Source organism: Pleurodeles waltl, chromosome 12 (assembly GCF_031143425.1).
Source record: "Pleurodeles waltl isolate 20211129_DDA chromosome 12, aPleWal1.hap1.20221129, whole genome shotgun sequence".
Taxonomy (NCBI): Eukaryota; Metazoa; Chordata; class Amphibia; order Caudata; family Salamandridae; genus Pleurodeles; species Pleurodeles waltl.
The window spans coordinates 358,058,529-358,130,617 of NC_090451.1; positions in this window are offsets into that span (position 1 = coordinate 358,058,529).

A 72,089-nucleotide genomic window follows, 5' to 3' on the forward strand; every position below is an offset into this window, starting at 1 on the left:
AGAGAACATTTATCTGAGTAAAACAAGACCAAAACAAAAACAAATCCAAAAAGTAGAAGTCGAGCTATGAATTTTTAAAAATTAAGGCACTCATTATGACATTGGCTGTCTTTGTAAAAGACCGCCGATGCCACGGGAGCCACAATACCGCCAGTGCTGGTGGCATGTGTGGCACCCGATTATGACCTTTCCGCAGGGCCAGTGGACGGAAACAGCATTTCTGCCCGCTGGCCCAGCTGTAAAGTTACAACAACATTGAAGCCGTCTCGTAATCGAGCTGGCGGCAATGTTGATCTGAAGCGGGTGCAGCAGCACCCGTTGCGCATTTCACTGCCCATAATTTGGGCAGTGAAATAAGTGATGGGGCTGTGCCTGGGGGCCCATGCAGTGCCCATGCCCAGTGCATGGGCCCCCAGGGGTACCCCGAGTCCCCCTTACTGCCAGCCTTTCCATGGCGGTGTTTGCCACCATGGACAGGCTGGCAAATGGAGACTCATAATCCCGAGGGAAGCGCTGCTTGCAGCGCTGCCCTGGTGGATTATGACCGCCAGGCTTCTGCGGTATGGCTAACGCGCCACGGTCATAATATGGCTGGTTGGCACCGCCAGCCTGTTGGCGGTACTACCGCCACCGCAGGCGGGGTCGGTCTGGGACTGCTGGGGTCGTAATGACACCCTATATGTGAAAATGGCGCTTAGAAGACACTAGAGGTCAAAAGATTACTTGAGGTCGTGAGTTTAGACCGCTCAAGATGGATGGTAGGCCAGCTACAGAACCCATGCTGGGTCCGCTGAAACAGTATTTTTGATGGAGCAAAGCATCAACGTTGAAGGCATGATGCCTCGGTTTTTACAGAAATTAGCTGCAGAGCCCACTTCTGAGGCCCAGGACAGGAGGGGGCTCCTTAGGCAAGGATGGGACTCACAAATGGCAGAGTCCAACAGCACCAGGAGAGTTTCAGGCAGTCTTTGATGTCCCTGAGACCGCGGAGAACAGGGGGCAAGCCAACAAGCCCTTTAAGAATCTTGGGTTCAAGGATGTAAAGAACAGGTCCAGTCCTTCTCAATCCAGGCAAGGAGCACAAGGTCAACAAAGCAAAGCAAGTAGCAAAGTGGTAGTCCTTTCTACAGCACAGTACAGCACACAGCAAGCAGTAGGTCAACACAACAATGCAGTTGCAGAGTGGCCGTCCCCATTGGCAGCACAGTAGTCCTTCTCCCTAGCAGAGTGTCCTTGGTTCCAGTAGAGTTCTGATTTCGTGGGGGTTGGGGTTCAGTACTTATACACAAATGAGCCTTTGAAGTGGGTGAAACTTCAAAGAGGCCTTTGAAGATCACACCAACCCTGCCCTCTGTGTGGGGAGAGGCACAGCCTTCTTCAGTTGTAAGTGGGGCATTGTTAAGCTCCACCCCATCAAGCTAATTAATGGCCCACTAAGGCCCATTTGTCAGACCTAAGCTCCAATTGTGTGTGGCTGTCTAGAGAGAATGCGCAAAGCCCAGCTGTCACCAACCCCAGACGTGTATTCAGAGACAGGCAAAGGCACAGAATAGTTAAAGTAAGAAATTGCTAACTTTCTAAAAGTGGCATTTTCAGACTTACAGTTTAATATCTGACTTCACCATCAGTTGTGATTTTAAATTGATAATCCAGAGACACCAAACTCCAACTTTTTATATTTTTCCCAATTGGGAGTTACACTTAAGGGCAGCTTCAAGGTAACCACAATGTTAACCTATGGGAGAGATAAGCCTTACAGTAGTGAAAAATTAATTTAATAGTTTTACACTACTATGACATATTAAACCTAAAAGTATCTGTCCAATTTTTTAAATACACTGCATCCTGCCCCTGGGGCTAACTAGGACCTATCTTAGGTGTGGTTTATATGTAATAAAAAGGAAGGTTTGAGTCTGGCAAGTGGGCGCACTTGCCAGGGCAAAATGGCAGTTGAAACCCTGCTGACACAGGCTCTGCAGAGGCAAGCCTGAGACATGTGTACAGGGAAACTGGAGTGAGTGGCACAATTAGTGCTGCAGGCCCATTAGTATCATTTAATTTACAGGCCCTGGGCACATATAGGGATTTACAAAAAAATAAAATATACCAATTGTGGATAAGCCGATATTACCTAAAAGCCAGCAAAAATAAGGTCACTAAAACAGGAGGTCAGAGGGCTAAAAGTTAGAGGCAACCATGTTAAGGATGCCAGGTCCAGCAGTATTCAAATCAGTCCACACCACTTTTGAAATCTTCACCAATCTATCAACTTGTGTGTACCACTTCATAGGACTCTCTCTCAGCTTTGGAACATGATTTGTAAATTATGAAAGCTCTCCTCTACTCCATGGCACATAAACATACCCTCCACCTGGCATCTCTCTTAATGGATAAGCCGAAGCTTCTTCTTCATCAGGCGGACCTGACAGTGACATCATTTATTTCAGCTACCTTTGATAGTTTCTTTTTCTGTACGTTTGTTTGTCCATTTGCTCTTGAATTTCTCAAAATCGCTCCTTTTTCAAATGCATTTGAATAATTCAGTAATATGTAATTGCATCCCTGAAGAATGCATAGTCTCAATAACAAATTTTGCCTAACAACTTTTCCTCAATGGGACACTTTTTGAAAGATTGACTTCATATATTCTGGCCACTTCAGTTAATTTATCATTGGTAACCCTTGCACAACTATTAATCGCTTTGTTAAAATAAATCAGCTTTTTTTCTTGGTATTGATTCACATGTTCAAGATCTAAACATCCTCTAATTATTTCTTCTAACTGTATTTTCAATCTTGGGACATTTAACTGTCTTTCCTTCTCTGTCTCCTCTGTAATGACCACCTGATTATCTGCATTTTGTGTCTTGTTAGTCTCTGCAGGTTCTTCAGACCATGGGGGCGTAATACCATCTTTAAATAAATTGGTCTCTCCTTGTGCTATTGGTGTCATAAAGACAATCCTTCTCCCATCTCTCAAAGACTGAACAGTTTGTGATGGGGTCCAAGCAAGAATATGTGAACTCTGCAATGCCCGGATGAACCCTGTTGCAGGTGCTCCTCCAACATCTTCTTGAACTACAGTATTTCGGACAATGTTAATCAGAGCAGTTGCTGTGTGAACTCTAATGGCTGTGCTGTTATAACTCTTATAACAGGTGCTGGTACAGACACAATTGAAGCACTTACACCTGGAGGCATCACTGTAGGAACAGTCTCATCTTGTGCAGGCACAACATTAGTTATCATAGATGATACAACAACCTGTTTCATAACAGGCTGTGTCATTTGTATTGGTCTTTCAATTTGAATCACATTCAGGTCAACAAGGGCTGTAGCCACTGTTGCATTACATGTTGAAGCACTATTAGTATTCGTAGCAGGGGCCACATAAGGTGGTGGATGTGCAGCTAACAATGCTTCTGGAATTTTATCCCATGAATCACTATCAGTGACTGATTTCTCTCCATCCTTTTTATTTTAATTTCCCTGTACTTTATTCTTTTTTGATTTTTCGGGTTTTTCATTAGTAATTGCTAGGTACAGTCTGGCTCCTTCAACTATACCTTTTTTCCACCTCTGCTGTTGCTGATCCCATCTACCATCTGCATATTTATGCACTGCTCTCATAGCCTCATTCTGATATTTTTCTCTCTCTTTGGAGTGTGCTGTCTTCTCCTAAGCATGTAATGCTTCATACTGGGTAGGTAGCTGCATTTCATATAGCTTTTCTCTAAATATTTCATAATTCTTAATTCAAATGTGCCATATCTTGGGAAACTCAAAGTGCCCTCATTTTCAGTGATCTTGCACCATTGACACAGCCAAAAACATGTATGCAACACTATACTCATCACCATATAATGTGCTGGTGTACCTTCAGGAGATGCCTCTTCACTTTCCCATACTGGAATTGTCACATCACCTGTCACAATACTTTAAAAACCTTTACACATTTCATAATTTCGGAGTGGCAAACAGCATAATTTAAATCTTCAACGTTTTGATTATATTCCATATGCGTCAGTTTCTTAGCAAGCCACTCTTCCAATCTCAGCGCAGTTCTGTACACAGACCATCCAATCACTGTGCAGTGTTTTACACTAACCACCTAATCACAGCACTAACAATGCAACTACTCACTCCATACAGCAGTTCACATTCCTTTGCAATTTTCTCATACACACAATTCTACAACTCTAAGCAAACACAAATAAACAATATTTGCCTGATCCTCTAAAGAAAACAAAAAGGCAATTCATCAACTGGAATATTTAGGTTTTTGCACCATCTGACTTTTCTCATTCAGAAAGATTTTTCAGACATGCAAAGTAAATCTTGACCAGTAGGAAATCACTATAATCAATGCAGTTTCACCTTTGTCCAATAGGTTCCACCAATATCAATCAATATAATTACAATCACAACAAACTGTTTCTGTTTCAATTGTGCAGTCCGCAGCACCTCACAACTGAAATCACAAAATCTTAACAGACAAGAAAACCATAAAGAAACTGCTATTTATCTTTATTCTCCCAGGGTCTTAGACTACTTCCTAGTCTGATAACCTCTTCAAATTCTTTACAGTAAGTGTGTAAGCACCACCAATTCATTCAACAAATGTACACAAATATTTGAACAAAAGCTCAATAGCCTAAACAATTGTGACACATGACCCTATTGATACTCATGCCTCCAATTCTGCAACCACATTCGAAAGGCTTACCAACTCATAATGGAGAAATCTATTTCTGTTTTAACTCTGGGCATATGAATCTTTGACTTTAGATGATATTACCAGTAGCTGTACACCAATTAATTTATCATCACAAATTCAATAGTATATTCAGTCAATAATGAGATTTGATGTGGGGTTTAAAAACTTCATTAATCAAATCTTTTAGTAGCTCATCTGTATTGAGTAAGCATTTAAATTCATCAATTTCAATCATTAGTTTTTGTCAATGATCCAAAATATCAATCAGTATTTCATAATGCATAAAAGGGTGTTTCATAAAGGGAAAAAAAACGCTATTCTAGGAATGAGGATGGTTAAAGAAAGGTGTCAGCCAAAACCCATGAAGAGTTCCAATTAGAGAGATCAATAAGCATGAATCTTTGGCATCAAATATCAGCTCAAATTCAATAAGTAATTAAAGCAGAAGTTCTCATAAAGAGAGGTTCAAGAAACTCAATGGAGTCTTAGCATAAGCTGCACCTGAATGGCAAAGTGGAAAGGGTCTGGGAGCATAAGAAGCAATGAGGGGCAATGAGTCAACCTATTCTAGAAATATAATATAGACAGTAACATCTAAGCTTTTACAGCATGTTCCTTCTTCTTTCTACAGTCAGACAATCAGCTTTTGATGCCCTTTAGGGAACAGGATCACTCCTTTGTCTTCTCACCAGGAATATGTTAGAAATGGGGTCTCTGGTTGGCAGTCAGTTTGCACTCTGCCCAAGCAGGGTCCCTCACTCTAGTCAAGGCAATTGAGATACACACTTAAATCACCCCTGCTCAACCCCTTGGTAGTTTGACCCAAGCAGTCAGGCTTATCTCAAAGGCAATGTGTAAAGTATTTGTACCAACACACACAGTAATACAGTGAAAACACTACAAAATGGACACCACATCAGTTTAGAAAAATAGCCAACATTTACCTGAATCAAACAAGACCAAAATGACAAAAATCCAACATACACAAGTAAAGCTATGAATTTCAAAGTAAAAAGATTCTTATTCCATAGAAAACAATGGAAATGTTGTTACACAAAATACCTGTTTTGCATCAAAAATAAAGCCGCCCAGGCTAGCGTGCATCGAAAAAGCCAGAGATGCATTGTTTTCTCACTCACAAGTGACGCTGTGGGTTCCTTTCTGGACAGGGCACCTCGGGTCCACGCAGGATTACATTGATTTTGACACCTAGCAATGATGCGTGAGAAATCAGGCCGCACGGTGATGGAAAACCGTGCTGAGTGGGGTTTGCGCCATTTTCAGCAGCCACAAGCGGGTGTAGTGTCGTTTCTCCAGCCGCGATGCAGGTGATGCATCGATTTCCCAGCCACGACGCAGGTGGTGCATCGATTTCAGCCGTGAGGCGAGTTGCACATTGTTTTTGCAACTGTGTTGCAGGTGGTGTGTCAAAATCTTCCGTGTTTGGCGTCCTGTGAGTGGGTTTCAGTCCTTGTTCTACCAGCGTCACCCTTCAAGGACCCAGGGACTGGATAGGGCACCACTTGGCAGGGCAGGAGTCTCAGCAGAGAGTCCAGGTGCTCGCAGAGGAAGTCTTTGATGGCCCTAAGACTTCAAAACAGAAGGCAAGCTCAATTCAAGCCCTTAGAGATTCTTAACAAGCAGGAGTAGACCACAAAGTCCAGTCTTTTTCCTCTTTTAGGCATAAGCAGCAACTGCAGACCAACCCAGCAAAGCACAGGGAAAGGGCCAGTTATCCTCCTCCAGCTCTTCAGCTCTTCTCCTTGGCAGAGGTTCGTCTTGGTTCCAGAAATAATCTGAAAATCTGGGGTTTTGGGTTTTGGGTCCACTACTTGTACTCCCTTCTGCCTTTGAAATAAGCAAAATTCAAAGGAAAGACTCTGCTGTTCACAAGATCTTGCCTTGCCCAGGCTTGGCCCAGACATACACCAGGGGGTTGGAGACTGCATTGTGTGAGGGTAGGCACAGCCCATTCAGGTGTAAGTGACCACTCTTCCCTCCACTCTAGTCCAGAAAGCCTATCAGGATATACAGGCTACACCCCAGTTCCCTTTCTGTCACTGTCTAGCGGGGATTCACAAACAGCCCAACTGTCAGTGTGACCCACTCAGGGAATACACATGCAGGCAGAGTCACAGAATGACATTTTCAAACAGAAAATTTAAAAAACAACTCTACCCAAAGATGTATTTTTAAATTGTGAGTTCAGAGACCCCAAATTCCACGTCTCTGACTGCTCCCAAAGGGAAACTGCACGTAAAAGTTGTTTAAAGACAGCCACCGTGTTAACCTATGAGAGAGGTAGGCCTTGCAACAGTGAAAAATGAATTTGGCAGTATTTCACTGTTAGGACATGTAAAACATATCAGTACATGTCCCACCTTTAACAAACACTGCACCCTGCCAATGGGGTTACATAGGGCCTACCTTAGGGGTGCCATACATGTATAAAAAGGGAAGGTTTGGGCCTGGCAAGTGGGTACACTTACCAGGTCGAATTGACAGTTTATGACTGCACACACAAACACTGCTGTGGCAGGTCTGAGCCTCTACTCAAGTGGGTGGCACAATCAGTGCTGCAGGCCCACTAGTAGCATTTGATTTACAGGTCCTGGGCATCTCTACTGCACTTTACATGGGACTTACTAGTAAATCAAATGTGCCAATCATGGAAAGGGCAATCACACATACAATGTACACAGAAAACATATGCACTTTAGCACTGGTTATCAGGTGTAAAGTGCTCAGAGTCGTAAAGCCAACAAAAACTGGTGAGAAACAATAGGATGAAGGAGGCAACAAGTTGGGGATGACCCTGCAAAAAAGGCCAGGTCCAACAGAATACAATACTTCACAGACAGCAACATTGAATTAAACATTTTTAGACGAAGACTGATGGAATGCACCCTAGGAAGATGCCAGCGGGTTCCTGCATGATGCAGAAGATGTCACACAATGTGAAGATGGATGCAGATGTGATTTCGTGTTGGAAGTTGCCAACAAGCCTTGGTTACGACAAATATGTGTTTTGCGTCAAAATGGTGCTGACCGGACCCAGGAGGGACCTTGGGGCCTCAACTCTGTGTGAGGAGGAAGAGGGGGCTCTTAGCACTTTAGAGGGCCCTCAGGATGCCAGGCAGCACCCATGGGAGTCCCAGGACATGGGGACAAAGGAGGTGCAAAACACAGTTGGTGCAGCACAACAAAGGAAGGTCCCACGCCGCCGGAGAACAACTCAGCGAGTTGAGCGTCACAGGATGGAGTGCTGGGGACCTGAGCCAGGCTGTGCACAAAGGAATTTTGCATATAGTGCAAAGAGGCCTCAGGAGGTGAAGAAGACACAGTACACAAGGATACCATCGCTCCCAGGGAAGGCAAGGTCTTACCTCCTCCAAATTGCGTCAGCAGGACCTCAGGACAGTCTATGTCGATGGGGTCCACCCTCTGTGTGTCCTTAGGAGCATGTTCGTTGCTGTGAGAGGAGTCCAAGGGTACCGGTCGTCATCTTGGAAGGTGCCTGCATGAGCAGGGGAGTGACTCCGTCACTCCACAGGAGATTTCTTTGGTCCTTCTGGTGCAGGATGAAGACAGGGGGTCCTCAGAGCATGCACACCATGGAAAGTGTTGCAGTTGCTGGCTGGAGCTGAAGTTGCAGAGGAAAAGTATCCCTTGTGGATACTTTGTTGCTGTGACAGCGGTTCCTGGAGCAGACTGCGGTTGATCCGAGGTAAGAGGATGAAGTAGTGGTTGAAAGTTTTTTCAAGCAGAATCTGAAGAGAACCCACAGGAGAGACCCTAAATAGCCCTGAGAAGGGGATTGGCTACCTTATCAGGTAAGGACCTATCAGGAGGGGCTCTGACGTCACCTGCTGGCACTGTCCACTCAGAGCCATCCAGAGTGCCCCCACACCTTGCAAAGTAAGATGGCTGAAGTCTGGGACACACTGGAGGAGATCTGGGCACCACCCCTAGGGGACAAGGTGTCCCTGAACCGTTGTAGACTGTCCTATGCAAGGAGGGCACCATCTGTGCCTTTCAAAGCATTTCCAGAGGCTCTGGGAGGCTACCCCGTCCAAGCCTGTAACACCTATTTCCAAAGGGAGAGGGTGTTACACCCTCCTCCCAAAGGAAATGCTTTGTTCTGCCTTCCTGGGACTGAGCTGCTCAGACCCCAGGAGGACAGAACCCTGTTTGTGAGGTGGCAGCAGCTATAGCTTCAGAGCAAGCCTCAGACAGCTGGCTTGGCAGTACTGGGGGTCCAGGGTGGAGCCCCCAGGATGCATGGAATTGGCTCCCCAATTCCATATTTGGAATGGGGGGATAATTCCATGATCTTAGACACCTTACATGGCCATATTCAGAGTTACCATTGTGAAGCTACATATAGGTATTGACCTATATGTAGTGCACTCATATGGCATCCCAGCACTCACAAAGTCCAGGGAAATGGCCCTGAACTATGTGGGGGCACCTTTGCTAGTGCAAGGGTGCCCTCACACTTAGTAACTTTGCACCTAACCTTCAGCAAGTGAAGGCTAGACATATAGGTGACTTATTAGTTATTTAAGAGCAGTGAAAATGGCTGTGAAATAGTGTGTGCACTGTTTCACACAGGTTGGAATGGCAGGCCTTTCGAAGGGTTTGTCTGCACTCCCTAAATGTGGCAAAAGAAATGCTGCAGCCCATATGGATCTCCTGGAACCCCAATGTCCTGGTCCCAAGGTACCATATACTAGGGACTTATAAGGGGGGTCCAGTGTGCCAATTGAAATTGGTAAATTAAGTCACTAGCCTCTAGTGACAAATTTAAAAACAGAGAGAGCATAAGCACTGAGGTTCTGGTTAGAAGAGCCTCAGTGACACAGTCAAGCACTACGGACACACATACATTAGGCCACAAACTATGAGCACTGGGGTCCTGGCTAGCAGGATTCCAGTGAGACAGGCAAAACACACTGACATATAGATTTTTATCTATGAGCACTGGTGTCCTTGCTAGCAGGATCCCAGTGACACAGTTAAAACACACTGACACACACTCACAAACAGGCCAAAAGTGGGGGTAGCCATGCTAAAAAGAGGCTACTTTCTCACAGTATCATTCTTGGCTCATTGAATACACAAGTGCCATGTACTTTAAATCTCTCATTTTTCATTCTGGCAAGTTTCAATATGCAAGACCGCATATGCTAACTCAGTAAGTTAAATGTGAGGAGTGGTTCATCCCACTTCATCCTTAATCTTCCCTTTAATACCAGGTTAAACATGCATTATCAAGGTACCTTCAAATTAAGTGGTTTCAGCAGTAAGTGGAATATGGGTTGAACATTGTTGGATATAACTTAATGCCTCCCTTGTTCTATGTCTACAAAATAACTTTCACATATGTTCTATGAGCCGGATAAATGGCTGGACAATGATGCAAAATGGTTCTGATGTGGCAGCCAGATATATAGGTATAAGTTGTCGGCATCACAACCTCTCCAGGAACATTACAGGAGTTGCCCATTTGGATGTATTAAGGATAGGACTACTTGTCCTAGCCAAGTTGTAGCTCACTACTTTAATAAGCATGAATCACCTAAATGTCCCAGAAAAGCTCATAGTATAAAAATTCTCCCAAAGATGTTGATGGCAGAGATAAAATACTGGACATATTTGAGTAAACAATAAGGCAGAGCGAGTCAGGAAGAAACTTGTCCTGCTGACAAACCAAGTGAAAGACAAATAGGTGAAAACATAGCAGTAAAAAAGCAATGCAGTGGAACAAAAGCAAAAAATAATAAAAAAATAGGCTAAAAAAGTGATGCCATTTGTGAGGAATATTGCAGCAAAACGTTTCTCTGACAGCAGTGCTTTTTATAGATAGTTGTATCAGATGATGGGTTATTGCTTTGCAACAAGGTGCTGGATCCATATTGGAAAAGCAGGAAGATTAGGAAGAGGAACCGAGTTACTCTTTTGGATTGATCGAAGAAGAGGGGTAACACACCGGAAATTGGTTATTTTCACCCCCCCTTGCAGCCACCTATGTCAAGCATATGATGCACCCTGGCTCCTGCCCTAACCGTATGTGCACACCCAGAGGGAATACTGTCAAACATGGACCCTCTAGAGCAGACACCACAAACAACGTGCTTCAAGGATTTATGACCAGAAACCAGGCAGACAGACAGATGTGATGGGAGACACTGGTTCAATGTGAAGCTCTGGAATTGTCAGAACCAGTGTCATAGAGGACATAAAACCTCTAAGGTAAGCAAGGACTGGTTTTGGTCATGTGATTTATGCAGAATTTCCACCATCGGTCTATTGCCCTCCATGCCACATTTGGGTTCAAATGCTACCCCATCTGTTAACCAGTAGTTAGACGTACTGCAAGCATTTATCCCATCACCTTGCATTTTTGATATGCTGCCCTAAGTGGCAAAGGTATCTCCAGATGTGGGCCCCTTGCTCACTGTGCCACTGGAACAAAGGCACATCTGACTGACGAGCCCCAATCAGGGCAAAGCCTGGGTTGCTTGTATTTGGTTTAAGGAAAGACCTAGACTAGTGGTTTGGGGTGGACTATTTCTGTTGGAGCAGGGTGAAGACTGATTTGCATATGGCTAGGTCCAAACTGAGGTTACATGTGGGCAAAAAACGATTGGTTGGAAACAACCAATTGCCAGTGGTTAGACTTATTGCAAGTATATTACAAGCCTAGATTGATGGAGAAGCAAGAGAGGTCCCCCAGGGGCCTGCCCAACACAATCCAGTTGATAAATAAACATTTTGTGCCTGTTTCCTGGGCCATCCAGGCTTATGAGACTCTCACAACAGTGGCCTCATAGAATCACCTGAAGTCTAGAAAGGACTTTCACTTTGAACCCACATGGTCTCTTTGGAGATCCGTGCCCTCTTGTCTTCCCAAACAAACACCTTAATTTTCCTATGAAGTTGTGTTACAGCCTGAAACAGGTATAAAAGTCTTGGCAAAATATTTATTTTAACTGTCCCGAGCCAAAATAGCAGTAATATTTTCCATTTGTTTAAGTCTTCCTGAATTCCTCTCTTTAGTGAAAGCCAATTACATGCAACTGTCTCAGACAGTGGTGTGGTGAGGTTGATTGACAGATATCGTATAGATTTCTGTGCAACGCTAAAGGTTTATTTTGGTTTCATCTCTTCCAACAGTTCATTGGGGAACATAAGATTACATATTTTTCTGGTTGATCTGTAATTAATGCTAAAGCATGCCACATTTCCATAGTTTCAATTAAAAATTGAGTGCTACCAATTATATCTGAGGTACAATAACATTAGAAGAACATTAGAAAACATTGTCGGTAAATAAACATATTTACATTGTTCCCCTGAACGTTATCCCTGGTATTTTTGGGTCACACCATATCCTAGCTTCAAAAGGCTTTATGGAGGAAGCAAATAAAAGTGATGACAGGTCACAGCCCTGCATGTACCTCTATTCAGCTGAATGGTTCATGCTCCTTTGTCATTTTCTAACAATATAGCTCCCAGTGATCTATACTTGGTAAGGATCCAACCACACAATTGTGCTACAAAGCCTATTTTGAGCAGAAAACACCAGCTGTTCTAGTTGAATACCTTATCAGCATCGAATGTGACAAATGCTGGCATTTTCTTTCTGGTGGCTTTTTCTGTCAGAAATGTCCCCCATTTTATGCTACTGCGTATTATAGGCATTCTCTCCTAAATACTACCTAAACTACACAAGCAAGTTGCAAGAATATTCGTATAATCTTCTTCACCTGTACAGGTTTTATGAATCTGTATGACATACCTCTTTAGGACTTAGGACTACATTTTCTTCCCAGCCAAAAGTAGTATGGCTTACCTCTTTAGGGCTTAGGGCTACATTTTCTTCAGAGCCAAAGGTATCACATGTCTGTAAAGTTTCCATCACAAGCAACCATTTACCACTCTCTAGGGTTTTAAAATTGAGTTGCTTCAGCTTTTCAACTGTTTAGGACAACAATCGTCCCAAATGTGTGGCAGAGGCCAGCCTTAAATTAGCACTTCTAGGGCTTACTAGGCACCTTATTTAGAGTTAGGTGGACGGGTTACTCCGTCTCAAATATGACAGATATTCCGTCCTCTGTATTACAAGTGTCATAGAATAGAATGCACTTGTATGGATAACTGAATACTTGTCACGTTTGTGATGCAGTAACCTGTTGGTTGAACTCTTAATCCTGGTCCCCTGATATACCTCCTTGGAAAAATTGTTTTCCAGAGATTTTCATTTTTGATGTGTGTTTTCAGATCATCAGAGAAGTAATTTAGGTTGGGTAGGCATTGCTGATCCGGGCTGGATTTTTCTGGACGACATTTTAAAAAATGAAGGATGTGATGCAGTTATGATGTAATATTTCGGGAACCATTAGACCTATATACTTCATTTTGGTGTCAAAACATAGGTTTCAAGGGTAAGTAGTTTTATAAAGACAAAAGAAAACTCCTCAGAGCAACCCTTCTGCCATTTTCTGAAATGGTGGCTATAATAGAGGATGAAAAGACCTTTATAGAAATGAAATAAATAATAACATTTTTTGTTCCTTTTATGTATGCGCCAAACAATGTTTATGATCTGAATATGAAAAAAAGAATGTTTATCACTCCTGTTTTAGACACATTTTCATAGTTCTCTTTAGTTATTTGTTTCGGCAATTGCCTGTGGTACATTTGCAGAATGTTGAACGTTTAAGAAGAGCATATCGACAGGGACATCTTTTATAGCACAGGTTTTGCAAGTTCCTGTATGTGCAAGTTCTGTTGGTAGACCCTGTAGGAGGCTGGCCTGGTTTGTAGTGGGTACATTGGGTTCTTACACCTTATACCAGGTCCAGTTATTAGTGAAATGTAGTAGTGTTTTAGCAGCTTAGGCTGATAGAGGTAGCTGTAGCAAAGCAGATTAGGCTGAACTAGGAGATATGCAAAGCTCCTGCAATACTACTATAGTTATACACAAGTAAAGACAATCCTCAGTGTTACCAAAAAAAAGGAAGTTTATTTTAGTGACACAAGGCCAAAAATATCTAAGAGGCAATACTCCTTCTGGAGGTAAGTATTATACACAATATATACACTAGACACCAAAGTAAGGCAAGTAATTAGACAGAGGATAGTGCAAACAATAGGAAATGCTATAGAATGCAATAGGAGAAAATAGGTCTAGGGGCAACACAAACCATATACTAAGAAAGTAGAATGTGAATCACAAATTCCCCCCTAGACAAGTGTACTGTGTAGAGAATCGCTGGGAGAGTAAGAATACAACAAGGGTGAGTAAAATACCCCACCCCAGAGCCCAGGAAAGTAGGAGTAAAGTACTGCAAGTTTCCTTAGAACACACTACAAGTCATAATTAGAGTTATTGCAAGAACCAAGCAAGACTGCAAACAACAAATGATGGATTCCTGGACCTGAAGACCTGTTAAGAGAGGAGACCAAGTCCAGAAGTGGCAGAAGATTACAGGAAGGACAGGAGCCCCTGCCAACCTAGAAGAAGGTGCAAAAGAGGAGTCTCTGGTTGGAAGAAGACTGCAGAAATGCACCAAGGAAAGATGGCTGTGGGTTCCTGCATGATGCAATGGATGTCCCACATGGAGATGTCAGATGCAGGTGAGTTTCGGCACTGGATTCGTCCAACAAGCCTTGGTTCAAGCAATGTCGCGGATTGCATCAAAGTGGCGCTGCCTGGACCCAGGAGGGACCTGGGGGCCTCAACTCAGACTGAGGAGGCAGAAGGGGCTCCCAACACTAAAGAGAACCCTCAGATGACCAGGCAGCACCTACAGAGGTACCAGGACATGGGGACAAAGAAGGTGCAAATTGCAGTTGTTGCAGCACTACAAAAGAAGGTGCCACCCCGCCGGAGGACAACTCAGCGAGTTGAGCGTCACAAGATAGAGTGCTGGGGACCTGGGCCAGACTGTGTATGAAGGATTCTTGCAAATAGTGCACAGAGGCCTCAGGAGGTGAAGATGATGCCATGAACAGGGGTACTGTTGCATACAGGTAAGGCAAGTTCTTACCTCCTCCAAATTTGGACAGCAGGACCTTAGGACAGTCTGTGTCAAAGGGGTCTAACACCTGTGTTCCAAGAAGCACGGTCGTCGCCAGGAGAGGAGTCCAAGTAAACCGGTCGTTGTCTTAGAAAGTGCCTGCTGAAGCAGGGAAGTGACTCCGTCACTTCGCGGGAGATTTCTTCAGTCCTTATGGTGCATGATGAAGACAGGGAGTCCCCAGAGCGTGCACACCTTGGAAACTGTTGCAGTTGCTGGCTGGAGCTGAAGTTGTTGAGGACAAGTAGCCCTCCTGGATTCTTTGTTGCTGTTACAGCGGTTCCTGGAGCAGTCTGCGGTCGATCCGCAGTCAGAGGACGAAGTAGTAGTTGCAGAGGATTCCTGCTGGAAACTTGCAAGTAGAATCTGAAGAGAAACCCACAGGAGAGACCCTAAATAGCCCTGATAGGGGGATTGGCTACCTTATCAGGTATGGACCTATCAGGAGGGGTATCTGACATCACATGCTGGCACTGGCCACTCAGAGGCCTCCACAGTGTCCCCACACCTTGGAAAACAAGATGGCTGAAGTCTGGGACACACTGGAGGAGCTCTGGTCACCACCCATGGGGTGGTTGTGGACAGGGGAGTTTTCCTTTGTCTAGTTTCATGCCAGAGCAGAGACTGGGGGTCCCTGAACTGGTGTAGACTGGCTTATGCAAGGAGGGCACCATCTGTGCCCTTCAAAGCATTTCCAGATGTTCTGGGAGGCTACCCCTCCCAAGCCTGTAACACCTATTTCCAAAGGGAGAGGGTGTAACACCCTCCTCCCAAAGGAAATGCTTTGTTCTGCCTTCCTGGGACTGAGCTTCTCAGACCCCAGGAGGGCAGAACCCTGTCTATGAGATGGCAGCAGCTGTAGCTGCAGAGCAAGCCTCACACAGATGGTTTGGCAGTACTGGGGTCCAGGGTGGAGCCCCCAGGATGCATGGAATTGGCTCCCCAATACCAGATTTGGAATGGGGGGGATAATTCCATGATTTTAGACACCTTACATGGCCATATTCTGAGTTACCATTGTGAAGCTACATATAGGTATTGACCTATAGGTAGTGCACTCACCTGGCATCCCCACACTCACAAACTCCAGGGAATTGGCCCTGGACTGCGTGGGGGCACCTTTGCTAGTGCAAGGATGCCCTCACACTTAGTAACTTTGCACCTAGCCTTCAGTAAATGAAGGTTAGACATATAGATGACTTATAAGTTACTTAAGTGCAGTGATAATGGCTGCAAAATAGTGTGTGCACTATTTCACACAGGGTGCAGTAGCAGTCTTGTGAAAGGGTTTGTCTGAGCTCCTTATGGGTGGCAAAAGAAATGCTGCAACCCATAAGAATCTCCTGGAACCCCAATGCCTTGGGTACCTAGGTACCATATACTAGGACTTATAAGGGGGGGTCCAGTGTGCCAATTGAAATGTGTAAATGAAGTCACTAGCCTATAGTGACAAATTTAACAGCAGAGAGAGCATAAACACTGAGATTCTGGTTAGCAGAGTCTCAGTGACACAGTTAAGCCCTACTGACAACACACACATTAGGCCACAAACTATGAGCACTGGGGTCCTGACCAGCAGGTTCCCAGTGAGACAGGAAAAGCACACTGACATATAGGGTTTTCACTATGAGCACTGGGGTCCTGGCTAGAAGGATCCCAGCAACACAGTAAAAACACACTGACAAATACTCACAAACAGGCCAAAAGTGGGGGTAACCATGCTAGAAAGAGGTCACTTTCTCACAAAGGCTTTAGAAATGTAGGTTTTAGCACCCCATCAGTATCTTCCTAACAAAATTCACACAGATCTTTCTCTACCTATGCATTTTCCAAAACATTTACATATCTTCTGATGAAGTAAAATTATCTTTTAGTGGGTTGACGCACAGATTATGACGTCAGTGGGAGGTCACTTAGCTGGACTGATCTCATGAACTCACTGTACCGAAGATCATCAAATGTGTGTCAGTCACAACTCATTTTCCAAACATGCACAAGGTACTTTTCTATGTCTTTAAAGTCAAATTTTTCTTCTGTCTCAGCAAATCCTTTGAGAAACTTCCCAGGTTCAGCAATTAAAGCTCAAAGCTTTGTTCCAAATGTACTCATAGTGTCATTACCAGTAGGAATATGTGCCTTGATAAGAGCACTGGGCATCTCAGGGTCATGTTTCTAGTACCCAGTATGAATCAGGATTAAGGTGGTCATTATGACATGGTACTTACCGCCAAATTAAGACCATGGCGGTGATAACTCCCATAGAAAGCCAATATACCACACCATCCGCCAGGGCGTTAACACTATGCACCATGGCGGTAGCAATCAACAGCCAGGCAGTAGACAAGGTACCACCCACCATATCATGACACTGCAATCCACCATGATTTCCAGGGCGGTACCAACGCCATCAAAAGCCTGGCGGAAACACTGCACAGAAGATGAAAGACACCATCAGAGACACAGAGAAGAACTACTCCAACATGGAATCAGAACTGCAAGTCTTCCCGATGCTCTTCCACGTCATGCTCCACCTAGAACACCAACGCCAACAAAGACGACGACGGTGAGTACAGCACGCCTAGTACACAAGGGAGGGAGGGAGGAAAAGGAGAGTGACACACACACGCACAACACATGTGAGACACACACACACCATACACACAACCAGCTACAGACGTAAACCAATGGCACATGACACTCAGCATAATAATGCAAGGAGAACAATAAGGCAGTCATGAGAATGTATTGAATGGGAACAGCCACCAAATGAACCAATTGAAAAACAAAGAGATAAGTACAATTGTCCACAAAGGGCCAATGCGCAGTCCAAAGTACTAAGGGCTCACATGGCCACAGGGCACAGTCCAAGGCCCAACTTGTTTCCTAACAAGATCCACACAGAACTGTGCAGGGGCATCGTTATTGAAGTGGGCAGGCACCTTAGGGAGAAGGAGGGTGAGGGGCACCCCAGCCGAAGTTGGGAACTTGCCCACTGGTTCTAGATGGGGCTCTATGCCCATTTCCCAATTCTGAGGAGTGCAAGGTCACAGTCTCCCATGTGGGGAACTTGCCTACTGGTTCTGGAGGGGGCTCCATGCTCATTTCCCAATGCTGGGGAGTGCAAGGTCACAGTCTCTGAGGTGGGGAACTTGCCCACTGCTTCTGGAGGGGGCTCCATGCCCATTTCCCAATGCTGGGGAGTGCAAGGTAACAGTCTCTCAGGTGAAGAACTTGCCCACGGCTTCTGGGGTGGGGCTCCATGTCCATTTCCCAATGCTGGGGAGTGCAAGTTCACAGTCTCTCAGGTGGGAGGCTTTCCCACTGGTTCTGGAGGAGGCTCCTTGTACAGTTGTCCCTGGAGGGTGGCCTACATGCCCGCTTCTGGAGGTGAGGGCTGCACTGTCTCAGATGGAGGTGAGGGCTCTGTTACCACTGGTGGTGTTAGTACCTTACCAGCCTCTGCAGGAGGTGAGGGCTGCAGTGTCTCAGCTGGTGAAGGTGCCTCCTGGGCAGCCTCTGCAGGAGGTGAGGGCTGCAGTGTCTCAGCTGGTGAAGGTACCTCCTGGGCAGCCTCTGCAGGTGGTGAGGGCTGCTGTGTCTCAGCAGAGGAAGGGGGCTCCTGGGCAGCCTGTGTTGGAGGCGAGGGCTGCTGTGTCTCAGAGTTCTTTGTCCCTTTCATGGCAGGAGGTGAGGGCTACTTCCCTTTCATGGCAGGAGGTGAGGGCTTCTTCCCTTACTTGGCAGGAAGTGAGGGCCTCTGCCCTTTCATGGCAGGAGGTGACGCTTATTCCCTTTCATGGCAGGAGGTGGGGGCTTCTTCCCTTTCCTGGCAGGAGGTGAGGGTTCCTTCCCCTTCCGGACTGGTGAAGTGGGATCCTTCCCCTTCCTGGCTGGTGGAATGGGATCCTTACCCTTCCTGACTGGTGGAGTGATATCCTTCAATGTCTTGCCTCCACGACTAAGAGGTGCCTCCACTGTCCCTGTGGACTGTTTGGCTGAAGTGCTGGGCTGGGCCATTGGGACCCTGCTCTTACGGGCAGGACGGGGAGAATGAGGGGGAGGGTAGACATCAAATTGGGCAAGGAAAAGCTTCTTAGGGACAGTGGGGTGGGATGAGGGGGGAGGGATGGGAGTGGAGGTTGAGGGAATGGTTTTGGATGATACGTCTGCAGGCCTTGGGTGTAGGTGCATGGGTAATGTGCTGATGTGAGATGGATGGCTGTTGGGTGTCTGAGTGCCTGCGTTTGTGTCCTTTAGGAGGAGAGGGGAGGGGACAGACAGGGTGGGAGAGGACACCAGGAGGCATAGATGGATGTTGCGGAGGTGTCTGCTAGTGAGGTGTTTGTGCTGCTTGGTGTAGTGATGCTGGTGGTGGATGTTGAAGCAGTGCATGCAGGTGTGAGTGTGGACATGACTGTGAGGGAGGTGGAGGAGGAGGGGAGACAGTGGAGGCAGTGGATGTGGTTGTGTCTGCAACTGTCTGGTGTTTGCATGAGTGCTTGTGGGCTGAAGTGTGGTGCCTGTGTTTGACTGCACCACTCTTGTGTGATGTCTTGAGTGCATGCTCGTCTGTATGTGTGCATGGGATGGACTGGGGTTGAGGAGACTGGGACTGGGAAGTGGTAGTTGGAGGGGGGATGGTAGGAACAGGGAAAATGGCTGCCATCAGAGAGGAGGCCAGAGCCTGAATCGATCTCCGTTGGGCCACCAATCCACAGTGGATGCCCTCCAGGAATGCATTGCTGCATCTGGGATGCCAGCCCCTGGATGGCATTCACAATGGCTGACTGCCCTACAGAGATGGATCTCAGGAGGTCAATAGTCTCTTCACTCGGGGTAGCAGAGCTCATAGGGGCAGGGCCTGAGGTGCCTGGGGCGAACGAGATGCCCATCCTCCTGGGTGAGCCGGCATGGACAACTTGCTGAGGGGCTACTAGGTGGGTGGTGCTGGTATGGGGGTGGCGGCTGCACCTGCAGATGGGGTGGTCACAGAGGTGTCCGCCACCACCAGGGAACTTCCATCGGAGGAGGTATCTGAATCAGTGTTGTCACCTCTTGTCTCCGCCATGGTGCTCCCCTCGCCCTCTGTCCCACTGGTTCCTAGGCGTTGGTGGACTCTGCCTCCTGGGTCCTGTGGGATACAGCTCCCTCTGTTGCCGGTGCCCCTGCTCCTCTGCCGCATGATGCTAATGCACACATGGACAGGATGACAGAAGAAAAAGGGGGGGAGAGAGAGAAAGGGAACACTGGGTTAATTACAGCACCAACACCACAGTTGGCATACTTTGCACTGTCACACACAGGGATCAGGATTGAGCACTATGCATTGCACAGGCATTGATCCGGCTAGATGCCACAGCAAGATGAGGGCCAAACACTGCCAACTGCATACCTCCTGGGACCCACAAAGCCCTGACTGACATGGAATGCAAACAAACTAGGTTACCTTCATTTGCCATAAACCCAATACCCTTGAGCTGGATTACGCTGCAATGTCTGGCCTGGCATAAAGAGGCACCCACTAACTCACACACACCACCCGGATCCCATGCCACCTACCAATTAATGTAATAACTCTCACTGTACTCACCCCCTTGTGGCTGCTGTGATGCCCTCAAGCGCCCATCCAGCTCTGGGTAGGCCACTGCTAGTATGCAGGCCATCAGGGGGGTCAGGTTCCGACTGGCACCCCTTCCTCGTTGGGAGGCCACCCCCCGCTGGGCCTCTGTGATCTTCCACACCCAGCGTCTCAGGCCCTCCCACCGTTTCCTGCAGTGGGTGCGCTGCCTGCTGTAGACCCCCAGGGTCCACACGTCCTTGGCGATGGCATGCCACAATCCCTTCTTTTGATTGGTGCTGACCTGCAGAGGGAATGCAGACAGGAGGACACCATTACACATACAATCCACCCTGTCACACATATGGACCACCAATCTTGTTTACATCACCATTGGCACACACATCGTCCGGCGCCCACCGTGTACACTACCACCAGACATTCCCCCCAATGACACGATGCTTGCACACACATCTCCATGCATTCTTCCCACATGCATCATGCCCAAGGTGTACTCACCTGTTGGTCTGGAGGCCCATACAGAAGTCCATACTGGGGTAGGACCCATCCACCAGTCGCTCCAACTCCTCTGAAGTGAAGGCAGGGGCCCTTTCCCTGGTCACACGGGCCATAGTAGGTTCCAGACACAGGTCACAGCAGCACACGCAGTGTAAGTGTTGTCCTGTGGAAAGTCAGGAAACAAGTGAGGATTTAGATAGAAAGTGGTGGTCACGTCCGCGGCGGTGTACACCGTCTCTGCCGGCGCTGATCCCCATTGGCTACTGTACTCCATAGAGCCCCATATTAGCCAATGAGGAATTGCATGGCGGTGCAAGACAACCTTCCGCCACAACGCTTAATGTCGGCTGAGTTACCTCACTTCCACGTGCCCCAAGATACAGGACAGGCGATCGCCATTTCATGGTGGTGGACAATGATCAGATAAACCATAACTGCGTCATTGCCTAAAATTGCACATACATTGCCATTCACACTGCCCCATCAGATTGATGCTGTATATACACTGAGGTTGTGGTTCCATCGTTCAAATTGTGACAGCCAACTCACTCTTGCGTCCCTTAGATACCTACTGCTGCGGATGAATAGGAGGAGGAGACAATTCCCCGTTTACAGACCCCTTGTGGACTTGGCTAATCTGGAGGACAGGCACATTATACTGACCTATAGACTAGACAGGGCTACAATCACAGAGCTGTGTGCCTAATTGGAGCCTGACCTAATATCAGCCATCCGCCATCCCACTGGAATCCCCGCTTTTCTGAAAGTGCTATTAGTGCTCCTTTTCCTGGCAACTGGTTCTTTCCAAGTGACAGTGGGCTTGGCAGCAGGAATGTCACAGCCAATGTTCTCAATCCTGCTAGCAAAGGTTTTGTCTGCCTTGGTGAAACACATGTGCAGCTACATTGTTTTCCCCCAGGTGGAAAATTTGGCCACTGTGAAGGCAGGATTCTATGCAATAGGGCATATCCTCAATATTATTGGGGCTATTGACTGTATACATATATTGCGCTCGTCCCCTCTGCCAGAATGAACAGGTATTCAGGAATCGGAAGAGTTTCCACTCAATGAATGTGCAAATGGTGTGCCTGGCAGACCAGTACATCTTCCACATCACTGCCAAGTATCCTGGGTCGGTGCATGACGCCTTTGTCCTGAGGAATATCAGCATCCCAAATGTGATGGCCCAACTACAGAGGCACAGGGTGTGGCTAATAGGTGAGCCAGAGTCCTCACCCACTGTATGTCAGTGTATGCCTTCAGGTGTTATTTTCATATCATTGTGTTAGGCTAATGTTTGTCCCTCAATACTTGCAGGTGAGTCTGGCTACCCAAACCTATTGTGGCTCCTGACCCTTGTGAGGAATGCCAGGACAGGGGCTGAGAACCGTTATAATGAGGCATATGGGCGAACCAGAAGAATAATCGAAAGGACCTTCCGCCTCCTAAAGGCCAGGTTCAGAGGCCTCCGTCTAACAGGTGGATCCCTGTGCTACTCACCTGGGAAGGTCTGCCAGATAGTAATGGCATGCTGCATTTTGCACAACCTGGCCCTCAGATGACATGTGCCTTTTCTGCCGGAGGAGGAGACTGGAGATGCCCCTGTGGCAGCAGTGGACACTGGGGGCAGTGCGGATGAGGAGGCAGAAGATGAGGATGTGGACAACAGAACATCAGTTATATGACAATACTTCCAATGACACAGGTGAGACAGTGGAACTGATCATTGCTCTGACTATTGATTTAATCTGTGTGACTATAGCATGATGACATTCACTCCTTTTGTATTGCAACTTACTGTCACCTATGGCTTGTAATTTTACAGATGTTGGTGATATGACAACAGTGTCCTGATGTGACTACTACAGACAGTTATAGTCTATTATTTGTATGCTATCACAGTGTTCATATCATTTGCACCAGATGGGGACGTGCTTAATCTTTGACGCTGCTGCTGCCGCTGCCACTCTACGGAGGAGGAGGGGCTGACCCAAGACCAGGAAGCCCTTTAAATTTGTCAATAGCGCTCTCGCTCGCGGGACGTGCTTAATCTTTGACGCTGCTGCTGCCGCTCTACAGAGGAGGAGGGGCTGACCCAGGACCAGGGAGCCCTTTAAATTTGTCAATAGCGCTCCCGCTCGCGGGACGCGCTTAATCTTTGACGCTGCTGCTGCTGCCACTCTACGGAGGAGGAGGGGCTAGCCCAGGACCAGGGAGCCCTTTAAATTTGTCAATAGCGCTCCTGCTCGCGGGACGCGCCCGGGTAAAGCCCGGGCCAAGGGCGGGCCCGACCTTGCCCATCATTGCCAAGAAGAGGCAGGGCAGGGCCCCCCCCCCTTATATTCCCTACAGATTCTGGATTAGCCACTCCATAGGCATCTGGCTGCCGGAAGATATTGCGGGGCAGCTGTGATTGGAGCTGGGCAGCAGGAGGAGGGCCGCCACAGGAGACTTTCATGCTCCCGCTCGTTGGGCCCCCCCCTCCGAGCTTTCCAGGAAGTCCCTGAGTAACCGGTATCAAGTAAGGCTTGCTAACTGAGCGTTTTTATTTAGATACATAATCTATTTACCTTACACTGCCATACTCTGCCTACTACTCTAGTCGGATTTGGATTGGGCCAAATTTTGACACTATGGGGGTCATTCCGACCACGGCGGGCGGCGGGCGCTGCCCGCCGGGCGAAAACCGCCAAAAGACCGCACCGCAGTCAAATGACCGCGGGGGTCATTACAACTTTCCCGCTGGGCCGGCGGGCGATCTCCAAAAGAAGCGGGAAAGCCCCTGCAAAGAGGAAGCCGGCTCCGAATGCAGCCGGCAGATTTGCAGGGGCAAAGCAGACACTGAAAATCTGCATGGGGCCCTGTTAGGGGGCCCATGCACTGCCCATGTCAGTGGCATGGGCAGTGCAGGGGCCCCCAGGGGCCCCACGACACTCGTTCCCGCCAGCCTCTTCCTGGCGGTGTAAACCGCCAGGAACAGGCTGGCGGGAAGGGGGTCGGAATCCCCATGGCGGCGCTGCAAGCAGCACCGCCATGGAGGATTCCCTGGGCCAGGGGAAAACCGGCGGGAAACCGCCGGTTCCCCTTTTCTGACCGCGGCTTTACCGCCGCGGTCAGAATGGCCCTGGAAGCACCGCCAGCCTGTTGGCAGTGCTTCCTCTGCCCTCCACCCTGGCGGTTTCAAACCGCCAGGGTCGGAATGAGGGCCTTTGTCCTTTATCAATTGAAAGACGATGGGTAAAAGGAAGAACACTACACTTGGGGCTGAAGGAACACATGTTGCGCCTGTTCAGTCGTCCATAACCAGTTACTTATCTTCAGTTATTGGGGCCATTGAAACTGAAATTGTTCAAGTAGAAGAAAGGATTGGGGTGGCCAATAACATGACTCAAAGAGCCTTCATAGAACCTACAACCTATACACAATCTGTAGACTCTTTTATTGCCCACCATAACTCTGATCCGTTTCTACCTGAAGACAACGTTAATGTCCTGCATCCCTTACAGCCCTCCAATGTAGCCAATACTGAACATTTAGCTGACATTCCCCCTCCCCCCAAAAAAAGGAAAGCTGGGGGACATCGCAAATGTACCAAGCTGTTAAAACAATCATTTAAGGCTAAGGAACTCATTTCTCCATCATTGGCCGCTCCGGCTGAACTTCCTTCTAAGATAAATCTATCATTTGGTGAAGTTGGCTCAGATTGTAGGAATTTAAGAGATGGTCATTTGATTAATCTGGACTTAATCCTCAAACCCCTTTTTTGGCTTTAGAGGAGAGATTAACATCTTTAATTAATTCTAAATTTGAGAAGCTACAAGAATCTGTTTCTAATCTTCTTTTTCAGTAGTCTACTATAAAAACTGACATAAATTCCACTTCTTCCACTCGGAAATTGGCGTCTGATCTCAAACCCTCACAGCAGGTTAATTGCTCATCGAATCATAATCAACCTTCGTCTCAATGCATATTTACTCGTGGCTCCCATGATGATTTACTAACCGATCCCCTGCCCACTTCGACTGGTGGTGCGACCGCCTTACTGAAGTCAGATACTGTTTTCAAGCCTAAACCTCTTTCTAGTACACAGGAGGTCCTACAGCTTCCACCGGACAGCTTGCCTTGTGTTTTAGTTCTAGCTAATGTGCCCCCTCTTGATCATACCCAGAAGGAAGATAGCCATGCTCTAATAAGGAAATGTGCACATTGGATGAGCCGAAAACTTAGATATCAAGACGATCTAAATAATAGAATAATTATGGCAAGAAGGGTGAGGTGGGTAGGTTTGTCTAAAAAAGTTCACGAAGGTGATTGTATAGTGATTAATTTAGCAAATTCCCATTATGTTAACTATCTGCTGGTGACTCTAACATCGTGTGCGAAAGGGGATGGTGGGATCAAAATTTATCCATTAAGTTTTTTTTATGGGTTGACCACTCTATCACTTTCTTCTATGAAGGTTCCCCATGGACAAAGTACCGTTTTATCAAAGGTACCTCCTTGCAACCCCACCGTTGATCCTGAGGGCAACCAAAACCAGTCCTCCCTTGATGAAATCGATTGACAAATGGAGGGGCTGAGGCTTCTAAATGATACTATACAGGGAATCGAGTTGGCTGGAGGGCATACATTTTTGGAATTATCTACAGGGCCTGATGAGCCAGTTAGATTACCACAGAATACAACAAATATGGCTATAATTAAGGGGTCTGGGATAATGTCCCAGCAAAGTAATGAATTTCTATCCTTAATTAGCTGGAACATTGCTGGTCTCCGTTCTAAAGTTGAAAATCTAGAATGGTTGGAGTTTGTATCCACTTTTGATATCATCTGTCTTCAAGAAACTTGGCATACTGCACCTTTTTATTTAGATGGCTATTATTCTGTGTCCCAGCCAGCTCTTCCATCCAGAGCTGGCAGAGCAAGTGGCGGGCTTCTGGTACTTGTGTCATTATTACTTCCAAAAATCAAGGTTTCTTTGATCTGGTCCTCTGCCTTTTTCTTGGTGGTTTTACTATCAATGACCGGGCGGAAAGACATCTTACTTTAACATTTTTATAACAATATTCCGAGCACTGCCCTCCCAGGAAGCCTCGAAGAGCTTGCAGATTATTTAGACTCTGCTGGAAAACTCCAGGACAGGGAATTTGACATGATTTGGGTTGGAGATTTTAATGTTCAATTGTGCAATCATGAATTACCCCACTTGTGCGGCGCCTCCACAGAAGGCAGAGAGCTATTCACCCATTTTATCCACTCTAATTTAGGTAACGCCTTGAATACCCTTATTTATAAATTTGATCTCACCTTTGCAAGGGATATGACAAATAGTCGGTCAAGGGAAATACCCACCTACACAGGGAGCACGAATGGTAGTACTATTGATTTTATCCTTATTTGTCCTTCACTTTCATGTTCAATGGTGGATTTTAAAATTAAATCTCATTGTGCCAGTGGCCATAATCCCTTGACTATAAAATTAGCCCTTAAAACTAGGGACATTTTACCTAGAATAGTACATAAAAGTAAAGAGGCTCTTAAAAGAAATTCTGGCCCCCGCATGAGATGGGAGAGAGTAAACCCAAACACTTTTCACGAGGCTCTCATAACTCAAAATAAGGACCACTTTAATACTTGTTTGTCCTTGCAATCCACCTGTGACCATCTTATAATTGCTTTCAAGTCTTTAAGCTGTGCTATTTCTGAGGCACTGAAGTGTGCCCAACACTCCAAAGGCGTACGACCCCAACGGTGGTTCAATTCGGCCTGTACGGCTGCCCATAGAGACTTAAAGACAGCTATTAAAACTATTCCATTTAGCCGCGATTTAGTTAAACAGGCTAGGGGCCGATACAAGTTAGTTCTTGAGGAAAGAAAGAATGAAATACGCACTAGCGCCTGGGAAGATCTCATGGCAGCCACAGAATTGCGGGATCCCTCTCAGTTTTGGAAGGTGGTTAATCACCCATATTTTTCAGGGCAGGCAAATAGGGAGGATGACTGTCTGATACCAGAAGGGGTCTGGGTAGAACATTTCTCAGCCGTATTTCAGTCTGTAAATAACCCTATTTATGGTATGGAGGTATGCATCCTTCCACGCTCGCCCACTCCCATTCCAATTAAGAGTAGCATTTTATTTGAGGCATATGAGATCAGTGCAGCAATAAATAAAATGAAAATAAGGAAAGCCCCCGGCCCGATGGGATTCCGGTGGACCTATTTAAATCTTTACCTGATTTGTGGGTTCCGCTAATTACAAATGTTTTGAACAGTGCTATTCACAGCGCTATCCCTCCCTCATGGCTAACGGCAATACTTGTCCCGATATTTAAAAAGGGTAATAGGCTTGACCCCTTCTGCTATAGACCCATTTCTCTCATTGACTCCACGGCTAAGATTCTGGGGAGTATCATTTTAACTCAGTTGGAAGAGTGGGCTGCAAGGAAAAACATTCTATTGCCAATTCAATATGGGTTTAGGCCTGGACTAGGCACAGTGGATCAGGCACTAAATTTACATCCTATTCTTAGCAAATATGTTATTGCAAAAAGGGAATCTATCCACCTAGCCTTTATAGATCTGTCCAGTGCATTTGATATGGTGAACAGAGCAAAACTATGGGAAATAATGGACACAATGGGGATCGAGCATGATCTGTTGGATTTGATTAAACGTTTATATTCTGACCTTACTATTATAATTCAGTTTGGACAACATGGCGAAAGATCCCATCCTCTTGCATCCAATCGTGGTGTCAGACAGGGCTGCACTTTGGCACCTTTTTTATTTCTGTTGTTTTTAAATGATTTGTATAGTTATTTAGCCCAAAATGGCAAGGATTTCCCAAAGATGAGTTTTAGACAACTGTCGATTTTATTATACGCCGACGATGCCGTCTTAATTGCCCGCACGGCTAATGGCCTACAGTCCCTTTTGGACCTTTTTTTAACACACATACAAGAGCTTGATCTGAAAGTTAATTTTAAAAAATCACATGTTATGATTTGCGGCCCTAAAAACACACGCAGTAAATGTTTTATAATGGGGGGAAATGTTTTAAAAAAGGTAAAAGATTTCTGTTATCTAGGTCTGTATTTAAGTACCACTTTGTCATGGAAATTTCATCTGAAATTTAAGCTCCAACAACTGGAAAGAAATGTTGAAGCAATTTTTCGCTTTGCCTTTAGATTAGGGCATAGACCGGTTCATCAGATCATTACGCTCTATAAATCTAAATGTGTTTCGGCGGCGATTTATGGGAGTGGCCTCTGGGGATATACCAGTTCAAGCATACTACAACTGGCAGAGAATAAATTTCTCCATCGGCTACTTATGGTGCCCAAGAACGTAGCAAATATCATATGCCATGAGGAGTTGGGAATTCGTTACATTACAGACCTGATAGATATTGCCCCACTGCTGTTATGGATAAATGTATGGTCAAATCGGGCACATGACTGTATAAAAGACTGTATTTTGTTAGCAAATTTTAATAAAATTCCATGGTTAAATTCTGTTCGCAATGGCTTTCGAAACTTGGATTTGGAGTATATGTATCTCAAACCAGAGCTTCTGTCTGCCAGTGCGAAAGAAATTGTTAAACTCCGACATAAAGAGCATGTGATGAACCTTAGATATCACGTGGCAGAGAAACTGAGTTCTTTTAATTCGTATGTACAAATGTCATCTTTAGATTCTTTGGAATCTTCTTTTGTTTGGTTCCCGATTCCCTCCTTATACTCTTTACTTGTACTTTTTAGATTTAACCTGATTCATTTTAGAGTGGCGTTTCCGACAAAATGTGTGTGGGAAAAAATATTACCACCATGTCCTTGTGATAATTTTTCAAAACAAAGCACTTGCCATTTTATCTTATTTTGTACACTTTACTCAGTTCCTAGGGAAAAAAATGTATTACCTATTTTGCGAAATTTGCATACCCTTTCCTATAAAGAAGGACTGATTGGCATCCAAAGCCTTTCATCCAAACAAATGTGCAGCTCTATTTTAAGTTTTATCAAATCCGCTATCACCATTAGGAACCGATATGAATCAGTAATGTGATTATTAATTAAGGAAATTTAGATATTGCTTTACTGTTGTACACGATTTTATAAGTATTTTTATTTTATATTGATTAGTAGGTTTAAGTGGTAAACTTAGATTTTATAGATTTGTAGATTTAATATATTTGTCTTTGAATTATACAAATAAATACCGTATACCATGATGATTTTTATGTATGTATGTGTACTTTTATGGCAGTATGCCGAATAAAGTTATTTTGACTGACTGACTGACTGACTGCTCCCCTGAATGCACATTCTTAACGCATAAAATACTATCAGTCAAGTTGTGTTCAAGGGTATTTATTGTAGTGCTATACAATTGAGGGTAACGTGCAATGAAATGGGGTGATGGTAGAGGAAAGTCCAGGGTATTGTTCCAGTCTGTTTGTAGCACAGGTCCAGTGTTCAAGTGGCCATAGGAAGGGGAGCAAAGGCAGTTCAAGGTGGACAAGGTGACAAGGTGGGACACAAGGCGGACAATCAGGAGAGTCTAATTTCCTGACAGTGGTCTTGGCAAGTGTCTCTGGCTTCTGTCTGGGTCGCAGGGAACGTTTACAGGGTGGTTCACCTTCTGCAGGGGAAAGGGTGCTGGTGGCTGTGGGTCCTGTGGCGGGGCATCCTGTGCACTAGCTGCAGCGGAATTGGTGGGCTGGTCAATAGACTGGATAGTGGTAGGGTCCCGCTGCTGTGCTGTCGATTCCCTCATGATATTGGCCATGTCTGCAAGCACCATGGAGATCATGGTAGTGTTGAGGGCCTGCAAGTCCTCCCTGATCTCCTGATGGTGTTCCTCCTGCAGCTGATTGTTCTCCTGCATGTTGTCAAGGATCTGGCCCATTGTGTCCTGGGATTGTTGGTAGGCACCCAGGATCTTGGTGAGTGCCACCTGGAGAGTTGGTTCCCTGGGCCTGTCCTCTCCCTGGCGCACAGCGGTCCTCCCAGTGTCCCTGTTCCCCTGTACCTCTGTTCCCTTCAACGGTGTGCCCACTGCCACTGACCCCAGGTCCCTGATTGTCTTAGGTGTGAGGTATGGACTGGGGTCCCTGTACAGGTCGGCACACTGTTGATTGATGTGTCCTGGGGACAGAGGTGTGGGGACGCTTGGTGGGTGCTGTGGTGTTAGATACTGATGGGGGAGGCTCTGTGGTGGACTGTGAGTGGGCTAGGGTGACCGACTGTCCAGTGGTCCCTGATGGGCCAGGTTGTTGATCCAGATCCTGAAGTCTAGAGTTACTGTCATCACTGGGGGCATCTTCTGTTGGGGGCCTGGTTTGTACATTTTGTATTATGCTTCATGCCTGTGACACATTGTACATCCCTAGCTTCCCCGCTATTGTTGCTGTTGCCCTGCCACCTTGGATTGTGTATGTTGATATATTGTGGGATTGTTAGTTCCCCTATGCTGTGCATGCTTTAATGATGGGTGTCCATGCAGGGCTGGGAGAGCTGTCCACGCATTGGTATTGCATCTAGGGCTGGGCATTGGGGTTAGTCATGTGTGTAGGTGCAGTGTGTGGGATGGAGTGGAATGATGGGAGTGAGGGTGAGGGTGTGAGATGGCATGCAAGTATAGGGGTTGATAAGTAATAAATATTGACTCACCAGTGTCCAGTCCTCCGACAACTCCAGTGAGTCTCTCAGGATGGAGAATTGGCAAGACTTGCTCTTCCCATGCTGTGAGCTGTGGGGGAGGAGGTGGGGGTCCACCACCAGTCATCTGTATGGAGAGCTGCTGCCTTGCTGCTATGGAATGTACCTTCCCCAGTAGGCCATCCCACCTCTTCCTGATGTCGTCCCTTGTTCTTGGATGCTGTCCCATGGTGTTCACCCTGTCCACGATTCTCTGCCATAGCTCCACCTTACTGGCAATGGATATTTGCTGTACCTGTGCTCCAAACATCTGTGGCTCTACCCTGACTATTTCCTCCACCATGACCCGCAACTCCTCATCTGTGAAACGGGGGTGCCTTTGAGAGGACATGGGTGTTGTGTGGTGTGTGTAAGTGTGTGGGTGTTGGGTACTGTGGTTGGGTGTGCGTAGTGGGGTGCATGAGGGATGTATGGGTATTTGTGGTGTGTGTGTCTAGTTGTCGCAGTGGTCTTGGTGTCAGTCTGGTGGCAATAAATTGTATTCATAAAGGGTTGTGGGTGATGTGGGTGTGTGTTTTATAGTGCTGTGGGTGGGTGGGTGGGTGGCTGTGTGTTGTATGTGTATTTGTCAGGTGTGTGTTTTTGATATTGGCCAATGTTGTGCAGGTTAGTATTTGGGAGTCCATCCTAAGCGCGCTGTGTGTACCGCCATTGGTTTACCGCCATTCAATGTCCGCCATGGTGATTCATGAGTCATGATGTAGTGGGCGTTGTTTTGTTGGTCTAATGGTATGGGTGTTGGTACCAACACTTTAACACTGACCTCTGTGCTAGCGGATTTGTGTATGTGGCAGTATTCTGTCGGATTGGTGTGTGTGTGTCATAATATGGCGAACGGATATTTGGCACTGCGGCGGAATGAGGGCCTAAGTTTTTTATCTCGCCTGTTCCATAATGTATCCATAAACCTGACAATCCTTGACTTATGAACATTGCAACATTGTTCTGGCTAAATCACAGATAACACATTGAAGATCATCTGCTTTCTGATTGGTTGTTGGAGGTGGATGAGGGGTAGCCATTGATCTTCTAAGGGGATAGGCATTGGGTTTGATTGTTGCTTTCTCAGAAGACTCAGATTCTTGTTGTGATTCACTGGTTTCTTCCATTGTATACGACTTGTAGCATTTGTTGTTGTAATGATAACATATTTGATCCTCTTCACCCATCAGTTTCAATCTTTTGTGAACTTTGTCTTGCTGTATTTCAGCAGCATCTCACTCCCTCTTCTGTCTAGCAGCAGTTGATGTTAGCTTTTCTTTCGGATTAGTTTGGCATATGGCACATTTTTCTTTGTTGAAGAAGTCCTCAGATTTTGTAGTTAGCAACACTCTGTCAGGATTCTCTGCTACCACCTGCTTCGCTCATGTTTACGAATTTGAATCAATGTAAAAAACCTGAAACAAAAACAATATTAAAATAAATTACCAATATGATGGCTAGAACACATCATTATAGAGACGCCATTTTGGGAAATGGCTGAAGGGTTGCTATGAGAAGTTATTTTCTGTCTCTATAAGACTACTTGACTCCCAAAACCTATGCTTTGACACCAAAATGAATTACATGGCCATAATGGATCCTGAAATATTATATCATCACTGCAACACATCCATCATTTTTAAACAAGTTGTCCAGAAAAAGTCGCCCTGATTAAGAATGTCTTCCCAAGCTAAATTATTCTTTAATGATGAACAAATCAAAAATGAAAATCTCAGGACAACAATTTTGTTAGGGAGGTATATCAAGGGCCAGGACTAGGCCCTGCAGCGTAGCATGGTACAGACTTCTGCACAGTATCTACAGACACTGTGAGCAAGAGCGATTACAGAGGTTACAAGTTAAAACAATATATTCTATATCAATACAACTATCTGTGACTATCACATACAACTGTAGGTCAGGGTTTTGTGTATTTCTGCAAAGACTCAACCTCAGTAATACATAAACTTTGATTTTCCACCTCATTGCTACGTCTTGCCAGTTGTGATGTATTTTGATTTAACTCAGAGGCATAATCAGAAATGAGCCTTGGATTACAAATTAGCCATTACAAGATGGGAAACAGCAGAGAAGAAAGGTTTAGACGTGTAATAGCTGTTGAGGCTAAACCGCACTGACAGGAGCTAAGAAGGCTACTAATATTTTTCCCTGAGATGTCACTGTGACTTACAAGTAAATTAATATTTCAGTTGGATTTAGTAGTGACTTTCAGAAGTCTTTGAAAAATGCAAGAACTGAAGAAACATTAGCAAGTTTCCCATCCAGGCCATTAAAGTACAGGAGAATCAAAGAAAAACGCACAGACCAGCCATGAGACTGATGCCAATCCCTGTGCACAGCGCAGTTTAACTGCATTCCATTTAAAGTGCTGCTCCTCGGGGGATACAGTGTACCTTTATATTTGATCTACACTAGCAAAAAGTAATCTGGGAACAACATAGTGCGAGAAGTTGCTGAGCAGGGCTTTGCACACTTACACACTAAGGGCCCGATGTAGGAAGCCTTTTGCGCATCGCAAACTGCGAAAAACGCAGTTTGCGACGTGCAAAAGGCCAAACGCGATGCACAACCTCAAATTGAGAGTCGGTACCGACTCGCAATTTGAGGCTGCGACTCGCAAATAGGAAGGGGTGTTCCCTTCCTATTTGCAACCGCATCGCCATGCTGAGTTGCTTTGTGACCGCGAATGCGGTCGCAAACCAACTCGCAGTTACCATCCACTTGAAGTGGGTGGTAACTCATTCGCAAAAGGGAAGGGGTCCCCATGGGACCCCTTCCCCTTTGTGAATGCCAAAAAAAATATTTTTTCAGAGCAGGCAGTGGTCCTATGGACCACTGCTTACTCTGAAAAAAACTAAACCAAATGGTTTCGGAAGTTTTTCTTTTTTGCAGCTCATTTTCCTTTAAGGAAAACGGGCTGCAAAAAGAAAAGAAAAAAACTGCTTTATTAAAAAAGCAGTCACGGACATGGTGGTCTGCTGTCTCCAGCAGGCCACCATCCCTGTGAGTGCATGGACTCGCTATGGGGTCGCAAACTGCGACCCACCTCATTAATATTCATGAGGTGGGTCTTTGCGACCCCATAGCGAGTCGCAGAAGGTGTGTGAGGCACCTTTCTGCATTTCGTTTTGCGAGTTGCAATTTGCGAGTCGCTATGACTCGCAAATTGCAAGTCGCAATTTTATACCTACCTACATCTGGCCCTAAGGAACTTACAATTTTAAGATACGCCTGCAAATTTGAATCGAACTCTATTGCAGTAGAGCACAGCACGAAAAGCAGCTGTGTTGCACAAAGAATATTTTGGACCCCATTCACGAGATAAACTTATGTTTTCCTTCAAAGTACCTGAAATCTGGGGTTTGTGTTTTTTTTAATAACAAAGTTTATTAGATTTATAATCAAAAAGAAACAGTACCTTCTACAGATATTTCTCATCAGTCACCTTCATTACTCATTGCACACTTACAAAATTGCCACATTAAATAGCCATTGCACTCCATTAGCTGTAAATTGGTCACCCCCTCCTCCCACTCTATGCATTCTAGACGAATTGTCCCATCCATTTTTCCCATAATTTTATTATGTTTTTTGTGGGCAACCCCTGGCCTCGTAGACCAATGCCCCCCCCCCCCGGCACACCAATTGACAACCCAATGCCATTGTGTGAGGGTAGGTGGTATAGGTGCTTTCCAGTGGGCCACAATGTCTCTCTCAACCACAATAAGGACCATACTTAAGCATGATCTCTCAGGTCTTGTGCCTCCCATGCCCTCCAACACCTCCAACAGGATCATAATAGGGGACAGGGGAACCTACCATCCCAGAACCTCTGTAAGTTTAGTCACCACGGCCAACAAGTAGCACTGAATTTGGGCACAGTTCCAACAGGATCATAATAGGGGACAGGGGAACCTACCATCCCAGAACCTCTGTAAGTTTAGTCACCACGGCCAACAAGTAGCACTGAATTTGGGCACAGTTCCACACCATATGATAGAAATAAGCCAGAGCCATGCCACAGCGGGGGCAATCAGGGACTGAGTGCAGGCCTGCATCTGGAGTTTGTTATAACTAAAAACCACAGTTTTCCCTGCACTAGGTAGCAACAGTAAATCATTTCTCACATATATTAAACTGAACTGTACCATTTGTTCTTTAGATGGATGGCCTCTACACTTGGCGACTGCCTCTCTTTTGAGCAAAGTCACACAATAGGGGATCATTAGACCTACTGTTCTAGGTGTGGTCTTTCCCCAAACATTTTGCCTTCACCCATCCTGTTTTCTGAAAGTCGTTTTTGTTAGCATTATGACTCTGTGCTTGTACTCTCTCCCTTAAGCAAGGTACACTTGAATGACACATTTAATTTACTTATGAGTGCCAAGAATATGGTACTACATGTACCCGGAGCATGTAACTTACGGGATGCTAATGGGACTGTGTCACTTATTGTACCACCTACTTAAGAAGCACTTTAAAACATGTCTCAGGCCTGCCACTACAGCACATAGTACAGTTTAAAAACTACCCATTTGACCTGGAGAAATAAACATTAAGCCAGCCCTAAACCTTCCCTTTTGAGCACATATAAGTCGCCTGTAAGAAAGGTCCTAAATAGCCCACAGGTCAGGGTACATTGTATTTAAACAGTAGGACATGTGTTTTTGAAATTTTATATAGCCTGGTGGTAAAACAAAAATCCTAAATTGTTTTTTCAGTACTGCACGGCCTATCTCTTCTATTGGATAACTTTGGGTATCCTATTACATTTCGTGTTTGGTTGGGAACAGATAGGAATGTCATGTTTGGACTCAAATGATTTGTAAATTAAAATTATATTTAATAATAAAGTCAAGTTGTAAGTCACAATTCTGAAACTTCAACTTTTAGACAGTTGGCATTTTCTTGTTCTAACCATTTGGTGCCTGCTGCCTGCGCCCTGGGTCACCTGGCTGTGACTAGCTTGGCAGTTAGTCTTTGTGTGTTCCTCCTAGGCAGCGAGAAAAAGGGGGACTAGTTGTTGACAGGATGGGACATCCTGTCTAAATGGGTGATGCAGAGCTGTGCCCTGCCCCACTTACATTTTAAAGGGCTGCCTCAAGCATATACACAAAGGGACCTGACATGAGTCTTTTGTCACCCCAGACTACTTGAGCAGGAGAAGAGGAGAACCTTTTAAAACCAAGTTTGAGGTAGCCAGGATGTCACCCCCATTTCAAAGGCTGACGCCGGGTATAAATAGTGGCCCTCCTGAACCATCTCTTCAGTACACTCCTGGACCTGTGGACTACAGGACTACTTTGTTTCCCCAGAAGACTACCCTACTACTTTAGGCCTGGTTTGTTCTTCAGAGCACCTCTGTGCTGGTTGAGGCCTGCCTTGTTCTCCAGAGGACTGCCCTGCTGTTTGAAGCCTGCCCTGCTCTATGAGAAAGAATACTCACTGTGCTCCCTTCATCCAAGCCTAAACTCAGGGACTCCAAGGATCAGTTGATTGACCTCCTATTGTGAGCTACAGGGACACAATAAGTTCCAAAGGCCTCATACCCTATTGAACACAGGACAACAGTACTACACTTCCAGTAATTCTTGTCCACGCTATCCAAACATTTGCCTACCTCTAAGGGTTGAATGTTCATCAACCCGACATCTAGTAAATCATCATAAATAGAGAGGAAATAATGGAAAATCGTTTTTTGAAACTCAGCACAAATAAAGAAGCTACAGTTATAATAGGTTGAAACACACACCACTACTTTTAAGAAGATAGAATCCAATGACGAAATCTCCAAACTTTGTAATAGATTACATTTTGTCTTCTTTATTCAAAGTGTTTTTTTTTTTAAAACAGCCAACGCATTTTGCTCTCGCAGGAGCTTCATTGGGGTGCAACAAGCATCAATAAAAACTACTGTAAAACATGTAATATAACCTATAACCCAAATTAAAAAACAATTAAGTGCCCAATCCCAACAGTGCCCAGTATAGATTGAAAATTTGGTAGAAAGAAAATATTGTGCCCTGTAAAAAAACAGTGCCCACAATGCAGCCTAATTGCATTTTCTCTTAGTATACAGGATCTAAAAAAAGGTATATGTTCATATTTCATGCTATCTGGGACTGAACCGGACAGGGACTATTAGATTCCGATGTTCCACAGAATGACTACCCCAAACATGCTTTCCCATATTATGTTAAGATACAAGGGAAAAATCAGACCATGCAATGTACCTGTGATAAAGGCATCCATTAGGCTCCTAAACAAGAGTCAAAAGCTGTGATGTGAGAATCTAACACAACCTACATCAAAACCACCACCACCAAATCACGTGTGAATGAATCAAAAGACACCATTTACCTTTCAAATTCACCATTTCACATACTCCTGACCCATCCAACATTTTTTTAAATAGCTACTCCTGACCAAGGGCCTTCATATCCTGTGCACTCTTTCAGTGTCAGTTGCCAAATGGTCAGACCTTAAAGACCTCTGTGTCATGGTCGTCGCTGTTTTCAAAGAAAACATGAAACATTCCCATTAATTCTTCACACACTCTCTTTAATATCACCTGCTTGCATGGGACATATTCTCCTATTGATACTGCAGCGCACAGGTCTACAATCACCGCTAAGTATTTGCGGCAAACCTGGCCCGCATTCAACACTCTCATTAATTCTTCACGTGCTCTCTTTAGTGTAAACTTCTTTCATGGGGGATACTTTCCTGTCACTAGTACAGAGCTGCAGGTCTAACATCACTGCTAAATGTTTGCAGTACACAGCACCAGTACGCTGCAAGCACCAGAGGGATTTCCTTTTGTTCTTTTAACCCGTGGTAGCTGGGGAAGAGCTTCCTCAGCTTCCGTGGCTGTTTTTTTCTGTTTTATTGAGGGTCGGTGCACCTTGCACCCCAACGTCATTACACAGTATGTGATGTCAATGTCATTACAAAGAAAGTGAAAGTAAAATCAGGCTCATTTACTTTCACTTACATCGGTGCTCAAGGACATATTTCAGTGTCTGGAGCACCAATCTGCACAAGGAGGTGTAATTGGAAAGGGGAGAATCTTCCCTTTCCAATGGTACCATCCCTCATTGGATCCCTGCTTGGGAATAAAAAAAATTCTAGCTAACACGTCAAGAATTTTCAATTCTATTAAGGACACGGAGGCGAGGATTTGCTTCTCTTCCTTTAGTGAATCAAACACAGCAGCCAAAGAGTTAAAACATTAAAACTACAACTCCCATAAACATTTGTAATCCAGGCTGCCCAAACCCAGACAAGCCTCAGCTATAAGTGTCACCATAACAACGGAACTTCCTCTTTGCGAAGACGAACCAACTCCTGGTCTTAAACTCGCAGCAGAACATGAAAACGAAAACCTCCAGGCAATAGAACTCCGTCCTCCAAGATGAAAGGTACTCATTCGCCTTTAGTAACTGCACCTAAAGAAAAAGAATAAACCAGTAGTGTTCTTGGAAAAAAACAAAAGTCTCAAGGGGGGGTAAAAACATTAACATATGTCATTGTTACAATATGCTTTTGAATACAATCATGTTAATTATCATTACAACATGTAATCATTACGGGTGGGATAATCCTCGCCTCCGTGTCCTTAATAGAATTGAAAATTCTTGACGCGTTAGCTAGAATTAATTTTATTCTATGTCAGGAACGGAGGCTTCGGATTATTCTAGTTTAAAGCTGATTTACCACCGTAGAAGCTATGTCCACAATAGGTTTATGATAAAAAAACTTGAAACGTATTGTCCGAAGACCAATCTGCCGCCGCTATAATGTCCTCCAGTCTGGAACCCGCTCCAAAGGATTTGGAAGCCATAGCTCCCCGAATGGAGTGATCTCCAAACATAGAGGTATCAATGCCTGCTTCTCCCAACAACCACTTAACACATCTAGCCAAAGTGGCCGCGGAGACAGGCCCATAAGGCTTTTGCAACGAAACCAACAGCTGACCTCCTGAGTCCCTGCGAGATTCTCTCGTACAACTCATAAGTTTTCAAACATTGTACTACACACAATTTTTGATTATGCGGAAAAGCCGGGTAAGAAATACATTTTGATGCAGTTTTTGTACGTTTTGAAATTCAGAAAGAAACTCCCGTAGGAGTGAATACTCTACCTGTCAAATCCAAAGCTTTAACATCCGAAACACTTCTGCGCGAGATAAGACATAACAGAACCGTTAATTTAGCGGACAATTGTTTACACGACAAGTCGTCGTTACAAGGCCAAGTCTTAATCAAATTAAGAACAATATTAACATCCCACAAGACCGAATATCGAGCTTGAGGGGGGTTAATCATCCGAATACCCCGAAGAATCTTAGAAATCAAAGGATGCTGCCCACAGGCAGTTGAGCATTGAGACGGGATGCAAACAAATCCATCACACAGGGACCCCATCTCATTGAGAGGCTCTGAAAAATCATTCTGTGCAACATCCAATCGCTGTTGTCCTTCAAGAAACAAGAGTTCCAGTCCGCTACCACATTGGAGCGCGGCAGAAGGTACTCCGCTATCACATGAATCTGATTCTGAAGGCAAAAATGCCAAAACTCCCTGGCTATCTCCGCCAACAGATGAGATCTGGTTCCCCCCAGTCGATTGATGTATCTCACCGCTGAGATGTTGTCCATCCTCAAAAGAATGCAACAACTGGCTTTGTTGGGAGACAGCGATCGAATCGCAAAAGATCCTGCTAGGTGTTCCAAACACCGTCCTCCCGTCTCCACCGAGCCACAACGAGCTCCCCAGCCCCAACGGCTGGCATCCGACTCTATGACCATCTCCGGTAAGGAGGCGAAAATGGCACTGCCATTCCACGCTTCCATGTGAGTCAGCCACCAAACAATCTCTGTCTTGGCTTCCTCTGACAGCGGAATCTGGTCCGAATAGGACAGTCCCCTGCGCAAATGCAAAATCTTGAGCCGTTGAAGGGCTCTGAAATGTAACGGGCCCGGAAAAATCGCCTGAATGGAGGAGGCCAGAAGCCCCACCAACCGGGGTAAAATCCGCAAGGATATAGTCGGAGAGGCAAGGGCTTTTCGTAACTCTTTCTTGATAGCAGTCTGTTTTGCCAGGGGTAACCGCAGTTGCGCTAGAACTGAGTCTACTTGAAAACCTAAGAATTCTATACACTGCGTTGGGGATGTCACAGACTTCTCGCTGTTGATTAAGAACCCTAGGTCTTGAAGGATCTGAATTGTCCAAGAGAGATGCCTCAGGACTAACTCCCTGGACTGAGCCATGATCAAAAGATCGTCAAGATAAATAATGAGGCAAACGCCTCATTTCTCAAAGGAATTGGGCCACCGGACGGAGAAGTTTCGTGAAGCACCAAGGGGTGAATGAAAGGCCAAAGGGGAGGACTTTGATCTCGAACCATTGGTGCCTCCATTGAAACTGCAGAAAGTGCCGATGTGGGACGAAAATTGGGACTGACAGATAAGCGTCCTTTAGGTCTAACCGCACTAACCAATCTCTTTCTTGAAGGAGGTTGCGTAACATGTGGATACCCTCCATCTTGAAATGATGGTAGACTATCCATTGGTTGAAGTCTTTCAGATTCAACACTAGGCGAAAGCCCTTTTCCTTCTTTGGAACGAGGAAAATAGTACTGACGAAGCCGTTTAGCTGGGGTACAGAGGGAACAATTGCCTCCTTGAGGAGGAGGCTGTCGAGTTCTGCATCTATAAAACTGCTTTCTGCTAGGGAAAAATGGAGAGGGAGAGGGGGATGGCTCTGGAATGGTCTGGAGTAAAAGTCTAACTTGTAGCCCCTGACTGTCTGAAGAACCCAAGAGTCCTGAGAGATACGGGCCCATGCTTGAGCGTGACGCTCCAATCTTCCCCCAAGAATCACTTCTGAAAAATGAATAATTCTCACCTGAATTATTGGAATCTTGAGATCGATCGGCACCTCGTCCTCTGAAGCCGCGGCCACGGCCTCTTCTACCTCTGGAAGGGTAGAATCTGGAGGATTGATAGTATCCTTGACCTCTGGGGGCGTAGTTGGGAGAGGTCTGCTGGAAACCACGGCCTGATGCTCGACATCGGTAACGTCCGGCCCTGGTAAAAAGGCCCCCCGTGAACATCCTTTTCATGGAAGATTGGGCCTTGTCAAGGGCCGTAAAAGTAGAGACATATTTACCCAAGTCTTTGACGAATTTCTCTCGGAAAAAGAGACCATTGGCCAAGGGGCCCGGCTCAGAGGGAGCAAGTTCCGCCAATTTTGGATCGATTCTCATAAGAAACAATTTCCTGCGCTCAGTAGACATGGTGCAGTTCGCGTTTCCGAGAAGGCAAATGGCTCTTTGGGCCCATTCCATTACAGTTTGAGGATCAAGAATAGTGCTAGTTTCTTTAGCCTGAACTGCCAATTCAAGGATTTTAGTAATGGGACCGGACAGATCCAGCATCTTGTCCTGACATCCCTTCCAGGCGCGGTCAAGTCCTTTTTTGGGATCTTTGGTAAACTTTTTAAAGAAGGTTGCAACACTGGGATCCAGCTCCGGAGTGTTAGCCACTTTACCCTGCAGAGAGGGCAGAGGGCATTCCGATCGCAGAGTGCTACGAATATCTTTATCGAAACCCTTGCGTAACCTATCTTGTACGTAATGGGCCATCTCAGCACAAGTCACCCAGTCCGTGGATCTGGGATGAACAATGTTTTCTGGGTCGAAAAGCAAGTTCCCATGAGGGGTAACTTCGCCTGCAGAATAATGTTTGGTTTTCCGTTTGCCCCCTATTTTGGGCTCAGAAATATCTGAATCTGAGTGGGAATCAGATGATTGTGAAAACTCTCTAGGAGTCCCTGAGGGGAAGATTACATTTTCAGAGGGTGGCTGAAGGTCAGAACTATATTCGTGATCATTGATCACCGCCGATGCCTTCTGGGCCAGAATCTATGCTGAAGACAGCGGGTTGAAAGAACCCTAAGTGGACAAACCAGTCTCTCTGGGTGAAGGCTCTCTGGTCCTTGATCCAGTGGGCCTAGGCCCCATCAATTCTCTCCATCCATATCGGACCAAAGGTACAGTAAAAGGTTTCAGGGCCTTAATTAAGGCCTGGTTAACAGAATCCTGAACATGGTGCCCCAGAGCCTGAACCAATCTCTCCTCCATCTGTTCAGGTATAGGTGCTTCAACCTCCTCCTGATAGTAATCCTCCGCCCCAGCAAAATAAGCCATGGCAGGAGACAGACAGAGTTCAAGGGGGGAGAAAACCCCGGCAGGTAAATCATCAGTTTATATATATATATGGAGACTAAAAATAGACCTCCAAATCTAGTGGAGGAAGCACCTGCTGACCTCCTAGGCCAAGCCTGCAACGTTTATTCGCCCCGTCGGGCGTTCTGGGGGCAGAGTGCGCCTTTTTCCTTCACTTGCTTGCAGCACGAGCCGGGATTCTCAAGAAAATCCCAGCTCCAACTCGTGCCGGCGCGAGGAAAGGCAAAAAGGTATAAATAGAGAGCGGACTGCCCTCTCCTGAACAACCAGCGCCAGCTCGGTCTCCAGGGAGACCGATCTCTTTGCACTGAAGCCGCGCCACGGGAAGATCAAAGGGAGACCGCGCGGCCGGCTCGAAATCAGTGCAATATGCGGCACGCAATCGGAGGCAGTCAAATAAGCCTCCGAGCGCGCGTCAACATCAAAGGCAAGTGGTCCAAAGACCACCGCTTACCCTGGCGCCGTTCAGCCCCACTCCCGCTCCACAGGTTGGCATCAGTACTTAAATCACGAATTCTTACAAGCATAAAGTTAATAAAGAGAAAACGGGACTTAACTTCGCTGCACAGCAGCAAAGAAAGAGGAAGTTCCGTTGTTATGGTGACACTTATAGCTGAGGCTTGCCTGGGATTGGGCACCCTGGACTACAAATGTTTATGGGAGTTGTAGTTTTAATGTTTTAACTCTTTGGCTGCTGTGTTTTATTCAGTAAAGGAAGAGAAGCATAATCCGAAGCCTCCGTTCCTGACATAGAATTGCAGCAGGAGGGTAATCCCCAAGCAGGGATTCACCCACTAGACCCTAGGAACAATTTTTTGAGGGGAGGGGGAGTGGCCCCCTTGTAATGGTATAATGTTCTCTTCAAGCCCGAAGTCTTATTTCCCCACCCCTTGGGGGGGCAGATTGGAGGTTGCTACTGCCAATCTGTACCGGGGGGCAGAAAGCCCACTAGACATGGGTGGGGCAGCCATCCCAGGCTTTGGCCCTAGCCCCCGCCCACCCAAATGACCCTCAGCAGTCTTTCTGCTCCCGTTAGGGCCAGAGAGGAAGTGTTCTCCGGACTTCCCCCGGTGGGTGGTAGAAAACCCACTAGACCACCAGGGATCATATTTGGAGGAGGAGCAGCATCCCACCAATGGGCCAGTGCTCCTCCTCCCTGGGGCCCAAAAGTGCTTCTGCCTCGGGGGACAGATTAGATGTTCTTAACTCCAATCTGCCCCCTCGGGGAGGCAGAAAGCCCACTAGAACCCAGGGACTTGTTTAATGCAAAATGGGTTGGAGTGGCCCTCCCAGGCATAGGGGCTAACCGTCATCCAGAAATACAACCCCCAGCTGTCTTTCTGCCCCTTGTTGGGGCAAATAGGAGGTGTTTTTTCCTGATCTGCCCCCAGTGGGGGGCAGAGAGCTGACTAGACAGCCAGCGATTATATTTTGAGCAGGAGCACACTCCCAGGCAATGGGCTAATGGTCTCCTCTCCCCCTAGGGCCCAAGGTCTTTCTGCCCCCGGAGGGGGGCAGAGAGACCACTAGACTCCAGGGATTTTTCTTTTGGAGAAATGAGTGGGGGCAGCCTGCCTAGGCATTGGGCCTTACCCCACCCCTAAAATGACCAGCAACAGTCTTTCTGTCCCCCAGGGGGCAGATAAGAGGTCTTTATCTCCAATCTGCCCTGTGGGAAAGGCATATAGATCACTAGACACCAGGGAGTTTTTTTATTACTACAAGGTGTGGCCTACCCACCCACCTACAATTTGGGCCTAGCTTCCACCTCCAACATGACCCCCAACAGCCTTTCTGGGCCCCTGGGGACTAAAGCTTCCCCGTCTTTTTGGTAAAAAATGGAAATGTTGATTTTGGATGTTTTTTTTTATACGTATGGGTAGCAGAGTTGGGCTCAGTCCCAATATTGTCCTACTTCTATGCTGAATGGCTGGACTTTTTGGGCTCGAGTCAGTTGTCACCTGGATAAACGTACAAAACTGAGACATCCAGGGAGAACAGGGTGGTATGCCACAAAGCAGAAATCTGCAAAACTCCTACCACCCAGCATTCCCTCACTTGTCCTGATAAAAATGCTACCCCACTTGTGTGACTTAGTCTAGTGACCACAACATGCACAAATCAAACCAAGGTCAATGAGAGCCACTCCACAAGACTCCCTTTAAACTTTGTTTGATGCTTGTCTGTCACGTGCACTAGGCCCAGCCACATAGCCACATCAGTGAGGTAGCATTTTTAACAAAAGGCTTAGGGAAATGCTGAGTGGCAGGACGTTTGCGGCTCCCCGCAGAATTCAAAACTTTCTATCACAGAAAGGACATGTGAGGACAATTTGTTTTTTTAGCCAAAGTTTGAGGTTTGCAAGGGATTCTGGGTAAAACATCCTTTTGAGAACCCCAAAAGTCATCCCATCCTGAATTCCCCAAGGTGTCGAGTTTTAAAAAATGTACAGGTTTGCTACGTTTCCCTGGGTGCCCACTTAGCTATGCCCCAAAATCCACAGCTACCCACATTGCAAAACAAGGGTCAGTTCTGAGTAAAAAAATGTGATGTATCCATGTTGCATTTTGGGCCATTTCCTGTCATGGGCATTAGGTCTATGTAGGAAAGTACCATCTTGCCTGGCATGTTACCCCCATTTTCACTGTATGTATGTTTGTTTTTGCCCTTGTGTCACTGGGATCCTGCTAGGCAGGACCCCAGTGCTCATAGTGTATGCCCTGTATGTGTTCCCTGTGTGGTGCCTAACTGTATCACTGAGGCTCTGCTAACTAGAACCTCAGTGTGTATGCTCTCTCTGCTTTCTAAAATTGTCACTGCAGGCTAGTGACTCATTTTACCAATTCTCATTGGCACACTGGTACACCCATATAATTCCCTTGTATATGGTACTTAGGTACCCAGGGTATTGAGGTTCCAGGAGATCCCTTTGGGCTGCAGCATTTCTTTTGCCACCCATAGGGAGCTCAGACAATTCTTACACAGGCCTGCCACTGCAGCCTGAGTGAAATAATGTCCACGTTATTTCACAGCCATTTTTCACTGCACATAAGTAACTTATAAGCCACCTATATGTCTAACCCTCACTTGGTGAAGGTTGGGTGCCAAGTTACTTAGTGTGTGTGCACCCTGGCACTAGCCAAGGTGCCCCCACATCGTTCAGGGCAAATTCCCCAAACTTTGTGAGTGCGGGGACACCATTACACGCGTGCACTGCACATAGGTCACTACCTATGTGTAGCGTCACAATGGTAACTCCCAACATGGTCATGTAACATGTCTAAGATCATGGAATTGTCACCCCAATACCATTATGGTATTGGGGGGACAATTCCATGATCCCCCGGGTCTCTAGCACAGAACCCGGGTACTGCCAAACAGCCTTTCCGGGGTTTCCACAGCAGATGCTGCTGCTGCCAACCCCTCAGACAGGATTCTGCCCTCCTGGGGTCTGAGCAGCCCCAGCCCAGGAAGGCAGAACAAAGGATTTCCTCTGAGAGAGGGTGTTACACCCTCTCCCTTTGGAAATAGGTGTGAAGGGCTGGGGAGGAGTAGCCTCCCCCAGCCTCTGGAAATGCTTTGATGGGCACAGATGGTGCCCATCTCTGCATAAGCCAGTCTACACCGGTTCAGGGATCCCCCAGCCCTGCTCTGGCACGTAACTGGACAAAAGAAAGGGGAGTGACCACTCCCCTGACCAGTACCTCCCAGGGGAGATGCCCAGAGCTCCTCCAGTGTGATCCAGACCTCTGCCATCTTGGATTCAGAGGTGTTGGGAGCACACTGGACTGCTCTGAGTGGCCAGTGCCAGCAGGTGATGTCAGAGACCCCCTCTGATAGGCTCTTACCTCTCTTGGTAGCCAAATTTCCCTTCTTGGTAGCCAAACCTCCTTTTCTGGCTATTTAGGGTCTCTCCTCTGGGGTATTCGTCAGATAACGAATGCAAGAGCTCACCCGAGTTCCTCTGCACTTCCCTCTTCGACTTCTGCCAAGGATCGACCGCTGACTGCTCCAGGATGCCAGCAAAGCCGCAACAAAGTAGCAAGACGACTACCAGCAACATTGCAGTGCCTTATCCTGCCGGCTTTCTCGACTGTTTCCTGGTGGTGCATGCTCTGAGGGCTGTCTGCCTTCACCCTGCACTGGAAGCCAAGAAGAAATCTCCAGTGGGTCGACGAAATCTTCCCCCTGCTACTGCAGGCACCAAAAGACTGCATCACCGGTCCTCTGGTTCCCCTCTCATCCTGACGAGCGTGGTACCTGGAACACAAGAGCTGGATCCAAGTGACCCCCCAGTCCAGTGATGCTTCAGTCCAAGTTTGGTGGAGGAAAGTCCTTGCCTCCCCATGCCAGACTGCAAACCTGTGTACTGCGTGATTTGCAACTATTCCGGCTTCTGTGCACTTCTCCAAGGATTCCTTTGTGCACAGCCTAGCCTGGTTCCCCAGCACTCTGCAGTGCTCAACCCTCTGAGTTGGACTCCGACATCGTGGGACCCTCCTTTTGTGACTCTGGTTTCACAAACCTTCTAAGTGCCTGCTCTGGTACTTCTGCAGGTGCTGCCTGCTTCTGCAGGGGCTCTCTGAGTTGCTGAGCGCCCTCTCTGTCTCCTCCTCCAAGGGGCGACATCCTGGTCCTTCCTGGTCCCCAGCAGCACCCAAAAACCTCTACTGTGACCCTTGCAGCTAGCAAGGCTTGTTTGTGGTATTTCTGCATGGAAACACTTCTGCAACATCCAGCACGCCGTGGAACATTTCCTATCCAAAGAAGAAATTCCTAGCCCTTTTTTGTTGTTGCAGAATCTTTGGCTTCTTCCACCCGGAGGCAGCACTTTTGCACCTTTATCCGGGGTTTCCTGGGCCCTGGCCCCCCGGACACAATCTCGGCTCTTGGACTTGGTCCCCTTGCCTTGCAGGTCCTCACGTCCAGGAATCCATCTTCAGTGTTTTGCTGGTGCTTGTGGTTCTTGCAGAATTCCCATATCACGACTATTGTGTCTTTCTGGGTTAGTAGGGTAACTTTACTCCTACTTTCTAGGGTCTTGGGGTGGGGTATTTTGGACACCCTTACTGTTTTCTCACAGTCCCAGCGACCCTCTACAATCTTCCATAGGTCTGGGGTCCATTCGTGATTCGCATTCCAATTTTGGAGTATATGGTTTATGTTGCCCCTAGACCTATGTTCACCTATTGCATCCTATTGTAATTCTACATTGTTTGCACTACTTTTCCTACTGTTACTTACCTGCTTTGGGTTTGTGTACATATAACTTGTGTATATTGCTTACCTTCTAAGTGAGGGTAATCTCTGAGATACTTTTGGAATATTGTCATAAAAATAAAGTGCCTTTATTTTTAGTAACTCTGATTATTGTGTTTTCTTATGATATTGTGCTATATCATATAAGTGGTATAGTAGGAGCTTTGCATGTCTCCTAGTTCAGCCTAAGCTGCTTTGCCATAACTACCTTCTATCAGCCTAAGCTAGTAGAAACACCTCTATTCTACTAATAAGGGTTAACTGGACCTGGCACAGGGTGTAAGTACCACAAGGTACCCACTATAAGCCAGGCCAGCCTCCTACAGTCTACCTATACAAGTGAGATACCATTCTTATCAGAAGACTTATGGGAATGTTTAGTGGAAGGAATTTTGTTGCTCCCCTCAGAGTCCAGAACTTTTCATCACAGAAATGTGAGGAAAATGTGTTTTTTAGTTAAAGTATGAGGTTTGAAAGGAATTCTGGGTAAAACTTGATGAGGGCCCCGCAAGTCACCCCATCCTGAATTTTCAAGGTGTCAAGTTTTGCAAAATGTACAGATTTGCTAGGTTTTCCTAGGTGCCAGCTGAGCCCGGGCCATAAATCCACAGCTGGCCACTTTGCAAAAAACAGGTCAGTTTTGAGTGGAAATACGTGATGTGTACATGTTGTGTTTTGTGCCATTTCCTGTCATGGACACTAGGCTTAACTTTACAAGTGAGGTATCATTTTTATCAGAAGACACATTGGAGCACAGAATAGTATGATATTTATTATTGCCAATAGAATTTTGCTGCATGTGTCCTTCCAAATGAATGTAAGCCAGTGTGTAAAAAAGAAGAGATTTTGAAAAATACCCTCTAAATCATAAATTTACAAATGTACAAATAACCACTTTTCTAAACTCCTTATCTTGTTGCCATTTTAGAAATGCCTATGTTACCTTGATACTTATTTTTCACTCTACATGTTTCACCATATGAAATGGTCTATAGTCAGTATACAATGAAAAAACATTGTACAGCGCACCTCAGTTTTTGGTTCTGGGTACTTTGGGTTCTTGGAGAACCTACCCACCATATGTAACCTCACAACCAAAAGGGTCTAGCAAGTATAATGGTACATTGATTTTGTAAATCGACCATGATGACAAAAAAGTTACAGATGAAAACATTGTCACAAATGGCTGATATTTCCTACTCGTTTTCCATAATTATTTATTTCAACAGTTAGTTTCTTTGAGAAAACCTTAAAGGATCTACACATATGTACCCTTGCTGAATTTGGAATTATGCCTACTTTTCAGAAATATATAGCTTTCCAGGATCACCCATGGGCTTTACACTGGTTTGCACCACAAACTGGAAGTAGGTTGAAAGAACCAAAAAATGGAAAATGGGCTACCTCTTTAAATAATGTCAAAACTGTAGGAAAACATTGGGGGCCTGATTTACAAGAACTGGTGCATTGTGTTGTAGCAGTGATGCATTAAAAAAACGTGCTTTGGTACAACAGAATCCTATGCCATACAAGCATCGTATTTACAACATGGCGCACCATGCAGTAAGGATGCTGGCTGTGTAGAAAAATATGGCACATCTATGTGCACCATGTCATAATGGAATCTGACACTTCTACTACAAAAGTGACACAGGGGGCAACCCGTACAAAATAATGCAAATTGGCCCGCATCACTTCTGAGTGCGGAATGCATTAAAAAATTAGTCCACAAAATGACGCTTCATCTGCAAAAATGGCTCACTTTACAGAGGGCAGCCATGGAGATGGGAGCAGGCAGCAGAAGCATGGACAACAACCCCAGCACCAGCCAGGATGTCTAGGCAGACTCCCAGGGAAAGATGATGAGGAAGTACAAGTTCAGTGAGAAGGAGAATGACATCTTGATCACTGAGGTGACAGAGCACCAACATCATCTCTTTGTCACCTCTAAATTGCCACTGGGGAAGAAAGAGGCTGTTTGGCAGTCCAAGGTGGAGAAGATCAATAGTTTGGGACAAGCAAAGAGGATTGCCACCAAATGCAAGAAGCACTGGCATAATTCTAAGTGCCAGACAAAGGTGAAACTGGCCAACAGCCTGAATGCAGAAATGCAGACTAGAAGGAGGAGCCCTGTGCCGCGGGAGGAGCTGGATGCCTTGGAGGAGCTGGTGGCAACTCTCATCCCAGACAAGCTGGTGACTGGAGTCCCAGAACACGACAGTGCAGCACACGAGGGACAACCACAGACACAGGGTAAATTCTTACAAGGGGAAATGTGGGCAAAAAGGTCATATCGTGCAGTGCAGCTAGATATGTTACAGTGCACCACTGCGCTGTGTGCAGGGTAAAGGGCAGGAATCTGGATCATGTCCCATTAAGTGGCTCAGAAAGGTCACACTGCCTTGTCACATGTTGCACAGATCAGTCATGCTTCATCACATTACTACATTACATGTGTGAAGTGCAGCACCAGTCCAGCTCCACCTTTGAATAGTGGCATGTGTAATGGAATGCACAACATGAGTCACTAGAATTACAAGTCCCACAATACAAAGTAAAAAACATAGAGGCTTAATCACAAGGTAAGTGGTGCATGGCCACACTGCAAGTCAGCTTGCTGCACTGTGCTGTGCCACATGGATAGGGGAAGAATGGGGTGTACCTACAAGATAACATGCATTCCTGTCCTCTCCCCCTGCTGCCTAGTGTTGATGCACGCACCTTTGCACCACGTTGCAAGGATGCCTACATCACAGACTGGATTGTCTCTGTGCAGGAAGGGACACCTTCCTGCATAATAACAATCATGTCAGGATTTGTTCTCTTCCTATGTGTGCTGCAGAATTCTGCACACATAGAAAGAAGGAAAACATTGGGAAAAATGATAATTCTCTTTGTCACGCCTCCCCTGGGGAGATGTAGGAATTTGTCACATCCCGGGTTAACAGATCCTTGAAAACAATAAATGGCACAAAATGTATGGGTTTTGCATTTGAAAAACCAATGCAACACACATAGTATATCCTCCTGACACAGTGCAAGGCAACACAGCGATATGCGCTACCTTGCCTCACTCCATACATATAAGGCCATGAAAAGCCAGGCAAAGCTGCTTTGCATGGCACAGTAGATATGGGACTGCAGCCTGCTCTGCTGGTGTGTCATAAAAAGTGATGCACCGGTGGTGGAAGGTGCATGAAAATATGCTACATGCACTGGATCAAAGCATCACGTATGGATATCTGAACCCTATACAACTGATGGTGACAATGCATGTCACCTTGTGCTGTGAGACCAATGTGTCTTACATGGGGCCATGGACACAAATATGAACTGTAAAGGAACCCAATGGCATGTGCCTGTCAGAGGAGAAACATCTCACCTGAGGGGGGGGCAGTTGTTAGGCAAGTGAAGTATCAACACATAAGAACATGTCAAGATCAACTTGAATAATAACTGGTATGACAACAAATAGCACACATCTGTCCTGATGTTCGTGGTGAGACCACACAGGTGTCAGTTGCCACAGTAGAGACCACCAGAACTCACCCCATCTACCTAATCTGACTGGGTCAGGTTTAATGCAAGTGCTGTACATCAGAGGACCAGAGGATAATGATGCGTGGGCCTGGTGGCCCCATGGTTGTGCTGTGCGTTGTAAGTGCTGGCTGCGTAGATTGAAATGCCACTGTGTCAGATGAGGGAGACATTGCATAGCTAGAGATGTGTACTGCAAGGTAGCCAGACCCAATACAGATGCACTCTGTGTCTGCTGTGTCTGACAGTGTCACACTTGTGTCTCAGCTGGGAAGCGATGACGGAGAAGAACCCATTGGAGTACAACATTCTAAATGGGATGTGGCCCTGTGTGAAGATGTAGCATGTGGCAGGGGGGAGTCTGAAGGGAAAAAGTCTCACCATGACACATATGTCTCAATTGAAGGATGTGAAAAAGGAATCAGTCAAGGGACATGAAAAACTAGTCTACCACCACAAAGGGCAAGACTCAGTGATGGTAGGAGACTGTAGTCAATGTGCCCAGTCATGTTGCAAACCTGTGTAAATACACGTCACCAATTCCAGCACAACTACCATGTGGGGCACAGCTTGACCCATGGCCATCGATAACAGCCAGGCAGTTAGCAATTCGGGTGTCAGTGATAGCATCCTAAATAGTGTGACAGGGCCCGTGCCCTCAGATTTGGTACACAGTGCCCACTGTCCGCTGTAATGAAGGCAATAATGTATCCAATCAAATCAAATACACATATACGAAATACATGGAAATTAGTACATGACCTTACACATTCCTATACTGTAGCAATGTTTTATGGTGTGTAGAGTTGTGCAGGTGTCGTAGTTGACTCTTGCTCTAGGCAAGACTGCTGGTTTAGGGATGACAGCAGTTTTGTTTGTATGTGACTAGGCCACTCCTACAACAAATCGCAACTGTCGGTCCAACCTTTCTGGCTCACAAGCAGTACCTCACCAAAAACCCAAACAGTAAAAGTTGATTTGTGGCAGCCTTAACGCATTGACTCAAGAGTGTGACATCTCAGGGGAGTCGTGGTTAAACAGAGATTACCATTTTCTTACATGAGCAACATGTCTCAGTCAAACACAGGTAATGATGGAGATGCAGTAAAGTTTTCGATAGGTTTTATTAACAAGACTGCAATCTACTGCAAATTTCATGGGCTGCAAAGATTAGGATAACAATTCAAGAAACAGAATGGCAAAAATGAGAGTCATGAATACAAAGACCCCCATGATCTTGCAATAACATAAGATGTAAAGCAGGTGTGAAATAAACCCTAGTGCCATAGCATGATGACCCTAATCTCTAAGATAGAGAGAGCTAGGTGTGTTAAACCTAATCTGCCAGTACCATGACCATAAGAAGAGCCCCCCATCCCTCGTTAATTTGGTATGAGATCTCTATATCAGACTTCGTGGTGACACGAAACCTGAGTCTGTATCAAGGCGACGTGTAGCATTGATACCGTCAATGGCATCTGGTAGGATTCCCTCTGATAATCTTGTCTGTATGAGATGTATTTATACAGCTCTTGTAGGTCCTCTGACGCGGGTATGTTCCCAAACAATAGATAAGGTGGCATGCTTGGGGCGGCAATTATATAAACAATTCCCTGAAAAGGTACATTATGTTTCTGTCACAAGAAAGTGGGAAAGTACATGATGTGAATATCTATGTATCTCATTTATCTTTGGTGCTGATAGTGACGCCTTTACAGAGTGGTACTGAGAACATGAAACTAAAACATCCTCCTAACTATAAACATGGCAGCCATCTTGGAAGAAATAATTAAATAAATGTGCTACAATTGAGCAAGCTAGGTGGGTTAAAAGTCACCAGGTGATGGGGGCACAGGCCTGCAAGCCAAAGACTAAGCTAAACTCCTGATTCCCATTAAAACTAAATAGAATCCACTACACAGGATATGTGTTACTAATTCAAACCTTGGCCACACTAATGCACAATGTGAATGCAAGACTGCACAACAAGGCAGAGTGCATTGCCGTACAGTGTGAAACCCAGATCGCAGTATCCTTAAAAAATCATGACCAGATCCACATCATCTGCATAGGAGCAGTGGGCTGAATATTGGCCACTTTGAATGCAGGCACCTTGGGGATTAGGAGCAGTCTGAAAAGTAGTGGTGTCAATATGTCACAACACAATCACTATAGGAATTATGAAAAAGAACAGCAAATCACCTTGGCAGATGTGGACCTCACCACTCATCATATGTCCAGGAATAGTAGGTCCAGTGACCCGTATAACTGCCATGAGAGAAAAGGTCTGCTTCATCACACATTCATTGTATTAAGAATGCAGAGATACTGCCATATGAAAGGCTACTGCAGTGTAACTTGGACTCTATACCCCCATGTAACAGACATCCTACGCATTAATGTTGTATTGAAAGTCAAATATCAGCAAGTCAAATTGTCAGTCAGATCACTCATGTCAACATCTAACATACCACACCATTAGAAATGTACTCTCTCATTGCAGATTATTTACCTATACCTCCTGAGCAGCAGCCTGTCCATGATGACGATCTTGCTAGGATGACAGCCTGCCAACCCTCGACCAAGACACTTTCCAACAAATCCTGGCCTCCTTTGGCACACCATCTCCATTTGTGGCAAGGGCCAACAGCATTGTGGGGTCTCCAGAAGATCCACCCCATACCCACCCAACACACCCAGCCCTGGGCTCCAAGGACCCCCAAGTTTAATTCTAACGTTGTGTGTAAGGAGTCCAGTGGGAGATGGTAGTTGTAGTGTGGGGGCATTGGAGACCATGGTGGGCACCATAGAGGGCAGTCCGTAGGAGCCTCAGTCCCAATTAGGACACCTCTGCTGCCATACTAGGCACGTACACTCCGCTTTGTGGGCTCCAACAGTCCCTGGCTGACATCACTGGTGTCATGAAGCAGAGGCATGAATAACCGCCCTGCCAAAGTGCCACAAGCAAGGTAGCAAAACATCTGGGGGCAATACGCAACATCCTAGAGTCCATGGAACAGAAGCAGGACACATGCATTGCCCCACAATGGGTGCCTACCACCGCAAAGTTGCTGCAGTGCTGGCAAACCAGCTGACCCTTCACAGTTCAGTGCTGCCTCACTAGTTAGCACAGAGAAATGATCCTGCAGACTGAGGCTCCACATCTATAGCCCCTGATGTGTGTGTGTGTGCCTCTGCCACCTCATGCACCTACAACCCCAACCTCACAGGAAGTGCCTCACTCACAGAGGATGAATATATGGACTTTACCTCTTTCCAACGTAAAACTGCCAGGTAGCATTTCTCTGTGGCAAATTGACAGTTTCTCCTTCGTCACATCTTGATCCATGCCAGTATACTTTACCACTGGTACTGTCCTCAATTTCCTGTCCCACCTGTTGATCTCAACCATTTGTGTACTGTCAATGTGGCCTATCTTCCCAATTGGCAATTTCCTCATTCTCTTCCTCCCTGAAGCACTCCTCTCCTACACATGTACAATGCAATGCATCCCCTTGGACTCTGTCTGAACATTCTATGGCTCACAAACAATGTTAGGGTTGTTGAATCAAGGACTGCAACTTGCCCCTTGCTCCTATGTTCACTTGTAAACAAAATCACTTCCCTCATTCATCTTGTTGTATGTCTGTTTATGATCCGACGGAGTACACCATTTGGATGTACTGCCCTAATAGACCCAATATATTTTTAAAAATGGAATTGTGTTTAATAGACCCATGAAAAAATTAGCACAGGCAAAGGGCAAAAGTATATGTGAACCCTATGTGCATCTGAACTAGTAAGTGGTTACCCATGGTCACATGTATGAAGTTCTATAATTAGCAGTCAGTGGTCAGAATAAATTCAGTTACTGCCCAGGTGGGAGACATATTCATGGATACTAGGCTACAATCAACCCTGATGTGACAATAAATTGGTACAAGGGTGAGTATGTAAGTGGCTGGCAACAGTGTGTGACCCAACATAATCTTGATTATTCGCAATTGCATCACCTATTTTTCCATATATAGCATGTAGCTGCACTGACTCACACAGTACAACAAATGGTAGATACCTGTACGAGGCTAGGAGTCAATTCACAGCAAGTATGACACTTTCTGGAGACAACCACGTTGAACGATCCCTTAAGTTACTCCATTGCAAACGTAACAGTAAGTACTCCTTTGGTGCTTGACCCAGTTAACAAAGTACACAAACATTGTCATGGAAACACACATCATGGGCTTCATCGAGCAAAAGTATATATAACAACTGCCACAAAGTTAATAAGGGAGCAGATTTGAAAGTGAATAACCTAAAACGAACCTACAAAACATAAGTAAACTATGCCTAATCTAACCTATGCCAACTAAACTATAATACCTTTACTTACAAATAACTGAACCTCCCTTATCCTTAACTTATCACGTTCTACGCATATACCACATCAGACATATTAAACATCAAACCCCCAACTCTCCTTAATACACAATCTGACACAAGACAAACATACACTACACCTATACAAAAACTATCTAAGCCTTTTTTGGCTTTTTTTTTTTTTTAGATAACCTAAACATTGACCTCCCCCCACCCACTAACTAACCGACCCACACATATCCCCAAATAACACCCATAAAACATTAAAATCTACAAAAGCATAGTGACTACCTTAAACTACCCCTACTCTAAAACTATCCCAAACAATGCTTAAATGTAATATCAAAATTAACAGGAACTGGGGAGGGGCAGCAAGTCACAGGCATTTTGAATTTGGGAATCAATACTGTCAACAATTTGCTGCAAGTTCTGTGTAGCCACCTGTAAACTTTGCACTTGTATAGCAAACTACTCACCCGTTAGGGTCTCAAGGCACTGTACGCATACCACTGTGGAACCCGTCCTGGCTTTCCCTGTGAGGTACGCACTCCTGGACAGCCCCAGGGTGAAGCCAAGCATCCAAGTGCTGGAAGGGACGTTGTGGAGATTGAGCAAGCTATTGCCCAGAGTTACAGAGTGGGACCCATTGATTAGATTAGGCACCAAGAAGAGAATTATCTGGTCCAAGGGAATTGAGCCCAAGACCCGCTGAGGTGGGAATTGAACCCTGGTCCCAGACCAGATATCGGCATCAGGGTCTGCCGCTCTAACCATTATGCCACACTTCTCCCGCTGTTCCAGTGCAGCCAGTCTTGACTTCACCTCCACATTGTCCTTCAGGGTCTGCTGTTCAAATTCAGTCATTGGGCCTGGTGTTGTGGTGACTGCTGTTTGTGGTACTCCTGGTTGTGCTGTAAATGGTCCCGCTATTGGATCAAGAATGACTGCTTGGGACACCACAAAGTTGATACCTCTGCCTCGTCTGTCCTGTAGTTCCTAGCCCTGAAGTGGTGATTGTCACATCCCAGCTTCCTTATACTGCTCATACTTTCTGGCCATGCGCTTGAAACCCTGTGCTACCTTTCGGAGGTGCCAGTACCATTTCAAACATATCCTGGATACGCTTTGCTGTTCAAGTGTCATGTTGGTTGTTGGAGAGGAAGGGCATATGTTTCAGACTAGGCTGAAGTTGTCAATTGTATCTACATATACATGCATGAACAACTGTTAGAAGCACAAGTGGCATGTCCAGCCAATAATTGGACATCCTTTGAACGAAGAATGACCAACTGCCATTAGAGGCATCTTCATTCCACACAGTTACAATGCTAAAGAGCTAATGTCTTGGCCTTGTAGGTACATGGAATGGCTGTGTCTGGCATAATAAAGGTTTAGACATGAGAACATTAAGACATTTAGGGAACAATGATGTTGGGTACACATGGTCCTTCTTGGTACTCCCTGGGGTTTGTAAGGCAGCATGCAATTTGGGTATGCCATATGGCCAAACAACCTCTGTGAAGTGAATAATGTGTAGCAAGTACACATATTGAGTCTCAGCAATGCTTCTCTGATATGGCAAGAACCCAAGGCAACACATATTGCAGCACAGCATGACTCAGTTGCAGGTAGTTGTAACATTGACGGAATACGACTAGCTAGCTACAATTCAACAGTCCTGTTGGACACCCCTCCAATGTTGACTCATTGATGTACCTGGAACACCTTGACTGATATCAAGTAATAGCATTCAAGATATTGGTTGTGATCCTTTTCATGGCCAAGTGTCTGTCCATAAATGTCTCTACTGAATATTACCTAGATGCACACCAACTCATACTTAATCCATGTGATGGGTGTGGGCATGAATGCTCTGGATGTCACATCTATGAGTATACTGTTCTGTACATTGCACGTAATTGCCTGAATGGGTTCAATGGTGACACCTAATGAGTGAGACAGTATGGGCAAGAACAGCTGTAGGTCGACTGTGAAATGGACTGTATGCAGACAGCACTGTGCAGGCATGCCTGTGGTGCTTCACATATTGCCCTTATTCCTCAATAAACACTACAAGGGTATGAACTTGTGTCTGTCATTGGAAATTTGACATATTAGGGCGTGAGTCAGGCATGTAGCAGCATTGGCATGTGTGGAATGGTGACATGTCCTACATCAACTCATGTCAAATCCATCTGCAGTGAGCTAGGAATGACTACAGCCTGTGTGGCCCAGCCACATAAGATTGACCTTGCATTGCCATCAGGACACCTACACTAGCAATGTACATCAAACAGGCATAAAGAAGTTTGATCCTCCATATCAATGCTCACATCTACTTCCATTACAACATCCTTCATACCACCATCCTACATCTACTCCCTTCATCCTACTGCTGTTGTGTATCTACATGTCAGGTATATTTACACTGCTGACTGATGATCCCACTGCAAAAATGGAAATGTGACCACACACATTCCTTATAAAGCACATAAACCATCTTGTAATATTCACTGGTAGAGCATGGATCACAGACGCTGTCCACCTTGCCACTGGTGTATGGGTCGAGTCCACCTAGGAGACACGAAAATGGTACAAATCTCCATTACAGCTGAACATGTACACTGTGTAAATATGAAGCCCAGTCGATCAACTTCACAAATGTCAGATTGTGTGTGTATATTGGACATGTAGCATTTGGCAAATTAGGAATGTCCTAATGATGGAAGTATGTCTGCCATGTGCCAGGGTAGTCTGTTGAGACCAGGCACATTACGTATCAGTTGCACAGAGTGCAGGCAAGGAACAAAACCCCATCCGTTTCTACAGGGTTAAAGGTTGCCTTGATTTAGTGGCTATGTGAACAGTCCAATTTTGCAGACAACACTCTGCATAGCATATAAATACTGGGGACTGCTCAATTAGATACCTGTTCTTCACAAAGATACATACATCTGCCAGTACCCATGCTTACTTATCTTGTTCCCGTGGCACCTTACATTTAACCAATGCACTGGAATTTGACAATGAGCATTCAAGCCTGTACAGGCTCATCAAGGAATTATGATGACCATTTTTCACAATTCACATGTATGTGTGAATCTATGGGTGGTAATGCTAACACCTTGACCAATCGGTTGCCTGATGTGAGTGGACTCTCCTAAAACATACATGGAAACTGGCCCACACAGTTTGGAGTCAGTAATGACCTAGCATGCTAGGTGACATTACACCTTACACAATGGTGGAGGGGTCACACAGTACCTATGGGCCTTGCTGGCACAGCATGGTCTATTTTTGCAATGGTGATGCCACTGTAAGTAGGATCCTGAGGCCCTCGCCTTTCATTTTAGCCTGTTCTCTCGTAATAGGATTTACTATCACAAATACATATGTAATCCTGCATTTGAGGAGGAAACATCAAACATGTGTGAAAACAACAAACAGCAACAATCTCATGGTATATATGGACTCACAAGTTGGGTCACCAGTTTCTATCCCCAGGTGATCAAGTAGGTCAGTTTCATGGTTCACAACTTCTGCTCAACAGTGCTTCAGTTGGTAGGCATTCTGCTGGATGCTCAAGACAGGATCCATTTGGTACTGCACCTTCTGCCAGTGCTGTTGCCTTTCGTGGGCAGGGTATCCTTATTCACCCAACCTACCCTCCCAATCATGTTGGGCAGGTGATGCGACAACAGCACAGCAGGCCACGAAACTCATCCTCTGACATGTTTTTTGCTCTGCCCCTCCCTGACATCCCCGCACTCAAACCATCTACCTTAAACACACCCTAAAAATGACCTAACCCTTCACCCTAATCTACAGAACCCCTAAATGGACAGACACCTGACAATACAGTACACACAACTACAAAATATACAATACACAAAGGTCACTTTACACACACAACAGGGAGTGCAGAGACACAGACAGGACCAAAAACACACCACTCATCAACAGTACACTCTAAACACCTCCAACACCCAGCACAGACTTAAAGTCTGTAAGGGAAAGTGAAAGTAACTTCTTTCCCTGGTTTGCAGCATGGCTGAGTCATTGCATTATTTTCTATGTGGATGCGCCATGTTTCTGACTCAAGCATCACTTTTCCTACAAAAGTGTCATTTGTTTGGCATGTAGCTAGTGATTTAGCCAAGGCGCAAGTTACACACAACACATTACAATAGATGAGGCATTGTTTTAGATGCTTTGTAGTTGACGTGTGTATTCTGTGTGACGCTCTTCCTACAAAAGGGTCACTTTTCCTACAAAAGTCACTAGTGACACAGTCAAGGCGTGGGTGACACACAAAATATGTAAATGTACAATGCATTGGTTTTAGAGCTTTGGTGAGGATGCATGGTCTCCTAACTACACCTCATGTGCAATCCATCACATCTCTGGCCAACGCGTGTGTTTTCCTTGACACTACTAGCCCTGTGTGGTACAGCGTGATGATTTGTGCAATGCAGCAACAATTATCACAGGGTTCACTATTCTAGCTCAATTGCACTCTGCTAACGTGCATGTAGTCTTGGGATGTGTTGCATTTGCATGTTAACTGACAGTATAAACATGTGTGACTCCTTGCTATGTTTGACACAGACTAGTAATCAATTGTGCACATCTTGCCATCATCAGTATGATAACAGTTTGCATCATGGCTGCATTGATGAAGTTTCCGTGTAGTTGTCATTTTTGTTGTCCCAGATGTGACACTACAATGCAAATGGTATCCACATTGTCAGACATAACATGATTGCGGGCATGATTGTGGTTCATACTATCTGTCTGCATTATATGCAATGGTTGTGCTTATGGGCATAAAAGACACCCAGAAATTTACATTCACTAACTGCTTGAGCCTGTCTGCATTGTATGTGGCAATAAGTGGACAGATTCAAATGTCTAGATGTATACAGTTGTTTGCTGTGGCAATAGGTCAAATGCTCAAAGGTGCCTGACATCATAGAGCAGATTATATTGTCCAACGACCACCATATGTTATAATGTTTTACTGGTGCACGCACATCTAGGGCCAGATGTAGCAAGGGTTTTGCGAGTCACAAACGGTGAAAATCGCCGTTTGCGAGTCGCAAAAGCCTCTTTGCTATGTAGAAATGCATTTTGCGAGTCGGATCCGACTCGCAAAATGCATTTCCGACTCGCAAATAGGAAGGGGTGTTCCCTTCCTATTTGCGACTTGCAATGCTATGCATTTTCATTTGCGACCGCGATTGCGGTCGCAAATGAAAGTGCAGTTACAATCCACTTGAAGTGGATGGTAACCCAGGCGCAAACGGGAAGGGGTCCCCATGGGACCCCTTCCCCTTTGTGTCGGGAAAAAAAAGGTTTCGGTTTTTTTTTCAAAATGCAGCTCGTTTTCCTTTAAGGAAAACGGGTTGCACTTTGAAAAAAAAAAAATGCTTTATTTAAAAGCAGTCACGGACATGGTGGTCTGCTGTCTCCAGCAGGCCACCATCCCCGTGAATGCCCTGACTCTCTATGGGGTCCCATAGCGAGTCGCAGACGGTGTCTGAGACACCGTTCTGCATAGCAAATTGCGAGTTGCAATTTGCGAGTCAGAAGGACTCGCAAATTGCAACTCGCAATTTGCTGTCTTCCTACATCTGGCCCCTACTGTCTTTGCTTGGTGTCTGGTACTATTTGTATGTAATATGCAATTACACTTGCAGAAATGGCTCATCCAAGACTATTACCCAATACTTTGCTCATCACGAAGCGTTCTTGAGTAGGGCTAATAAGTGTGATGTCTTCCAAGTAGGGATAGGTTTACCATTTCTCTGTATCACAATTTCTTGCCACTAGAGAGGGCTAAAGTGAAATTAGACTGTCTTTAGGTAATCATACCTGATGGTCACATGTGTAGTCATGGCCACCTTACGCCACTGTGAGCAGGGATGCGTCAGTGTATGCTACTTTACCAGGAGTGACATCAAATGTAGTACGACCTAGGTGTCTATTAGCTTAGCTTTGTGTCCTGGACAAGTTGGACCACATGTATGGAACTGTTGGAGTCACAGCATTGTTAGTTTCAAGGCAAGACGGAATGACACATTCACATCCATTTCTGCATGTGGCAGTTGCATCCGTGTCTATTGGGTGAAGGAAGGCTGCCTTGTAGCTAGTTAACTAGTCCAGTACTAGCAAAGTTTGGGAGGCAAAGATTGTATGTGTTATGTGAGATGCAGCACTGATGTAGCTATGTGCTGACAAACTTCTGTGTAGCATATGTGGACTTTCTATGTTGCACTATGTGTTCATGACCATCCTATGGGCCTCTGTTAACAGTCATGGGACAATCAGGTCACTATACTGCCCTCTATCACTGTGATGCCATGAAGATACATAATTACGGGCAACACACTCAGGCGGTCATTATGAACACGGCGGTGAACAGAAGGGCGCCGTTGGCGATGAATGGAAACCCACCATATAATGAACAAAAATTCCAACCATGCCAAAAATCACCAGACCACCACTCCCCGCCATGACCCTGTTGGCGGGAATCCCAAACCTCCCCACCCCGCCACCGCCGAGCACACCCACATCCCGCCCTCCAAATAACGATGCACAAATCACCTTGGCGGACAGTGGAGGCCGGGTGACCATTGGCGGTGCCGACCGCCACGGGCGGCAAGTGGACCCAACAGCAAGAAGTGCACACATTGGATAAGCGTGCAACCCACACACCTGACACAGATCCATAACCCCATAAAACACCCCTAGACATACCCCACAATCCTTTGCAACAAAACCAGGCAGAGCAGATGGAGAGCACCAGAGGCAGACACCGAACGCCACCATACACAAGACTTACACTGACACACAGAAGAGCACACTCATCGCGTTTCCAGCGCTGACACCATTCACCACACTCACCATGTTACCCCCAAACATCCATGCTTCAAAAAAAGGGAGTTAAGGACCATGGTGGGCGAGATCCTGAAGGTGGAGCCACAAGTACTCGGGCCCGAGGTGCAGCACACACCCATCGCAAGGAAGATGGAGCTATGGCAGACCATTGTGAACAGGGTCAATGCAGTGGGACACCATCCACACACCAGGGACGACATCCGGAAGAGATGGAATGACCTGCGGGGAAAGGTCAGGGGCATGGCATCAAGGCACCACATTGCAGTCCAGAAGACTGGGGGAGGACCGCCACCAACACCACCAGAATACACAGACCGGGTGGAAAAGGTACTGGCCATCCTGCACCCTGAGGTATTCACTGGACTCACTGGAGGAATGGACTCGGGTAAGTCATCAACATATACCCCGTATACACCATACATGTAATGCATGCACCACCCCACCCCACCCACACCCACCAGGACCAACACCCCACCCAGGCACCAGCCACTAAATCCACCCCCCTGCATGACCACAAACCCACTAACAGGTCCACATCCCTCCCCCTGTGCACAGCCACCTTCCCCTGCAAGTGCCCACAATGGTACGACACCCCCACCACAATGCAACCCCACAGTCAAAGCTAAATGCAGTGTCAACCTCACAAAGGTACCCTTTGGGGCCACTGAAAGTAACCCCAGCACAAAATAGCCCAGTCCTGTCCACCCCAAACGTTCATGCATCTGTAACAGACATGTCTATGTCAGCCAATAGGCACCACCACCTATGCCACCCTAACGAACGGTCAAGGAGTGCCAGTGCCCACCAGGGAGACAGAGGCACCTCACAGGACACTGGTGAAGGATCCCTGGACACTGATGAGCAGGCAGGCTCCTCACACAGTCCTGGACTGTCACCATGCAGCAGCCCCACCCAGGAAACCACTGTCACCCCTACCACCCAGTCAAGACCAGCAGCCCAGGGCAAGCGTCCCCACACCAGTGTATCCAGGCCACAGACTGGTGGAACACAGGTACAGAGGCCACAGTCTCCCACTCATGCAAGAAGGCAAGGGCCCGAGTACAAGTGGTAATGCCAGACCTGTGCAGGGGACACAGGCACAGGGGGCTAGGGCAACTGCAAGGGTGTCAGTGGGCCAGGGGGGAGGCCACAGGATGGATGCAGCAGCCCAGGACGTGATATCAGAGGTATTGAGGGCCTACCAGCATACCCATGACAGGTTGGCACAGATAGTGTCCACCCTGGAGCACAGTCAGAGGATGCAGCAGGAACACCACCAACAGGTCATGGAGCACTGGAAACAGCACAATGCCACGATGGCCACCATAGCAGGAGCACTGCTGCAGCTGGTACAAAGCCAGTCTGAGACCCACACAGGACAGGAGGCCCCCACTACAGCACCGGACACCCACCATGAAATTACACCATCAGCAGAAACATCCCAGGAACTTCCCTCACAGGAAACCCAAGGGCCTACAATGTCATCCCCTCAAGATCAACAGCAGGCTCCCAAACGGACCCCTAGGCCAAGATATGGCACTGGAACCCCAGCAAAGAACAAGGCCCCCTTGAAGAAGTAACTCTGCAACACTCTGCACAGCAACCATCCCACTCAATCAGCCACCACACATTGCTAAGAGGCAATATGAACTAATGTAATAAAAGATGGACCCATCAATACTACCAACAAGGTTGCCACCATGTTGGCTTTGAAGACACCCACCCCCTATGACTTGCCATCACTGTAAATAGCTCTATTCACTCCCTGCAACCAATAAAACACATTTCACACTTGTAACACTGTCACCTGTGTTAAAATGTGAACAAAGTGAAGTATGGATGCAACTGGCTGATAACCACTTTATTGTCAAATCTTTGCATGAAGGGAGTCCTGTGTGCCTAAATGTGGGCCCTAAGTAAATGCAGAAAATATCAATCTGTACCATGCAGACCTGCACCATGTTTCACATATTATTATCAACCCCCCCTATATTACTGAGCACACTGACAGTATGTGTTACAAACCCTAATGTCAGCCGTTAGTCCCACACAGTTACTGGAGGTAGAGTTGTATCAGTTGGGTCCTGAAATTGACATCTTCCCCTTCTGCATCATCACTATCGCTCTTCTCCCCTCTCTGAGGAAGCTGGTCAGGACATACAGCACCCTCCACCTCCAAGAAGGTGATAGAATGCCTCACTGCCACGTTGTGCAGCATGCAGCACACCACCACTATTCTACACACCTTTGCAGGCCCATAGGTCAGGGAACCCCCAGAGATATGTAGACAATGAAATCTAGCCTTCAGTAGACCTATTGTGCGCTCTATCACCCTCCTAGTACGTCCATGGGCCTCATTGAAATTCCTCTCAGCATCCGTCCTAGGATTCCTCCCTGGTGTCAGGAGCCAATGCAAGTTTGGATAGCGAGAATCACCTAGAAAAAGGTGCAATACTGAGTAGTCATTGTTAAGCTCCTTAGTCAGACAGCCTGGCTGTCTGCTAAGTGTCAGTTAGTGACAGACACACTTACCTATGATTCACCCTCTGTCCTCTTGGCGTTGTTCCATCCTCTGTGGCACACATATGAGATGTACTGGTCTGCAGTACATACCAATTGGATGTTCATGGAGTGAAAGTTCTTTCTGTTTCTGTATACCTGTTCACTGACTCTTGGGGGGATGATCGGTATGTGGGTGCCATCGATGGCACCTATCACATGCGGTATGTTGACAAAGGCATAGAATTCTGACTTGATGGCAGGGAGGTCAGTACTTTGGGAAAACCCCACATAGGACTGCAGGTGTCGTACAAATGCATTTATAAATCTTGTCAGTACCATGCTGAACATTGGCTTTAAAAATCCAGCACCCATTTCCACTGTCACTTGAAATGAGCCCGTGGCCAGGAAATGGAGTGTGGAGAGCACCTGCACTTCAGTAGGGATGGCATGCTGATTACGATTTCCCCGGAGCTAGTGCAGGATCCAGTAAAATATAAAGTTCCTGAATTGTTGCATGGGTGAGTCTGTAATTGATTATGATCTGAGGCTCCACCATGCTCCTCCTATCCACAAGTGGTCTGTACACCGATGTTGCCCTTCCTCGCCACAAGGGTCGGTACCTACGAGGGGTATCAAAAAGGTGTGATGAACACACATACATAGGAACACATTGTCATCAATTGTGCACTGCATATTTCATTGTAGTGACTCAACATTAACTGCTTGTGGATAGATCTACATCTACACCTCAATGAGGGAAAGGTGTTTTTCATGTGGTATATTACGGATTGGTCACATGCATAGGTGCTTCATGTGGCTAGTAGGGCCTGCATTGTGCACATTTTTATTTCGAGATGCATAGTTACTGCCAAAATGTCTGCCCACTGTAATCCAGGCCTTTCGTTGTGGAAGTGACCTCATACCGCTAGCGGTTGACGTCACAGCATAAGGTGGTGTTTACCACTGTTCGCACCGTCATTGGTTAACATGGATGCCAATGGGGAATCCTGGTGTATCATGATCGCCGTCGGCAGTGACGGTGCACACAACTGCGGTACATACGCAATTTCATTATCTATTATTCACTTGACTCCCTGATCTTGTGCAGACAGGTACTCCACTGTGTGTACTGCTGTGGCCTGCCTCTGGTCATGGATGTGGCTCATGTTGCAGGGGAAAGGGCCCCGGCCTTCACTCAAGAGGAACTGGAGAGGCTAGTGGACGGGGTCCTGCCCCTGTACGCAAAACTCTGCGGACGGCCAGAGGTACAGGTGAGTCTGGGTTTGGGGGGCACTGTTTGGGTGTAATGGATGGTGTTGAATGGACATATGTGTGCACCTCTGAGCCTTCATGGTCCATGGTGCATGGCATGCTGTGTGCGTATGGACTGTAAGTCTAAGAGTACTGTCCGTCCCATAGTGGACAAATAGCCAGCTGTACCTATCTTGCAAGTGCCTGACCTCTGTGTTCCATAACTATGTCACCCTTCTAGGTCAGCGCCCACCAGAAGAGGGCACTTTGGCATGCCATCGCCAAGGAGATGGGGACCCTGGGGGTCTACAACCGGCGGAGCACCCACTGCAGAAAGAGGTGGGAGAACCTGCGGCGCTGGGCACGTAAGATCTGTGAAACCCAGCTGAGGAAGTCCTCCCAACGTGAAAGGGGTCCCCGTTTGGCACTGACCCTCCTCATGCGACATATCCTGGCGGTGGCGTACCCAGACCTGGATGGGCACTTGGGGGCTGCACAGCAGTCACAAGGCGGTGAGTACTCATGTCACAAACTTCAGTCTGGAAGGATGTCTGTGTGTGCATTAGGGTTCATGCTGCTTAGAGGCAGGGACTCTGACCTGTCCATGTACATGATGGTCCCCAAAGGGTGTAGGGGTGTCTTTGTCGTGTCTCCCACACGTCGCCTCTTTAGGTAGTCCAGGGGATGGGTGTAGAGCGGTATTCTGGTCAGTAGTCAGTGGCATGGCCATGGGCATAGTGAACGGTGCTGCCTGTTGGGGGTGTCTTCTGGGTGGGTGTATGTCTGGCCACTATGTACCCCCATTCAACTATTTACAAGTGTCTCTCCTGTTTTGTTTCCTCATCCCTGTTCTCTTGTGTTTGTTTGGTTCAGCAGCAACATCTGGCGAGGGAGCTGAGGCACCGGCAAGTGGGGAAGCAGCGGCCCACGGATCCTCGGAGGCAGAGACATCCGACGCCAAGGGGACCAGTGGGTGGGATGGCGAGGGGAGTTCCACGAGGAGGCAACTACCACTGGAGGTAGTGACTCTGAGACCTCCTCCGATGAGGGCTCCCCGGCGGTGACGGACCCTGGTGGCCACACCACTACAGTTACAACTTCCGCCACCCCCATTCCATCACTGCGGTCCCTTCTGCTCCCCACCGAGTTGCCTGTGCCCGCTCTCCCAGAAAGGTGGGCGTCTCCTTCACCCCAGGCACCTCCTCCCCGCCCCAGCCAGCCCTTCTGCCCTCACAGAGGAGGCTATTGACCTCCTGAGAACCATCTCTGTAGGGCAGACAACCATTGTCAATGCCATCCAGGGGCTAGCATCAGAGGTGCAGCAGACAAATGCCTATCTGGATGGCATTCACGGTGCCGTGTCTGCCCTACAGAGATCTTCTTGGATGGCAGCCAGTTTCCCTGGCTGTTACATCCCCCCTCCAACCTCCTTACCCCTTCCAGCACCCCACTCCCTTCACCCGTCCAAAGCACACATTCAGACATGCAGTCAAGCACATCAACACACAAGAAGCACACTTCTAAACACAAGCACCACACCTCCCACCACAAGCATTCACACAGCCAACAGACACATGCACACACAACAACATCCACTTCCCCCAGTGTGCCTACCTCTTCCGCCTTCCTGTCTGTCCCCTCTACATCCACACCCTCATGCACTACACATTCTGTCACTGCTCCTCTTACTGCACTCACCACAATAGAAGACATCCATACATGCACCCCATACACCACACCTGCACTCACCGCAACTACTGTAGTTGACACATGCAGCACACTCACCAGACTTGCAGACACCCACACAACATACATCCACACTAGCTGCCTGTCTTCTCCCACTGTGTCCACCCCCCTCCTCCAAAAACACACAAATGCACCAAGACACCCATCCATCACACATCCACCACACCACAGCATACTGTCCAGTTACCTGCACCCACTACACGCACCCCTACATCACCTACATCCACTCTCTCTGCCTTCACACCCACGCCCTCATCCAGGACCACCCCAATTGCTCAGAAAAAATGTTTCCTCTCCCGTGCTGACCTCTTCCAACCCACTGGCCCACCCCGTCTTGTCCCTAAGCGTGCTCACCTCCTTGCCCTTTCCACTCCTTCCACTTCACAGCCCACTCCTGTCCGCCCTTCACATTCCCGTGCCCCTTCCCCAGAGAAAGAAAAGGCCAGGGCAGAGCCAAGTCTATCTGGCTCCACCCACTCAAAACACCCCCCCACCTTCAAAGGACAAGCCTACACCCCCTCCACCTTCCAAACGAAAGTCCAAGGATCACCCCCGTCGCAAATCCCCACCCCCATTACTCCCTGACCCGTTCCGTGAGATGCCTGGATGCCCCTTTGTTGCCCCATTAGGTGGAGTACCATGCACTTTTACGAGTCAGGTTGGGTCCGTTGTGGTCCATGGCACTTGTAGCGGTACGGACTGGCCATTGACCCTGTTTGAAGTAGTTGGCTCCGTGAGCTTTAATAAAATATTTCTGTGTGGCCTGTGTTTTGGCGGCACACTGTTGAGCCCTGGTCGTTCGTTTCATTGTTTATGGGTGTTGGGAATTTGTATGCACTATGGTCAAGTTGGATTTGCCTTGTTTCGGGTAAGTCCCTCTTGCTGTTGGGTGTATGGGTTGTGTTGCTGGGAAGGGTTGGGGGGTGTTGCAGGGTGGGTGGAGTGGGTGGGTATGTAACTGTGCCCTTTCCTCCCTTGTTTCGTAGGGTGCAGTACTTACCGTCCTCGTCTTCATTGGCGATCTCGGTTGTGGAGGTATATGGCAAGGAGCAGGGCTGGCATGATCTGCAGCTCTCTATCCATGTCTGCTTCGGCGCGTTGTGAGGGCCTCCGTTGAGTGTTTCATTGGATTTGGTTCATTTACGCCTGGCTTTGCGTGGCGGGGGTTCCTGCCCCGGAACTGGCAGCGGACTGGTGGTTCATTATTTGATGGGTGGGTTGGGCCTTTCCGTCGGCCTGTGGGCGGTCTCTGCCGTCGTCTTCGGCACTCCTCTACTGGAGGTGGGTGGTTTTCTGGATGCCTGTGTTTCGTTTGATTCATTATTTGGCGGTCTGGACTGCTCCTCTGTTGGCGGTTTTTACTGCCACCACCGGCGGCGCGGTATGGACCGCCGTGTTCATAATGAGGGCCTCAGTCTTTGCACACTGTTGACATTTACACCTTGTCTTCCAAGGTGTGCATTTGAGGTTTGCATTACAAATGTGCCCAATGAATGGTGCAATTATGAGGCACCCTTCTCCTACATGTGCACTGTATGAGTTATCAAACATGGATACGTCCATGGGGTCATTTCTCAATTTTTGTGTTTTTTAGGTCCGTCTTGTACTTCAAATAAACTTACTAATCAGTAGGTCATTCACATGTAGGCCATTTTGGAATCTATCATTTATGATGGAGTGGGGGAAGAGGTATGCATCATGCACACTTCCAGGATATTTGGCTAGGACGTTGGCGAACAAGCGACAATGATCTATGATGGCCTGGACATTCATGGATTGCATTTGTTTCCGATTCCTGTATATGTGTGATGTTGCTGCCGGGGGTAACAGTTGCACATGTGTGCAGTCCATGGCACCAGCATATGTCGGGAGTCACTGATGGCATAGAAGCCTTGCTTGATCTCCAGCTGTAGTTGTATGTTGGGGGGAAGAGGAGGTACTGCCGAGTTAAGCATATGATGGCATCTAGGACAGTGTTGAGATAAGCAGAGAATGATGGCTGGGAGATACCAGTCACTATGGCTATTGTGTTCTGGAATGATCTTGATGCCAACATGTACAGTACAGACATGAGCTTTATCTGTGGTGGGATATTGCTGGACCTCCTAGGTGGTGTCTGGAGTCTAGGTGCTTTCTGATGCAGCAATTGGACAATTGATTGCCTCCATAGCCGATAGTGGGTGATGACCTCATCCTCCCTTAGGTCAATGAGACTAATCCACTGCCAACAAATGCTCTCATCTCCCTTGCGCTACCTTTTTTGGTGGAGAGAGGGGGGAGGGTTCTATGGTTTGGTTGGTGGGGGTTGTGGTCTTCTCCTTGCAACTCCCACTACAAAATGAAGAGCTCCATGTTGTAGTGGAGCTTGCCAGACTGCTCTGTGTGACTCTCTTTATATTCCAATGCCAATGCATAATTTCCTACTCATGGGTTGCAGATGCGCTGGAATTGTGACGTATTTGGACACTTGCGGTAAACTTCCATCCGATGTGTCACTTTTCCATTTACTTGCAAATATCCATGCATCGGTTTTGCGGGGGAAACTAGGCAGAAACGCCTACCTTGCATACATTAATACTTGAGTGACTTAACCGAATCAAGTGCAGGAACATTTCGAAGCAGGACTGCTAAAATTGACGCATTGGCCTAGATCCACCACCTTGTACATATGGAGTACTGACTGCCCCGCCAATGAGTCAAATTTTTTGATGCAGTGACGGCACAAGCACCTTGTAAATAAGCCCCTTGGTTTTTTGGTTCAGCTCTGCATGCACCTGAAAGCTGGGAAGATGGTAACTTTGGCACATCAAGCAGTTTGTTGATGCCATTTGTATGAAAAAACCCTGACACTTTTATCCAGAGCACTATTTTCCTATTTTTCCCCAAAAAACTCAAAAGTTATCTATATTTTACTTTTTTCTTAGTCCTCTCCAGGAAAATCCACAAACTCTGGGTACCTTTAGACTCCCCAGGATGCTGGAAAAAAATACACAAATTTGGAGTGGATAGTTTATGTGGACAAAACGTTCTGGGGGCCTAAGTGCAAATTATCTGAAATAGCCAAAAAAGGCTTAGCATTGGTAGGTAAAAAGTCTAGCTGCAAAATGGTTATTAAGGATGGGCAGACTTAGCAAAGATCTAAATACAAGTTGACTGCATAGGAATAAGCATCAAACACGCAACAGCAAGCCATAATTCTGAATGTCACACATGTGGGCAGAAGGAGGGTTGCCACAGCAAGAAACATGCCACAATTGCTGAGTGGAACAGGTATTTGGCAACCGGGGATGCCTGATAGAATATCAATTGCAATAATATCATGTGTATAGAATATAGGGGGTTATTCTAACTTTGGAGGAGTGTTAATCCGTCCCAAAAGTGACGGTAAAGTGACGGATATACCACCAGCCGTATTATGAGTTCCATAGGATATAATGGACTCGTAATACGGCTGGTGGTAAATCCGTCACTTTTCTGTCACTTTTGGGACGGATTAACACCTCCTCCAAAGTTAGAATAACCCCCATAGTGTCGAAAATATCGAGGACCAAAATTTCAAGAAGGCAAGTACAAATAGGAAAGTTCGGATTTACTATCCTTAACTCATTTACATAAATTAATGTTAGACCTGTCATCTTTGCATGGTTTCTCCTGACTTTTTGATTTCTGACCTGCTGTTTTTCAGACTTCATTTTTGCTGGCTTTAGGATTCTGTTGGACTGCTGACCAGTGCTAAAGTGCAGGTGCTCTGTACTCTAAACATGGTAATATCAGCTTATTCACAATTGGAATAGTTACTTTACTTGTAAGTCCCTAGTAAAGTTCACTATATGTGCCCAGGAACTGTAAATGAAATGCTACTAGTGGGTCTGCAGCACTGATTGTCCCAACCGCTACAGTAGTAGTAGTGGGCTGTGTAACCCACACTTAAAAGGTCTCTCTATGAAGTCTCTCCCACTTCAAAGGCTCAACTGAGTATAAGTACTGGACCCCAAACCCCACCTAATCAGAACTTTGCTGTAACCAAGGACATTATGCATGGAAGAAGAGCTGTTGTGCTGAAGCAGGGACTGCCACTTTGCTACCTTCTTTGCTGGCCTGCGGCCTGCTGCCTGCTGCTTCTTGCCTGGGAGTGAGAAGGACTAAACCTGTTCTCTACATCCTTGAACCCAAGATTCTCCAAGGGCTTGTTGGCTTGCCCCCTGTTTTTGCAGTCTCAGGGACATCGAAGACTGCTTGCAACTCTGCAGATGCTGACTGCTGGACTCTGTGAGTCCCACCCTTGCCTGAGGTGCCATCCTCCAGTCCTGGGCATCAGAAGAAGGTTCTGCAGCTGATTTCTACAAAAACTGACGCATAACCTCGACTGCAGGAGAAACATTGTTGCATCGCTCTTCGATGACGACGCAGCAGCTGTTTAATGCTCATAGGATTCACAGCCTGCGCATCTCAATGATGACGCAGCGCCGATCTGAGGACATCATTACGTGGCTCGACGGTGACTCATCTACCTGACTGAGTGGATCAGAACCACCTCATCAAACCTTTGACATGGACACTCGTTCCATCCAAGATACTTTTCCACGGATCTTTGTGATTCCTGTAGCCGAGCTAACCTCCATCGCAGTCAGCCTGAACTTTGGATTCACCCCGGTCTAGAG